This window comes from Ursus arctos, unplaced genomic scaffold, assembly GCF_023065955.2.
Source record: "Ursus arctos isolate Adak ecotype North America unplaced genomic scaffold, UrsArc2.0 scaffold_26, whole genome shotgun sequence".
NCBI classification, from domain to species: domain Eukaryota; kingdom Metazoa; phylum Chordata; class Mammalia; order Carnivora; family Ursidae; genus Ursus; species Ursus arctos.
This window is the reverse complement of record NW_026622941.1, coordinates 38,728,758-38,800,846: the sequence shown is the minus strand read 5'-3', so window position 1 is coordinate 38,800,846 and position 72,089 is coordinate 38,728,758. Positions and strand designations below refer to the sequence as shown.

General features: G+C 38.5%; 1 protein-coding gene across 1 annotated transcript; it reads left to right on the top strand.

The window, feature by feature from the left end:
* Positions 1-54,355: 54,355 nt before the first annotated feature.
* Positions 54,356-55,467, top strand: LOC113257481 (olfactory receptor 10AD1-like). The gene has a single exon (XM_026501631.4). The coding sequence runs from the start codon at positions 54,379-54,381 to the stop codon at positions 55,372-55,374; it is 996 nt and encodes a 331-aa protein (XP_026357416.3). The 5' UTR covers positions 54,356-54,378; the 3' UTR covers positions 55,375-55,467.
* Positions 55,468-72,089: the final 16,622 nt, after the last annotated feature.

Here is a 72,089-nt window from a genome sequence, read left to right as displayed (position 1 = left end):
TTCTGATTACCCCCCCTTTCTTTATCCCTTTCTTCCCGTACTGATCATCCTAGTTCTTATGTTCCATAGATGCGAGAAATCATATGATAGTTGTCTTTCTCTGCTTGACTTATTTCACTTAGCAATATCTCCTCCAGTGCCGTCCATGTTGCAGCAAATGTTGAGAATTCGTTCTTTCTGATAGCTGAGTAATATTCCATTGTATATATGGACCACAACTTCTTTTTTTTTTTTTAAAAGATTTTCTTATTTATGTATTTGACAGAAAGAGAGACAGCCAGCGAGAGAGGGAACACAAGCAGGGGGAGTGGGAGAGGAAGAAGTAGGCTCCCAGTGGAGGAGCCTGATGTGGGGTCGATCCCAGAATGCCGGGATCATGCCCTGAGCTGAAGGCAGACGCTTAACGACTGAGCCACCCAGGTACCCCTGGACCACAACTTCTTAATCCATTTATTTGTTGAAGGGCATCTCAGCTCCTTCCATGATTTAGCTGTTGTGGACAATGCTGCTATGAACATTGGGGTGCATATGGCCCTTCTCTTCACTACATCTGTATCTTTGGGGTAAACACCCAGTAGTGCAATGGCTGGGTCATAGGGTAGCTCAATTTTTAGCTTTTTAAGGGACCTCCACACTGTTTTCCAGACTGGCTGTACCAACTTGCATTCCCACCAACAATGTAGGAGGGATCCCCTTTCTCCACATCCTCTCCAACAATTGTTTCTTGCCTTGTCTATTTTTGCCATTCTAACTGGCGTAAGGTGGTATCTTAGTGTGGTTTTGATTTGAATTTCCCTGATGGCTAATGATTTTGAACATTTTTTCATGTGTCTGTTAGCCATTTGTATATCTTCATTGGAAAAGTGTCTGTTCATATCTTCTGCCCATTTTTTGATTTGTTTATTTGTTTCTCGCGTATTGAGTTTGAGAAGTTCTTTGTAGATCTTGGATACCAGTCTTTTATCTGTAGCGTCATTTGCAAATATTTTCTCCCATTCTGCAGGCTGCCTCTTAGTTTTTTTGACTGTTTCCTTGGCTGTGTAGAAGCTTTTTATCTTGATGAAGTCCCATAAGTTCATTTTATCTTTTGTTTCTCTTGCCTTTGGCGATGGTCATGAAAAAGGTTGCTTTGGCTGATGTCGTAGAGGTTGCTGCCTATGTCCTCCTCTAGGATTTTGATGGATTCCTGTCTCACATAGAAGTCTTTCATCCATTTGGAGTTTATTTTTGTGTATGGTGTGAGAGAGTGGTCAAGTTTCATTCTTCTGCATGTAGCTTTCCAATTTTCCCAACACCGTTTATTGAAGAGACTGTCATTTTTCCACTGGATGTTTTTTCCTGCTTTATCAAAGATTAGTTGCCCAGAGAGCCGAGGGTCCATTTCTGGGTTCTCTATTCTGTTCCATTGGTCTATGTGTCTGTTTTTGTGCCAGTACCATGCTTTGTGATCACAGCTTTGTAGTACAGCTCGAAATCCGGCCAATAATTCTGACATTGGAACGTTTCGTTGAGTCAATAATCTCCCATAACCTACATTCTTGAGATTGGATTTTTTTGAGGCAAGTTTCTGTTTTAACTTTCTCCTCTACCATCCCATCCTCCAGTTCACTAATTCGTTCTTCTGCCTCATTTACCGTGGCCGTCAGAGCCTCTAGTTTTGACTGCATTTGATTCGTAGCATTTTTAAATTCTGACAGATTTGCCCTCATATCCACCCTTAGAGATTCTATATTCTCATTAATATTTTCGTTAATATTTTTTTCAAGTCTACACATCATCTTGACCATTGTTACTCTGAACTCCATTTCTGATAATCTGGTTATATCCATATCCATCAGTTTTGTGGCAGAGGCCACAGACTCATTATCTTTTCTTTGCTGGGGGGATTTCTCCTTCTCGTCATTCTCATGAGAGGTTGAGGGGTTGCCCAGAGCCAAAATTATTGATCAGGACCCAGGCAGTGTGCACTTGTTTTATAGGGACCTTAGGGATGTGGGCTTCTTGATTTTTCAGCCTGCCTTCTGGGGGAGGGGTTGCCGCGCCGATATTCAGGCAACCCTGTTTGGGTGGAGTCTCCTGTCCCCTGTGAGGGGGGATGGGGATTGCCACACTGTGAGCTGGTATTTCTGGGCTTTTGTTCTCTGGCGGCTTTCCCTGGCAGTTTTCTGTGGCTCTTCTGAGAGAGCACCAGTGGCTGAATCCCAGCCTCTGTCTCAGAACAGAGAGATCGCAGTCCGCGCTCCACTGAGCTCTCCTGGCCTCTTTAACTCTGTTTCTGTTGGTGCTGCTAAAACCCTACAGCATCCCGGGTTGTGCGCCCCACAGCCAGTCTCCCAGCCCTCACTTTCAGGGCCCGCACATCTCTGTCCTTTGTGTTTCTAACACCGCCAGCCGCCCCCGGTTCCCGCGCTTGCTCCCGAGATCTCGGTATCAGTCCAGTTACAGTGAGTGCTCCGGAGCTCCGGCTCCGGTTTTCAGTCTGGACATGCGTGCGCTCCTGAGCTCCAGGTTTCAGTCTAGTTCCAGTGAGCGCTCCAGAGCTCCGCTTTTCAGACTGGTCACGCGTGTTCCCGGCTCACGGTCTCAGTCTGCTCTCTTGCGGTGCCGGTCCTCTACCTCTTCCTGGAGACCGAACGTGGCGGCTCCCTCCCCCTTCCGTTTATCTTCCGATATCTGTGTGTGGTTTCACGGCTCCCCGCTTCGTACCTCAATACTCAGCGCTGGAGATGTTCATTTGTAGAGATCCAGATGCATCTTCCTGCGTCTCAGGCTGATCCCGTGGGTTTTCAGGATGGTCTGGTACATATCCAGCTCGATTCAGGAGACCAGCTGAAAAAGGGGACCCCTACTCCTCTGCCATCTTAACTCCTCTCTACATATGTGCCCATAAATCTTTTCTAAGCTGTCACAACTCTAAGAATTTCTTCCTCTCCCCTTCCCAGTCTTTTGATTTTATGAATTGGGAAATGTGGAATATATAATTGAGCATGGCAGAACTGGTTTGTCTAAATCTTATTAAACCTGGAGGGAGTATCTGACTCCCAAGTGTGGCTGGCTTTTTGGTGGTGTCTCTTCCAAACACGAGGATTTCAATACCTGTCTGCCTCACCTAGACACTGATTCTGGAGCAACAAAGATAGTTCCAGTCAACACTAGTTACATTTACAGTGATTTTTTTTTCCCCTGAAATAATAAATAAGTGGAAACAGTGGTTGCGCCTGGCAAAGGAAACTTGGAAGCTGGAGACATAATCATGTGTCTATATTACCTATTTAAAAATAAAGTAATCTTAAAAAGGGAAAATGGGGGACTTGTTTATGAATTTGCTGTGCCTAAATAGTTTCTGGACAATGGTAGGGGGAACAGCCTGGTGGAAGTGGATTGAGGCTTGCATTTTCCTTGGACTGGACATGACTCAGGTAAAGAAGTTAAGCTTGGAGTAGTGGATCTAAGGAAGGCATTGTTTAGCTAGAGAGGCAAATATTTTGGACATTTCTGGGCACTAGGGTAAGGCTAGAGAGAATTTCTGGAATGAGGTAGAAGAGTCTTTCTGAATGTATTAGTATTCATCGATGATGTAATGAATCTGTGTATTGGCATGTTCTGTATAGTTATTCATTCAACACCTTGTCAGAGAATATAGTTCTACAGGACAGGGAATTTTGGCTCTTGTTCACTGATGTATCCCTGGTTCTTAGAACATTGCCTGGCAAATGATAGTTATTCTGTGTATATTTGTGGAACGAATAAATGAATGGGGATGACACAGATAACACCAGCATCTAAAATCATGATGTCATCTGTGAATGTTAATTCTGGATAATGCCATGTAGTTCCTGTCAATGGAACAGCTCCCTTCAGTCACCTCACATCTGTGCCTTCCAGTGAGGTAGGGGAAGGTCTGGAGGAAGAAAAGGGAAAAGAAGCTGCTTAGGGTGAGAGTAGCCAGAGGAGGGACTAGAGCAAGCAGCCCCATGCCTGGGATGCCCTGTCATGAGTTCTCCTCTGATTTTTTGTTTCATACTCTTGCTTTAATCTCAAGGTAATATAAAAAAAAAAAGTCCTAAATTTGTGAGGATAGTGGTGGGGACTGGGAGCACAGATCTGCTCCTAATTTGCATGTCCAAGTCCAATTTAGAAAATACACAAAGATCTCTCTCTTCCCCAGCTAGGATGCCTTGCTCTAGAGCATGCTAAAAAGTTTCTATTAATTTCTGATTTTTGCTCCTCTGATTATGTAAGGCTCTGTTGGCTATTAAAAAACAGACCTTCTTCCACTTTTAGGAATTTATCATACAGAAGTCATTGTTCAGCTGTGTCAAGGATATTTTTACAAGATGTTCATTTACTTGTAACAATTAAAGTTTAGAAACCCAATTAGCTAACAACAGGGGAATGGTTCAATAAATTTATGATCCATCTGTGGAGGTAGTACATAGAATAGTGGTTAAAAACATTGGCTCTAGAGTTCGAACGTCTGGCTTCAAATCCTGGCTCTGCTATTTACTAGTCGTGTGACCAAACCTCAATTTCCATATCTATAAAATGGGGATTACCAGTCTCTACTTAATATAGTCATTCTGTGACTTTGAATAAATTATTTCATGTACTTGATCTCATTTTTACACCAGTAAAACAAAAATGGTAATGTCTGCCTCCCTGGAAAGAAAATAATCACTCTGTAAGTTGCCTAGTTTAATGTCTGACATAAGTAATAATACTGCACATTTATTGCACCATTGTAACATATCAGGCATTGTTTACTTTATATACATTAGTGGGTTTAATCTTCATAAGAGATATATGATGTAGGTACTGTTATTTCTCCCATTTTGCGATGAGAAAACTGAGGTAAAGAGAGACCTGCTGAAGGTTCCAGACTTTAATAAGAGTTAGATACTCAGAGCTGCTATTTAAGAAATAAAGCACACTATTATCTATTGTGATGCTTTCAGTTGCATGTAATATAAATCCAACCCAAAGTGACAAAACAATGAATACATTGTTAAGTCACATAATAAGGACTACAGAGATGGATGATCCAGAGTTGGCTAATTCAGCAACTCAGTAACTTCATCAGAAGCGCAGGTGTTTTCTGAATCTTTCTGCTCTGCTGCCCTCATTTGGTGTTGGTTTGCCTTCTTAGTCTGGATGCCCCTTACTTCCAAGACAGCTGACAAAGTTCTGGACATCACACATTCAGAGGAGCAGGAAGTGTCCCCTGTTTATGTCCCTTTAAAGAGTGAGGATAATCTTCCCAGAAGCCTACCAGGAGATTAGCCTCACATATTTTTACTAGAATTTCATCATACTCTTATACTTAAAATGCTTGGCAAGGGAAATAGGATCACCATGATTGGTATAGGCTAATTAAGATTGACCCCCTGGAGCTGGGAAGAGACCCAACTACCCCTGGGGTGTTCGATCGTTAGGAAGAGAGGGAACAAAATTAGGGATTTATTAGAATAAAGCGGGGCAGTGTTGTTCACATTTTTGTTTAATTCCTTCCCTTTGAGTATGGACTGGATCTACTGACTTGCTCCTCCTGAATATAATACAGGAAAAATTATGGGATGTCACTTGCATGATTAGGTTATAAGAGACTTCTCCTTCCATCTGGCTGGCATTTTCTCTCTTTGACTCTTCTTGTGTGCTTCAGTGAAGCAAAGTGGGAAGGCTCATGTGGCAAGGAACTGAGGGTAGCCTCTCGTATTACTAGGGAGGAACCAAGGCCTCAGTCCAAGCATACAAACACCCATGACACTAAATAAATATCCAGTGTGCTGGATGGCTTCCTTTTGCCTTTACAAATCCATTCTTCACCCTGGTCAGTGTTCCCAGGGAATGATCTATACGGTCTCCATCGTGGGCTTCCTTGCCATCATAACTCTGTGCTAAATGGCTCCATTACCATTTTAATGTGTTTTTTCCTGATTATGATAGTAATACAAGCTATTAAAACAATAGAAAAATTTAAAGAAAACTGACAATTAGGAAATAGTACTCATAATACTTTCATGGTTATCATTTCAGTATTTCCCATTTATCCCTTGCCTAACTGTGGTTTTACAGAGCTTTTTATATGATACATAGAATTCTTGATCTGATTGTTCACTTAAATTATAGGTAAATAGCTATTCATATTTATGATGAGTAAGGAACTCATCATAAATATTTTGATGACTGCATGAAATGCCATTATATAGGTGTTCCATATTTTACTTAACAGTTTGTTTTTTGAATAATTGTTTTGTTTGGGTTCTTTTTATTTTGTTATTAGAAGCAATCTGTGATGCAGGGTATGACGAGATGAAGGTTTTATTTCCAGAAGGGGATTTAATCTGGCTATTGGTGATTTGTGTAGATTAGAGAAATGCTTGTTAATGAAGTTGTCCCAAAGTCAGAGATTAGCCTCTCCTGACTAATCCAGAAATGACCGCAAGGCAAAGCTTTAGGGTAGGAGTAGAGAGAGTCTTCCAGGGACAGTCCGTAAGTTACATAACAGAGAGAGGTAGCCCTGGAGTTGCCAGGTTACTCAGTATGCTTGGAATAATTTCTGTAGGGACACCTTCTGGACATGTGCCCTTTGCTCACTCTTTTAATAAATCCCTGCTGCTTCTGATTCTCTTTGGGCTGTCACTTGGGGAGTTCCTGTAGGCATCTTTCTAACTAACCTCTTGAGACTTATTTAGAATAAAAGCAAACCTGAGGCTGACCTTAATTGATCGAAAGTAAAGCTGCCTGTGGGGATTTCCACACTTGAACTTTGGGGAATCTTTAAGTAGCAAATGCTAATGAGGCCCTGATAGTCTCAGTTTGACTCTACCTTCTTCTCCCCTAAGTCCTGTTCCCACAGACACCAGAGAAGGAGGGAGGTTGAGGGACTCAGCCTGGGCAGAGACTGGCTGGGACCCAAGTACCTCCTCAGAGTGTGCTCAACACTATTACCAGGCTTCCCCAGGTAGCAAAGTTTGGAAGTTCAAAGTCATTTTTATTGGCCTAACTGGGATGTGCTGGGAAATGCTCAAATGCTCTGTATTATAATTCACTGAGGGAATAGCAGACTTTACTTGAGATTATTAAATCTGGAAGATCAGTCCATTATTTGTATCTTTCTTTGGTTTACTTCAGAAAGTGAAATATGGCAAGTTCATGCCCTGGACAGAGAACCTTTGTAAGGAGATTGGAAAACTTTCAAGCAGAATGAGCTCCTCCCCAAGAAGCTGAATCAGAGGGAAGCTACCCAGGTACCCAATCTATGGAAACCTCTTCTCCTTACCCTAGAACTGGAAAATTTTCAGATGGTTCCCTCATTCTTTTATTCAACACATATATTCAGTCTACTATGTGCCAATGCTGCACATTATGGGAGACAGATAAATAAAATCTGTCAGGAAAGAGAAGTCATTAAAAACAATCACTATAAGAGTTAGGGTATGTTAAGTGCCACAAGTGAGGCATAAACAGAAATTAGAGGATGTTTAGCCATGGGACATTAAACTCAATTTCTGAATGAAGATATAAGGAGAGCTCTCAGAGAGGACTGGACATTTAGCTCATTCAACATTTTTGTCTAAAAACTACAATGTATCAGGGTCAAGGCCAGATATGGGGATACAACAGTGAACAACAGAAATGGCTCTTGCCTTCATGGTGCTTACACTCTATTTGAGGAGGTAAGTAAACAGACAAAAAAGAGTTATGACAGAATCCAACAAAGAGCTAGGTAGAGAATAGCAAGGGGACCAACTCTAAAGCGGAGGATTAGGGAAGCCTGATCTGAGAAAATGATACATTAACAAGACTTAAGGAGTGGCAGAAATTAAGTAAAGAACATTCTAGAAAGATATAACAACCTATGCAAAGGCAGTGAAATAGGAAGGCTTAGAAAGTTTAAGTTTCTGAGATAAGACTCATGCAGCTGAAATTTAGTGAATGAAGAAGAAACCAGAATGAGATGAGACTAGAGAAATAGGCAGAGGGAGGATGATACATAGCCTTGAATGCTATTATTAGGAATTCAAATTTTATTCTAAATGCAGTATAAAGTCATTTTTTTAAGAAAGAGACAGCGTGAATGGGGGAGGAGCAAAGAGAGAGGGAGAAAGAATCTTCAGCAGGCTCCTTCTCATGACCCTGAGATCATGACTTGAGCCAAAATCAAGAGTTGGATGCTTAACCGACTGAGCCACCCAGGCACCCCATGAAGTCAATATTTAAGTGAATGAACAAAACAAACTGATTTGCATTTTTTAAATTTATTTATTTATTTATTTTAATGTTTTTTTATTATATTATGTTAGTCACTATACAGTACATCCCTGGTTTCTGATGTAAAGTTCGATGATTCATTAGTTGCGTATAATGCACCATGTGCATAACCCAGTGCACCATGCAATACGTGCCCTCCTTACTACCCATCACCAGCCTATCCCATTCCCCCACGCCCCTCCCCTCTGAATCCCTCATTTTGTTTCTCAGAGTCCATAGTCTCTCATGCTTCATTCCCCCTTCTGATTACCCCCCCTTTCTTTATCCCTTTCTTCCCCTACCCATCTTCCTAGTTCTTATGTTCCATAGATGAGAGAAATCATGATAATTGTCTTTCTTTGCTTCACTTATTTCACTTAGCATTATCTCCTCCAGTGCCATCCATGATGCAGCAAATGTTGAGAACTCGTTCTTTCTGATAGCTGAGTAATATTCCATTGCATATATGGACCACACCTTCTTAATCCAGTCATCTGTTGAAGGGCATCTCGGTTTCTTCCACGATTTAGCTATTGTGGACAATGCTGCTATGAACATTGGGGTGCATATGGCCCTTCTCTTCACTACGTCTGTATCTTTGGGGTAAATACCCAGTAGTGCAATGGCTGGGTCATAGGGTAGCTCAATTTTTAGCTTTTTAAGGGACCTCCACACTGTTTTCCAGAGTGGCTGTACCAACTTGCATTCCCACCAACAATGTAGGAGGGATCCCCTTTCTCCACATCCTCTCCAGCAATTGTTGTTTCTTGCCTTGTCAATTTTTGCCATTCTAACTGGCGTAAGGTGGTATCTTAGTGTGGTTTTGATTTGAATTTCCCTGATGGCTAATGATTTTGAACATTTTTTCATGTGTCTGTTAGCCATTTTGTATGTCTTCATTGGAAAAGTGTCTGTTCATATCTTCTGCCCATTTTATGATTTGTTTATTTGTTTCTCGTGTATTGAGTTTGAGAAGTTCTTTGTAGATCTGGATACCAGTCTTTAATCTGTAGTGTCATTTGCAAATATTTTCTCCCATTCCGCGGGCTGCCTCTTAGTTTTTTGACTGTTTCCTTGGCTGTGCAGAAGGTTTTTATCTTGATGAAGTCCCACAAGTTCATTTTATCTTTTGTTTCTCTTGCCTTTGGAGATGTGTCATGAAAAAGGTTGCTTTGGCCGATGTCGTAGAGGTTGCTGCCTATGTTCTCCTCTAGGATTTTGATGGGTTCCTGTCTCACATAGAGGTCTTTCATCCATTTGGAGTTTATCTTTGTGTATGGTGTGAGAGAGTGGTCAAGTTTCATTTTTCTGCATGTAGCTGTCCAATTTTCCCAGCACCATTTATTGAAGAAACTGTCATTTTCCCACTGGTTGTTTTTTCCTGCTTTATCAAAGATTAGTTGCCCAAAGAGCCGAGGGTCCATTTCTGTGTTCTCTATTCTGTTCCATTGGTGTATGTGTCTATTTTGTGCCAGTACCATGCTGTCTTTGTGATCACAGCTTTGTAGTACAGCTTGAAATCCGGCATTGTGATGCCCCCAGCTTTGTTTTTCCTTTTCAACAGTTCCTTGGCGATTCGGGGCCTTTTCTGGTTCCATACAAATTTAAGGACTATTTGTTCCAGTTCCTTGAAAAATGTCATTGGTATTTTGATCGGGATAGCATTGAAAGTGTAGATTGCTCTGGGTAGCATGGACATTTTAACTATGTTAATTCTTCCGATCCATGAGCATGGAATATTTTTCCATCTTTTTGTGTCTTCCTCAATGTCTTTCAAGAGTGATTTATAGTTTCTAGAATATAGATCCCTTACGTCTCTGGTTAAATTAATTCCAAGGTAAAGTATAGTTTTTGGTGCTATTGTAAATGGGATGGATTTTAAGATCACTCTTGAAGCAAACTGATTTGCATTTTAAGATCACTCTTCACTCTCGAAGGAAAGTTGATGAGAGGAAGGTAAAAAGGAGAAGACCAATTAAGAGACTCCTGGAGCCTGGGAAAGAGGTGGTCGTATCTTGGATTAGGGTGGCAGACAGAAAAATGTATGAATTCTGTATGTACTTTAACAACAGATTCAACAGGACTTCCTGATGGATTAGATGTGAAGAGTGAGGAAAATGGAGGCATCAAAGATGGACTCCTAGGTTTCTGGAATGAGCAATTTTATAGACTGGTGTAAGAGACTAGTTTCTGTCTCCTTGAAATACATTCCTATCTATTGTCAAATCAATGTAGACTTTATCATGTCTTTGACCAATAGAATGTAGGCAGAAGTGATAGTGTGCTAGTATTCTCAGGGTCTTCTCACAGTTTCAAAAGAGCTTCTGGATCCCAATGACAATATCTTCATTCCACACCGAATAAAGGGGGAAAGGGAGAAGGGGAGAGTAAGCACGGGGCAAAAACCATCAGAGTCAGACCCTACCACTCTTAAAGGTAGTCCCACCCAAAAACTTCTTATATCTCACTGGCCAGGACTTAGTCAAATGACCATCTCTATATGCAAGGAAGCCTGAAAAAAATTTTTTTTCAGCTGAGCACATTGCTACACTAAATGAGACCATGATTTTGTTAAAAAATAGTAAGGGTGAGAATGAATATGGGGTAGGTGTCTGGCTCTGTCATAAATAGTTGCTTCAAAGAAATGGAAGAAGACACAAAAAAAATGGAAAAATATTCCATGCTCATGGATTGGAAGAATAAATATTGTATTGTTAAAATGTCTATGCTACCCAGAGCAATCTACACATTCAGTGCAATCCTTATCCAAATACCATTGACATTTTTCACAGAGCTGGAACAATTAATCCAAAAATTTGTATGGAACCACAAAAGACCCCGAATAGCCAGAGGAATGTTGAAAAAGAAAACCAAAGCTGGTGGCATCATAATGCCAGGCTTCAAGCTATATTACAAATCTGTAATCATTAAGACAGTATGTTACTGGCACAAAACAAACACATACATCAATGGAACAGAATAGAGAACCCAGAAATGGACCCTCAACTCTATGGTCAATTAATCTTCAACAAAGCAGGAAAGAACATCCAATGGAAAAAGAACAGTCTCTTCAACAAATGGTGCTGGGAAAATTGGACAGCCACATGTAGAAGAATGAAACTGGACCATTTTCTTACACCATACACAAAGATAAACTCAAAATGGATGGAAGACGTAAACGTGAGACGGGAATCCATGAAAATCCTAGAGGAGAACATAGGAAGCAACCTCTTCTACCTCAGCTGCAGCAATTTCTTGCTAGACACGTCTCCAAAGACAAGGGAAACAAAAGCAAAACTGAACTATTGGGACTTCATCAAGATCAAAAGCTTCTGCATAGCCAAGCAAACAGTCAACAAGACTGGAAGGCAGCCTACTGAATGGGAGAAGATATTTGCAAATGACATTATAGATAAAGGGATAGTATCCAAGATCTATAAAGAACTTATCAAACTCAACACTGAAAAAACAAATAATCCAGTCAAGAAATGGGCAGAAGATATGAACAGACATTTCTCCAAAGAAGACATCCATGTGGCCAACAGATACATGGAAAAATGCTCAACATCACTGGATGCTATGTGCAACTAATGAATCCTTGAACAGTGCACCAGAAACTAATGATGTACTATATGTTGGCTAATTGAACATTTAAAAATGCTCCACTTCCCTTGTCATAAAAAAAATGCTCCACTTCACTTGTCATCAGGGAAATACAAATTAAAACCACAGTGAGATACCACCTCACACCAGTCAGAATGGCTAAAATTAACAAGACAGGAAACAACAAATGTTGGCAAGGATGCAGAGAAAGGGGAACCCTCTTACACTATTGGTGGGAATACAAGCTGGTATAGCCACACTGGAAAACAGTATGGAGGTTCCTCAAGAAGTTAAAAATAGAGCTACTGTACGACCCAACAATTGCACTACTAGGTATTTACCCCAAAGATACAAATGTATTGATCCCAAGGGGCACCTGCACCCCAGTGTTTATAGCAGCAGTGTCCACAATAGCCAAACTGTGGAAAGAGCCATCTATTGACAGATGAATGGATAAAGAAGATGTGGTTGGTGTGTGTGTGTGTGTGTGTGTGTGTGTATGTGTGTATATATATATGCAATGAAATATTACTCAGCCATCAGAAAGAATGAATACTTACCATTTACGTTGACATGGATGGAACTGGAGGTTATTATGCTGAGCAAAATAAGTCAGTCAGAGAAAGACAATTATATGGTTTCACTCATGTGTGGAATATAAGAAACAGCTCAGTGGATCATAGGGGAAGGGAGGGAAAACTGAATGGGAAGTCATCAGAGAGGGTGAAAAACCATGAGAGACTCTTAACTATAGGAAATAAGGTGAGGATTGCTGGAGGGGGGATGTCTGGGGGGATGGGATAATTGGGTGATGGGTATTAAGGAGGGCACATTATGTGATGAGCACTGGGTGTTATACACAGTTGATGAATTATTGAACACTACATCTGAAGCTATTGATGTAAAATATGCTGGCTAATTGAATTTAAATTTTAAAAAAGTTGTTTCAAGAAAGAGAGAGTAAGCAGCATGTTGGTTGCAACCTCCTTGAGAGCTTCCTGGATATAATCTGAAACCAGCCCCTGTAAACCGGGGAGGGCAAGGGGAGACTGAAGAAAGAGGCAGGCCACTCCAGATTAGTAGGTGGCAGGTTTAAAAAGCAAAGGAATTTATATACAAGGCTTGTCTTGGGTTTCCGCAAGATGAGTAGATCTCCATACACATCTGTCAAATCTTGAAAGTTTCTATAGAGGCCTTAACTGGGTTCAGTTATGTGTACCAACAAAATGGTCTCAACACCACATCACTATCTCAAGACTATGTCCTTGAGGCAGCTTCTGGGAGCAGGAAAGGCAAACAAAATACACATTCTAAGAACAGGGAGGGGGTAAGGAGCCTCTGATTACTAGGGTCTAGCTCATGGGTCAGCCAGTGGTCATGTCCTCTTGATGACTTCCCCCAGCACAGCTGAGAGACTGAATAAAATTAGGATAGATGAGAGATGATCTACATTGTTGGAGACTTTAATGAGAGCAATTCCAGAGGAATTGGTATGGAAGCCAGATTGCAATGGACTAAAGAAAGAAACATAAGGAAATAGAGACAACTTACAGATGATTCTTTAAGGAAAATTCTTTTGAAATCTGAAAGGAATAACTAGGAGTAATTGAGGTAATAACTGTAAGGAAAGTGAGGTCAATTGAGAGTTTTTCCAAAATTATAGGTACTAGATCATGACCATTTCCAGACATAACACTATATTCCTCTTTCTCTTGTGTCATACACACAATATGTAACTTTCAACCAAAAATTAGGAGTCATGTAAAAAAAAAGGGTGAACCAGACACGGAATTTAAAATAATTCTGATTAATATGTGAAAGGCTCTAGTAGAAAATATAGTTAATATGAATTGAAAGTTGGGTAATTTCAGTTGGACAGCAATGGAAACATATGAAAAAGACAAATGAAATTCTAGAAATAAAAATGGTAACAGTAATGAAGAATGCCTCCAATAGGCTCAAAAAATGATTCAACATAGCCCAGGGGCGGGAGGCAGGGGGAGGGGGGAGTCAGTGAATTGGAAAATAGGTCGATAGAAATTACAGTACTGTAACACAAAAATTTAAAAAGAGTGGGGAAAAAATATTCGAGGTGTGTGACAATATCAAATAGCCTAACACACATGTAATTAGAAACTTAGAAGAAGATGAGAGAACAAGATTGGAAAATGTGAAGAACTCATATGAGGAATATGAGAAACAGTGCAGCGGATCATAGGGGAAGGGAGGAAAAAACAATGGGAAGAAATCAGAGAGGGAGAAAAAACATGAAAGACTCATAATTATAGGAAAGAAACAGAGTTGCTGGTGGGGGGGATGGGGTAACTGGGTGATGGGGCATTAAGGAGGGCACGTGATGTGATGAGCACTGGGCATTATACACAACCGATGAATTATTGAACGCTACATCTGAAACTAATGATGTACTATATATATTGGCTAGTTGAATTTAAATAAAATTTTTAAAAAAGAAAAATATGAAGAAATAACAGCTGAGAGTTTTCAAAAAAAAATAAAGATGTCAAACCACAGGTCCAAAAAGCTCAGAGAATCACAGCAGAATAAATACCAACACACACACACACACACACACACACACACACACACACACAGTTAGACACAGCATATTTAAATATAAAGGGCAAAAATGAAGAGAAAATCTTGAAGGCAGCCAGAGAAAAAGACATATTACATACAGAGGAACAAAAGATTAAAATCGCAGCATACCTCTCATCAGAAACTAAGACAATAGAGTGATATACTTAAAGTGCTAAAAGAAAAAAAAACTAGTTAATACAGAATTCTATGTCAAGTGAAAATATCTTTTTTTCTTTTAGAGATTTTATTTATTTATTTGACACACAGAGAAAGAGTGTACAAGCAGGAGGAGTGGGAGAGGGAGAAGCAGGCTCCCTGCTCACCCTGGGATCATGACCTGAGTCAAAGGCAGATGCTTAACCAACTGAGCCACTTAGGCGCCCCTGAAAATATCTTTTAAAAAAATGAGCAAAACAGATCTTTCTTAACTTAGGATGGGGTTATTTCCTGAGAAACCCATTATAAGTTGAAAATATAAGTTGAAAATGCATTTACTACATCTAATCCACCAAACATCACAGCTCAGCCTAGCCTACCTTGAAGGTGTTCAGAACACTTACATTAGCCCAAATCATCTAACATAAAGCCAATTTTAAAATCAAATTTTGAGTATCTCCTGTAATTTACTGAATACTGTATTGAAAGTAAAACTAATGGTTGTCTGGGTATAGAATGGTTGTAAGTGTTATCAGTTGTTTACCCTCATGATTGTGTGGCTGGGGAGCTGTGGCTCAGTGGCATACAAGATTGTATCTTAACTACGTGTTGCTAGCCTGGGAAAATATCAAAATTCAAAGTATGATTTCTACTGAATATGCATCCTTCTCACACCATTGTTAAGTCAAAAAATCCCAAGTTGAACCATTTTAAGTTAGGGAGCACCTGTAAATACATTTTTCACAAAAACAGAAAATTCATTGCCAGCTAACCTATACCACAAAAACTGCTAAAAGAAGTTCTTTAAGAGGAAGGGCTATAATTCCAGACAGATACTTGGATACACAAAAAGGTGTCTGGAAATTATTAAGACGAAGGTAAATGTAAAATATTTTTCTTGTTTTTAATCACTTTATAAAATAATTTATTGTCTAAAGAAAATAGTAGCAATGTGCTATGGGTTTAGATAATAGGTATAATTAAAATGTGACAACAACAGTACAAAGGGTAGGTAAGAGGCATTAGGAGTATATATCGTTATGAAGCTATTACTCTATGCATTAAGTGCCATAGTACTATTTGAAGGTAGAATGTAAATAAGTGTGTCTATTAGAAATCATACAGCAAAAAAAAATCATAGGGCAATCACTAAAAAAAATTTAAAGCTATAAATGATAAACTAATTGCAAAGATAAATATCAAATTAACCTAAAAGTATCAGAAAAAGAGGGGAAAAAAGAAAACACGTGGAACAAATAGAAAGCAACTAGTAATATGGTAGATCTTAATCCAATCATATAATTAATTAGGTGCGAATGGTCCAAACACTTGTAAAAAGACAGATTGTCAGATGTAAAATGATCTTGCATACAAACAAAAATCAAAAGAGCTAGAATAATTATAATCAAAGATCAATAATGGGGGGGGTAATCAGAAGGGGGAATGAAACATGAGAGACTATGGACTATGAGAAACAAACTGAGGGCTACAGAGGGAAGGGGGGTGGGGGAATGGGATAGGTCGGTGATGGGTAGTAAAGAGGGCACATATTGCATGGTGCACTGGGTGTTATACACAACTAATGAATCATCGAGCCTTACATCGAAAACTGGGGATGTACTGTATGGTGACTAACATAATATAATAAAAAATCATTATTAAAAAAAAAAGATCAATAGAAGGACAATTCACTGGAAAGACATAATAAACTTAAACGTGTATGTACCTAAGAAGACGGTTTCAAAATACATAAAGCAAAAATGAATAAAACCAGAAGGAGAAAAGGCCAAATAGCTATAGTTGGAGACACTTCAAAAGAAGAAAGGAGCAGAGAACTACAAAAATAACTGTAAAGCAAATAACAAAATGGCAATAAAATACATACCTATCAATAATTACTTTGAATGTAAATGAACTGAATCCTACAATCAAAAGATATAGAGTGACTGAATGGATAAAAAAGCAAGACCCATCTATATTCTGCCTACAAGAGACTCATTTCAGACCTAAAGACACAGACAAATTGAAAATGAAGAGATAGAAAAACATTTATCGTGCAAATGGAAGTGAAAATGAAGCTGAGGTAGCAATACTTATATTGGACAAAATAGGCTTTAAAACAAAGACTAAAACAAGAGAAAAAGATGGACACTAAATAACCATAAAGGGAACAATCCAATAAGAGATAACAATTGTAAACATCTATGCACCCAACATGGGAATGCCCAAATACATAGAACAACTACTAACAAGCATAAAGGGAAAAATCAATAGTAATACAATAATAGTAGGGGACTTTAACACCCCACTTCAGTAGATAGATCATACTGACAGAAAATCAACAAGGTAACAGTGGCTTTGAATGACAGACACATTAGACCAGATAGATCTAATAGATACATTCAGACATTCCACCTAAATACAGCAGAATACACTTTCTTTCAAGTGCATGTGGAACATTCTCATCCTATGTTAGGCCACAAAACGAGTCTCAACAAATTTAAAAAGGTTGAAAGCATATCATGCATCTTTTCTGACCACAATGGTATGAAACTAGAAATCAACCACAAGAAAAACTTTGGAAGGAAAACTACATGGAGGCTAAATAACATGCTACTTAACACTGAATGCATCAAACAGGAAATCAAAGAGGAAATAAAAAGATACATGGAGAGACAAATAAAAATGAAAACACAATGGTCCAAAATCTTTGGGATGCAGCAAAAGCTGCTCTAAGAGGAAAGATTATAATAATACAGGCCCACTTTAAAAATCAAGAAAAACCTTAAGTAAACAACCTAACCTTACACCTAAAGGAGCTAGAAAAAGAACAAAGCCCAAAACAGTAGAAAGAAGAAGATAATAAAGATTAGAACAGAAATAAGTGAAATAGAAACTGAAAAAAAAAATGAAACAGATCATGAAACCAGGAGCTGGTTCTTTGAAAAGACCAAAATTGATAAACCTTTAGCCATACTCATTTAAAAAAAAAAAAAGGACTCAAATAGATAAAATCAGAAATGAAAGAGGAGAAATAACAACCAAACCATAGAAATACAAAGGATTATAAGAATATTATGACAAATTGTATGCCAACAAATTGGACAATGTAGGAGAAATAGATAAATTCCTAGAAAACTATAACCTCCCCAAACTGAAACAAGAAGAAATAGAAAATTTGAACAGACCAATTACTAGCAATGAAATTGAATCAGTAATCAACTCCAAACAAATGAAGTCCAGGACCAGATGTCTTCATAGCTGATATCTACCAAACAGTTAAAAAAGAATTAATGCCTATTCTCAAACTATTCCAAAAAAATAGAAGAGGAAGGAATGCTTCCAAATTCATTTTCCTAGGCCAGCATTACCCTGACAAAGACACTACAAAAGTGGCACCTGACTGACTCAGTCAGTAGAGCATGCTACTCTTGATCTCTAGGGGGTTGTGAGTTTGCTTTTTTTCCCTGAGTTTTTATTAAAATTCCAGTTAGTTAACACAGAGTGTTTAGAATAGAATATAGAATTTAGTGATTCAGCACTTAACATACAACTCCTGGTGCTCATCACAACAAATGCCCTCAATCCCCATTACCTATTTAACCCATCCCCCTGACCCCCTTCTGGAAACCGTTAGTTTGTTCTCTATAGTTAAGACTCTGTTTCTTGGGTTTCCTCTTTTTTTCACCCTCTATGTTCATTGAGCCCCAAGTTGAGCATAGAACCTATGAAAAAAATTTTTTTTACTGGTACAAAAAAAAAAAGAGAGAAGTACAGTCCAATACTTTGATGAACATAGATGCACCAATTTTCAAAAAATATTAGCAAACTAAATCCAATAGTACATTAAAAACATCATGCACCACAATCAAGTGGGATTTATTCCTGGGATATAAGAGTGGTTCAGTATTCACAAATCAATCAATGTGATGCATCACATCAACAAGAGAAAGGGTAAAATCCATATGTTCATTTCAATAGATTCAGAAAAAGCATTTGACAAAGTTCAATATATATTCATGATAAAAGGCCTCAACAAAGTAAGTTTAGAGGGAACATACCTCAACATTAATAAAAGCCATATATGAAAAACCCACAGCAAATATCATACTCAATGGGGGAAAGAACAGAGCTTTTCTCCTAAGATCAGGAACAAGACAAGGATGTCTACTCTCACCATTTATATTCAGCATAGTATTGGAAGTCCTAGCCACAGCAAACAGGAAAAAGAAACAAAAGGCATCCAAATTGGTTAGGAAGAAGTAAAACTTTCATTATTTGCAGGTGACATGATGCTCTATATAGAAAACCCTAAAGACTCCACCAAAAAACTGCTAAAACTGTTAGACAAATTCAGTAAGGTTGCAGGATATAAAATCAATATAGAGGAATCTATTGCATTTCTTTTTTTTTTTTTTCTGGTTTGTTCTTCCCTACTATTTGATTCATTTATTTTTTTATAATAATATTTTTTATTATATTATGTTAGTCACCATACAGTACATCCCTGGTTTTTGGTGTAAAGTTCGATGATTCATTAGTTGTGTATAACACCCAGTGCACCATGCAATACGTGCCCTCCTTACTACCCATCACCAGCCTATCCCAGTCCCCCACCCCACTCCCCTCTGAAGCCCTCTATTGCGTTTCTATATATTAGTAATAAAATTAGCAGAAAGGTAAATTAAGAAAACAATCCCAATTACAATTACACCAAAAAGAATAAAATACCTAGGAATAAACTTAACCAAGGAAGTGAAAGACATGTACATTGAAAAATATAAAACATTGATGAAAGAAATTGAAGATAACACAAAGAGAAAAGGAAAGACATTCCACGCTCATGGGTTGGAAGAACAATATTGTTAAAATGTCTATACTTCTCAATTTTTGCCATTCTAACTGACGTAAGGTGGTATCTCAATGTGGTTTTGAAACAACAAATGTTAGAGAGGATGTGGAGAAAGGGGAACCCTCTTACACTGTTGCTGGGAATGCAAGTTGGTACAGCCACTTTGGAAAACAGTGTGAAGGTCCCTCAAAAAGTTAAAAATAGAGCCACCCTATGACCCAGGATTGCACTACTGGGTATTTACCCCAAAGATACAGACATAGTGAAGAGAAGGGCCATATGCACCCCAAGGTTCATAGCAGCATTGTCCACAATAGCTAAACTCTGGAAGGAGACGAGAAGCCCTTCAACAAATGAATGGATAAAGAAGATGTGGTCCATATATACAATGGAATATTAGTCATCGGAAAGAACGATTACCCAACATTTGCAGCAACATGGACGGGACCGGAGGAGATTATGCTAAGTGAAATAAGTCAAGCAGAGAAAGAAATTATCATATGGTTTCACTCATTTGTGGAACGTAAGGAATAGCAGGGAGATCAGTAGGAGAAGGAAGGGAAAAATGGAGGGGGAGGGGTAAACAGAAGGGGGAATGAACCATGAGAGACTGTGGACTCTGGGGAAAAAACTGAGGGTTTCAGAGGGAAGGGGGTGGGGGATTGGGCTAGGCCGGTGATGGGTATTAAGGAGGGCGCGTATTGCATGGAGCACTGGGTGTTATACGCAAACAATGAATCATGAAACACTACATCAAAAACTAATGAGGTACTGTATGGTGACTAACATAATAAAAAAAATTTTTTTTAATGTCTATACTTCTCAGAGAGGGAAGATGGCAGAAGAATAGGGGACACACATTTCATCTGGTTCCTTGAATTCAGCTAGTTATCTATCAAATCATTCTGAACACCTGTGAATTCAACCTGAGATCTAAGAAAAGAATTGCTGCAATTCTACAAATAGAAAAGTGACAATGGGGGCACCTGGGTGGCTCAGTCAGTTAAGCATCTGCCTTCAGCTCAGGTCATGATCACAGGGTCCTGGAATCAAGCCCTGTATGGGGCTCCCTGCTCAGTGGGGTGCCTGCTTTTCCCTCCCTCTCTCTCCCCCTGCTCATGTCCTCTCCCTCCCTCTCTCAAATAAATAAATAAAATTTAAAAAAAAATTTTTAAGCTATAAAAGATAAAAGTGAACAGTTTTTGCAAGGTAGGTGGTGCAGAGACGTGAATCTGAGGGAATATATCAGAATATAAACTGTGGGGGGAGGGGGTCCATAAGCCAGCTACCAGAAAGTGATATAGCAGCTAAGTGCAAAATCAGAATTTTTAGAAATCTGCTCCTGTGAGGGATATCTCTGCCTGACAGGTGCTCACGTGGCAAATCGGGGCAGAATTGTAGGTGGGACAGTGTGGTCTCAGAATCCCCAAGGTCACAGAAAGAACGGGGGTGCCTGAGTGCAGCAGAGTTCCCAAGCATTGGAGCAGGAGAAGCCAGCCTACAATTAGTGAGCACTGGAGTGTTCTCTCAGCTAGGTGCTGCCATAAACTGCAAATTGGGCAGGATCAGGTGACCACTCTCCAAGGAAGAGCACAGCAAATGACAGCCACTGGGAGACCCTGCTCCTTCCTCCTGGAGGAGTGGTGGGGGTGCACTCACAATCAGGTAACCGCTCCCTGAGCAGGGTCCCAGAGAGCTGCAGGACCACAGTGAGGCCCCTTTCCTCCCAGCCAGGATTGGATTGGTGAGGGTGTGTATACTGCAGGAGTCTGTGCAGTTTGGCACACACAAAAGGGATGGACTGCTTTTTCCTGAGGGTGAACTGAAGAGTGGGGGCAGTGATCATTCAGCTCAGGGGCTAGCGATTGGGGTACCACCATTTTTACTTTTTTTTCATCCTCTAAAGTGGCATGAAAAGCCTTCAGGGAACAAAAGTCACATAGAGCAACCCAAATCAGCTTACACTGAGCCGGGCCCCCTGATAAATGGTGGTGGAACTCCACCCAGGCAAAGACACCTGAGAATCAGTCAACAGGCCCCTCCCCCAGAAGACCAGCTGGAACATCAGTCGAATATCAAGTTTATGGATCGCTCCAAACTGAAAAACTCTTGTGCTAGGGGAAAATAATATATAGAATTCGAAGTTTTTTCTCATGAGTCTTTCAGTTTAAAATGTTCTTTTCAGGGCACCTGGGTGGCTCATTTGGTTAAGCGTCTACCTTCGGCTCAGGTCATGATCCCAGGGTCCTTGGATTGAGTCCTGCTTCAGGCTCCCTGCTCAGCCAGGGAGTCTTCTTCTCTTTCTCCCTCTGCCCCTCCCACCCTGCTCATGCTCTCTCTCTGATTCTCTCTCTCAAATAAATAAATAAAATCTTCAAAAAAATAAAAGTCTTCCTTTTTTCTTTTTAACTAGTTTCTTATTGTATCAACTCTTTGTTTTTAAGTCTTTTTTTAATTTTCATTTTTGCATTTATGTTTTATAGATATATTCTTCATTTTTGGCTTCTTTCGCTGTATTCGATTTTTGTGTATATATATATATATATATATATATATATATATATACACGTTTTTCTTTCTTTACAATTTTGGGATTTAGTGTCTTCTAACAAACAGATCAAAATACACCCAGGATCAAGTGGATAACTCGGTTTTGTCCACCTGTGAGATTATATTCTCTCTTTTTCCCCTTTTTTCCCCTTTTCTTTGTGGTTACTGACCTCTTCAGATTTGCCTAGTGTGTATTTCACTGGGGTCATGGTTGGTATTTTTTATCTTGTTCTCTCGTTCATTCTTCTCTGGGCAAAGAGACTATGGGAAATTCATAGCAAAAGAAAGAACCAGAGATAATACTCTCTATCATAGATCTAATCAATAAGGATATAAGTAAAATTTCAGAAATAGAATTCAGAATAACTATTATAAAGTTACTAGCGGGACTTTGAAAAAAAAGCATAAAAGACACTAGAGAATCTCTTAGTGCAGAAATAAAATCTAATCAGGCTGAAATTAAAAATGCTTTAAGTGAGATGCAGTCTAAAATGGATGCTCTAACAGCCAGGGTAAATGAAGCAGAAGAGAGAGTCAGTGACATAGAAGACAAAATAATGGAAAAGAAGGAAGCTGAGGAAAAGAGAGAAAAACAACTAATTAACCATAAGGGGAGGCTTTGAGAAATCAGTGATACCATAAAGTGAAACAATATTAGAATTACTAGGGTCCCAGAGGAAGAAGAAAGAGAAAGAGTGAGAGCAACAGAAGGTATATTTGAGCAAGTCATAGCTGAGAACTTCCCTAATCTGGGGAAGGAAACATTCATTCAAATCCAGGAGGTATGGAGAACCCCCCCTCAAAATAAAAAGAAAATAGATCAACACCCAACATATAATAGGGAAGCTTGTGAATTTCAGAGATGAAGAGAAAATCCTGAAAACAGCTTGAGACATGAGGAGAGGTCCTTAACGTACAAGGGTAGGAACATTATGCTGGCAACAGACCTATCCACAGATACCTGGCAGACCAGAAAGGTCTGCATGGTATATTCAGAGTACCAAATGAGAAACACATGCAGCCAAGAATATGTTATCCAGCAAGGCTGTCATTCAGAATGGAAGGAAAGATAAAGAGCTTCCAGGACAAACAGAAACTAAAAGAATTTTCGATCACTAAACCAACCCTGCAAGAAATATTAAATGGGATCCTATAAGCAAAGAGAGATCCCAAAAGTAACATAGACCAGAAAGAAACAGAGCCAATATACAGAAACAGGGACTTTACAGGTGATACAATGGCATTAAATTCATATCTTTCAATAGTTACTCTGAATGTAAGTGGCCTAAATGCTCCAAAGACACAGGGTATCAGATTGGATAAAAAAGCAAGACCTATCAATATGCTGTCTGCAAGAGACTCATTTTATTTTATATTTTAATAATATTTTTTATTATATTATGTTAGTCACCATACAGAACATCCCTAGAAGAGACTCATTTTAGACCCAAAGACACCTCCAGATTGAAAGTGAGAGGGTGGAGAACCATTTATCATGTTAATGGACATCAAAAGAAAGTTGGCATAGCAGTCCTTATAACAGACAAATTAGACTTTAAACCAAAGACTGTAGTAAGGGATGAAGAGGTAAACTGTATCATACTTAAAAAGTCTATCCAACAATAAGATCTAACAATTGTAAATATTTATGCTTCTAACTCGGGAGCAGCCAATTATATAAACCAATTAATAACAAAATTAAAGAAACACATTGATAACAATGCAATAATAGTAGGGGACATTAACACCCCAGACCATCTAACCAGAAGATCAACAAGGGCTTTGAATGACACACTGGATCAGATCGACTTCACAGATACATACAGAGCATTCCATCCTAAAGAAACAGAATACACATTCTTCTTGTGTGCACATGGAACATTCTCCAGAATAGATCACATACTGGGTCACAAATCAGGTCTCAGCTGGTACCAAAAGATTGGGATTTTCAGACCATAATGCTTTGAAACTTGAACTCAATCACATGAGGAAATTTGAAAGGAACTTTAATACTTAGAAGTTAAAGAGCATCCTACTAAAGAATGAATGGGTCAACCAGGAAATTTTAAAGAAAATTTTAAAAATTCATGGAAGCAAATGAAAATGAAAACACAACTGTTCAAAACCTTTGGGATGCAACAAAGGTGATCCTAAGGGGGAAATATATGGCAGTACAAGCCTTTATCAAAAAATTAGAAAGGTCTCAAATACACAAACTAACCTTATAACTAAAAGAGCTGTAGAAAGAACAGCAAATAAAGCCTAAACCAAGCAGGAGAACAGAAATAAAGATTAGAGCAGAAATCAATGAAATAGAAACCAAAAGAACAGTAGAACAGATCAATGAAACTAGAAGCTAGTTCCTTGAAAGAATTAATAAAATTGATAAACCCTTGGCTAGACTTATCCAAAAGAAAAGAGAAAGGACCCAAATTAATAAAACCATGAATGAAAGAGGAGAGATCATGACCAACACCAAGGAAATACAATTTAGAGAAAATATTATGATCAACTATATGCCAAAAAATGATGCAATCTGGAAGAAATAGATGCATTCCTAGAAACTTATAAACTACCAAAACGGAAACACAAAGAAATAGAAAACCTAAAGAGACCCATAACCAGCAAGGAAACTGAAGCAGTAATCAAAAATCTCCCAACAAACAAGAGTCAAGGGCTGAATGGCTTCCCAGGGGAATTCTACCAAACATTTAAAGAAGAACTAATCCCTGTTTTTCCAAAGCTGTTTCTAGAAATGTAAGGAAAACTTCCAGACTTGTTCTATGAGACCAGCATTGCCCTAATCCAAAAACCAGACAAAGACCCCACCAAAAAGAATTAGAGACCAATATCCCTGATGAATATGGATGCCAAAACACTCACCAAGATACTAGCCAATAGGACCCAACAGTACATTAAAGTGATTATTCACCAAAACCAGGTGGGATTCATTCCTGGGCTGCAAGAGTGGTTCAACGTTCACAAATCAATCAATGTGTTACATTAATAAAAGAAAGGACAAGAACCATGATCCTCTCCATAGACACAGAAAAAGCATTTGACAAAGTACATCATCGTTTGTTGATTAAATCTCTCCACCTCAAAAACTGATGATGTACTATATGTTGGCTAATTGAACTTAATAGAAAAAAAAAAAAACCTCTCCACAGGGTAAGGATAAAGGGAACATACCTCAATATCATAAAAGCCATCTATGAAAAGCCCACAGCAGATATCATTCTCGGTGGCGGAAAACTGAGAGCTTTTCCCCTAAGGTCAGGAACATGACAGGAATGCCCACTCTCACCACTATTGTTCAACATAGTACTAGAAGTCCTAGCCTCAGCAATGAGACAACAGAAAGAAATAAAAGGCATTCAAATTGGCAAAGAAGAAGTTAAAGTCTCACTCTTTTCAGGTGACATAATACTTTATGTGGAAAACCCAAAAGACTCCACCCCAAAATTGTTAGAACTTAGACAGCAATTCAGCAATGTGGCAGGATATAAAATCAATGAATAGATATCAGTTGCATTTCTATGCACTGAGACAGAAGAAAGAGAAATTAAGGAATCAATCTCCTTTACAATTACAACAAAAACCATAAGATACCTAGGAATAAACCTAACCAAAGAGGTAAAGGATCTGTACTCTAAAAACTACAGAACACTTATGAAAGAAATTGAGGAAGACACCAAAAAAAAAAAAAAAAAACCGGAAAAACATTCTGAATTCATGGACTGGAAGAATAAATATTCTTAAAATGTCTATGCTACCCAGAGCAATCTATACATTCAATGCAATCCTTATCCAAATAACATTGACATTTTTCACAGAGCTGGAACAAATAATCTGAAAATTTGTATGGAACCAGAAAAGACCCCTGAATATACAGAAGAATGTTGAAAAAGCTGGTGGCATCACAATGTCAGACTTCAAGCTATATTACAAAACTGTAATCATCAAGACAGTATGGTACTGGCACAAAACACATACATCAATGGAACAGAATAGAGAATCCAGAAATGGATCCTCAACTCTATGGTCAATTAATCTTCAACAAAGCAGGAAAGAACATCCAATGGAAAAGGAACAGTCTCTTCAACAAATGGTGCTGGGAAAATTGGACAGCCACATGTAGAAGAATGAAACTGGACCATTTTCTTACACCATACACAAAGATAAACTCAAAATGGATGAAAGACCTCAGTATGAAATAGGAATCTATCAAAATCCTAGAGGAGAACACAGGCAGCAACCTCTTTGACCTTGGCTGCAGCAAATTCTTGCTACACACGTCTCCAAAGGCAAGGGAAATAAAAGCAAAACTGAACTATTGGGACTTCATCAAGATCAAAACTTCTGCATAGCCAAGCAAACAGTCAGCAAGACTAGAAGGCACCCTACTGAATGGGAGAAGATATTTGCAAATGACATTATGGATAAAGGGCTAGTATCCAAGATCTATAAAAAACTTATCAAATCAACACCCAGAAAACAAATAATCCAGTCAAGAAATGGGAAGAAGACATGAACAGACATTTCTCCAAAGAAGACATCCAAATGGCCAACAGACAAATGAAAAATTGCTCCACATCACTTGTCATCAGGGAAATACAAATCAAAACCACAGTGAGATACCACCTCACACCAGTCAGATCGGCTAAAATTAGCAAGACAGGAAACAACAAATGTTGGCAAGGATGCAGAGAAAGGGAAACCCTCTTACACTGTTGGTGGGAATGCAAGCTAGTACAGCCACTCTGGAAATGGTATGGAGGTTCCTCGAGAAGTTAAAAATAGAGCTACCCTATGACCCAGCAATTACACTACTAGGTATTTACCCCAAAGATAAAAATGTATTGATCCCAAGGGACACCTGCACCCCAGTGTTCATAACAGCAATGTCCACAATCTCCGAACTGTGGAAAGAGCTGAGATGTCTATTGACAGAAGAATGGGTAAAGAAGATGTGGTATATATATACAATGGAATATTACTCAGCCATCAGAAAGGATGAATACTTACCTTTTACATTGACATAGATGGAACTGGAGGGTATTATGCTGAGTGAAATAAGTCAAAGAAAGACAATTATATTATTTCACTTATATATGGACTATAAGAAACAGCGCAGTGGATCATAGGGGAAGGGAGGGAGAACTGAATGGGAAGTCATCAGAGGGGGAGAAAAACCATGAGAGACTCTTAACTATAAGAAACAAACTGGGATGCTGGAGGGGAGGTGTGTGGGGGTATGGGATAATTGGGTGATGGGCATTAAGGAGGGCACATGATGTGATGAGGAGTGGGTGTTATACACAACTGTAAATTATTGCACACTATATCCAGAACTAACGATGTAAAATATGTTGGCTAATTGAATTTAAGTGAAAAATTAAAAAATAAGTTGGTCTTCTAAATTTTTTGCAAAGAACCTAATTAACTTATCCATTATTAAAAAAAAGAATAATGAAATTGAAAACAAAAACAATAAAATCAATGAAATAAAAATCTGGTTCTTTCAAAATTCAATAAAATTAATAAATTTATAGTCAAACAAAGAAAAATGAAGAAGACAGAACATTTCCAATATCAGAAATGAAATAGGGAGAGAGAGGTTAAGATGGCAGAGGAGTAGGGGACCCCTTTTTCAGCCGGTCCCCTGAGTCGAGCTGGATAGGTACCAGACCAGCCTGAACACCACGGAATCAGCCTGAGATGCAGGAAGATACATCTGGATCTCTACAAATGAACATCTCCAGCGATGAGTATTGAGGTACGAAGTGGGGAACCGTGAAACCGCGCACAGATTTCGGAAGATAAACGGAAGGGGGAGGGAGCCGCTGCGTTCAGGCGCCGGGAAGTGGTAGCCACCTGCACGGGGGAGCTGGCGGACTCGAGGACCGGCACCCGTGAGAGAACAGACCGTGACCATGAGCGGGGAGCACGTGCCACCAGACTGAAAACCGGAGCTCCAGTCCACTCATTGGAACCAGACTGAGACCAGGAGCTCCGGGAGCACGCGGGGGTGGTTGGCGGCTGGTGGTGTTAGAAACACAAAGGACAAAGACGCGCCGGCCCTGGAAGTGAGGGCTGGGACACCGGGTGTGGGGCGCACATCCCAGGACGCTGCAGGGTTGAGCAGCACCAACAGAAACAGACTTACAGTGGCCAGAACATCAGTGGAGAACGGTCCGCGATTCCTCTGTTCTGAGACAGAGGCTGAGATTCGGCCACTGCTGCTCTGACTCTCAGAAGAGGCACAGCAAACCGCCAGGGAAAGCCACCAGAGAACAAAAGTCTGGAAATACCAGCTCACAGTGTGCCCATTCCCATCCCCCCTAGCAGGGGACACGGAGATTCTACCCAAACAGGTTTGCCTGAGTATCAGCGTGGCAGGCCCCTCTCCCAGAAGGCAGGCTGAAAAATCAAGAAGCCCACATTCCTAAGATCCCTATAAAACAAGGGCTCACGGCCTGAGTCCCGGTCAATAATTTGGGCTTTGGACAACCCCGCAACCTCTCCTCATCAGAATGACGAGAAGGAGAAATCCCCCCCAGCAAAGAAAAGACAATGAGTCTGTGGTCTCTGCCACAGAACTAATGGATATGGATATAACCAAATTATCAGAAATGGAATTCAGAGTAACAGTGGTCAAGATGATGTGTAGACTTAAAAAAAGTATTAACAAAAATGTTAGTGAGAATATAGAATCTCTAAGGGTGGAAATGAGAGCGAATCTGGCAGAAATGAAAAATTCTCTGAGCCAAATGCAGTCAAAACTAGAGGCTCTGACGGCCAGGGTGAATGAGGCAGAAGAACGTATCAGCAAAATGGAGGATAGGTTAGTAGAAGACAAAGCTAAAATAGAATGTGGGGGCGCCTGGGTGGCACAGCAGTTAAGCGTCTGCCTTCGGTTCAGGGCGTGATCTTGGCGTTATGGGATCGAGCCCCACATCAGGCTCCTCTGCTATGAGCCTGCTTCTTCCTCTCCCACTCCCCCTACTTGTGTTCCCTCTCTCACTGGCTGTCTCTATCTCTGTCAAATAAATAAATAAAATCTTTAGAAAAAAATAAAATAAAATAGAATCTGGACTTAAAAAAATCCACGCTCAAGAATGTAGGTTACGGGAGATTACTGACTCAATGAAACGTTCCAATGTCAGAATCATCGGCATCCCCGAGGGGGTGGAGAAAAACAGAGGTCTAGAAGAGATATTTGAACAAATTGTAGCTGAAAACTTCCCTAATCTAGCAAGGGAAACAAACATTCGTGTCCAAGAGGCAGAGAGCACCCCTCCCAAGCTCAACCACGACAAACCTACATCATGTCACATCATAGTGCAATTCACAAATATTAGATCCAAGGATACAGTATTGAAAGCAGCCAGGCCAAAGAAATTTCTCACGTACCAAGGCAAAGGTATCAGAATTACATCAGACCTGTCTACACAGACCTGGAATGAGAGAAAGGGTTGGGGGGGGGCATTTTTAATGCTCTTTCAGAGAAAAATATGCAGCCAAGGATCCTTTATCCAGCGAGGCTGTCATTCAGAATTGATGGAGAAATAAAGACCTTCCAGAATCGCCAGTCATTGACCAATTTTCTAACCACGAAACCAGCCCTACAGGAGACATTAAGGGGGGTTCTATAAAGGTAAAAAGGCCCCAAGAGTGATACAGAACAGAAAGTCACAACCGATAGAAACAAAGACTTTACAGGCAACATGGCATCATTAAAATCATCTCTCTCTCAATAATCACTCTCAATGTGAATGGCCTAAATGCTCCCATAAACGCCACAGGGTTGCAGATTGGATAAAAAGACATGACCCATCCATTTGCTGTCTACAAGAGACTCATTTTGACCCTAAAGATACATCCAGACTGAAAGTGAAGGGATAGAAAACCATTTTTCATGCCAATGGACCTCAAAAGAAAGCTGGGGTAGCAATTCTCATATCAGAAGGATTGGATTTTAAACTAAAGACTGTAGTTAGAGATACAGAAGGACACTATATTATTCTTAATGTATCCAACAAGTGGATATGACAATTATAAATATCTATGCCCCCAACAGGGGAGCAGCAAGATACACAAGTCAACTCTTAACCAGAATAAAGAGACATATAGATAAACATACATTAATAGTAGGGGACCTCAACACTCTACTATCAGAAATAGACAGAACACCCATGCAAAAACTCGACAAAGAAACAAGGGCTTTGAATGCCATACTTGACGAGTTGGACCTCATAGATATATATAGAACACTACACCCCAGAACCAAAGAATACTCATTCTATTCTAATGCCCATGGAACATTCTCAAGAATAGACCATGTTCTGGGACACAAAACAGGTCTCCACCGATACCAAAAGAGTAAAATTATTCCCTGCATATTCTCAGACCACAATGCTTTGAAATTGGAACTCAACCACAAGGAAAAATTTGGAAGAAACTCAAAGACTAAGAAGCATCCTGCTCAGGAATGATTCGATAAACCAGGAAATCAAAAATCAGTTTAAACAATTTATGGAGACCAACGAGAATGAAAACACAACGGTCCAAAACCTATGGGACACTGTAAAGGCAGTCCTAAGGGGGAAATACATAGCCATCCAAGCCTCACTCAAAAGAATAGAAAAATCTAAAATGCAGTTTTTATATTCTCACCTCAAGAAGCTGGAACAGCAACAGAGGGACAGTCCTAATCCACGCACGAGGAAGCAGTTGACCAAGATTAGAGCAGAAATCAATGAATTAGAAACCAGGAGTACAGTAGAGCAGATTAACAGAACTAGAAGCTGGTTCTTTGAGAGAATTAATAAAATTGACAGACCTCTGGCAAGACTTATCCAAAAGAATAGAGAAAGCCCCAAATTAATAAAATTATGAATGAAAAAGGAGAGGTCACAACCAACACCAATGAAATTGGAAGGATTATTAGAAACTTTTATCAACAGCTTTATGCCAATAAATTAAGCAATCTGGAAGAGATGGAGGCCTTCCTGGAAACCTATAAACTACAAAGACTGAAACAAGAAGAAATTGATTTTTTTAAACAGGCCAAATAAATATGAAGAGATTGAGTCAGTGATAAACAACCTTCCAAAAAACAAAACTCCAGGCCCAGAAGGTTTTTCTGGGGAATTCTACCAAACATTCAAAGAAGAAATAATACCTACTCTCCTAAAGCTATTTCAAACAATAGAAACAGAAGGAAAGCTACCAAACTCATTCTATGAGGCCAATATTACCTTGATCCCCAAACCAGGCAAAGACCCCAACAAAAAGGAGAATTACAGACCGAATTCCCTAATGAATATGGACGCCAAAATCCTCAACAAGATCCTGGCTAATAGAATCCAAACAGTACATTAAAAGGATTATCCATCATGACCAAGTGGGATTCATCCCTGGGATGCAAGGTGGTTCAACATTCACGAATCGATCAGCGTGATACATCATATCAACAAGAAAAGACTCAGGAACCATATGATCCTCTCAATTGATGCAGAAAAAGCATTTGACAAAATACAGCATCCTTTCCTGATTAAAATACTTCAGAGTGTAGGGATAGAGGGTACATTCCTCAATCTCATAAAAACCATCTATGAAAAGCCTACAGCAAATATCATTCTCAATGGGGATAAGCTGAAAGCCTTTCCCTTAAGATCAGGAACATGACAAGGATGCCTACTCTTGCCATTATTATTCAACATAGTACCAGAAGTCCTTGCAACAGCAATCAGACAACAAAAAGGGATAAAATGTATCCAAATTGGCAAAGAAGAAGTCAAACTGTCTCTCTTCGCAGATGATATGATACTCTATATGGAAAACCCAAAAGAAGCCACTCCCAAACTATTAGAAGTTATAGAGCAATTCAGTAATCTGGCGGGATACAAAATCAATGCTCAGAAATCAGTTGCATTTCTATACACGAACAATGAGACTGAAGAAAGAGAAATTAGGGAATCCATCCCATTTACAATAGCACCAAAAACAATACGTTACCTTGGAATTAACCAGAGAGGTAAAGGATCTATATTCTAGAAACTACAAATCACTCTTGAAAGACATTGAGAAAGAAACAAAAAGATGGAAAAATATTCCATGCTCATGGATCGGAAGAATTAACATAGTTAAAATGTCCATGCTACCCAGAGCAATCTACACTTTCAGTGCTATCCCGATCAAAATACCAATGACATTTTTCAAGGAACTGGAACAAATAGTCCTTAAATTTGTATGGAACCAGAAAAGGCCCTGAATCGCCAAGGAACGGTTGAAAAGGAAAAACAAAGCTGGGGGCATCACAATGCCGGATTTCAAGCTGTACTACAAAGCTGTGATCACAAAGACAGCATGGTACTGGCACAAAAACAGACACATACACCAATGGAACAGAATAGAGAACCCAGAAATGGACCCTTGGCTCTTTGGGCAACTAATCTTTGATAAAGCAGGAAAAAACATCCAGTGGAAAAATGACAGTCTCTTCAATAAATGGTGCTGGGAAAATTGGACAGCTACATGCAGAAAAAAGATAAACTCCAAATGGATGAAAGACCTCTATGTGAGACAGGAATCCATCAAAATCCTAGAGGAGAACATAGGCAGCAACTTCTACGACATCGGCCAAAGCAACCTTTTTCATGACACATCTCCAAAGGCAAGAGAAACAAAAGATAAAATGAACTTGTGGGACTTCATCAAGATAAAAACCTTCTGCACAGCCAAGGAAACAGTCAATAAAACTAAGAGGCAGCCCATGGAATGGGAGAAAATATTTGCAAATGACGCTACAGATAAAAGACTGGTATCCAGATCTACAAAGAACTTCTCAAACTCAATACACAAGAAACAAATAAACAAATCAAAAAATGGGCAGAAGATATGAACAGACACTTTTCCAATGAAGAGATACAAATGGCTAACAGACACATGAAAAAATGTTCAAAATCATTGGCCATCAGGGAAATTCAAATCAAAACCACACTAAGATACCACCTTACGCCAGTTAGAATGGCAAAAATTGACAAGGCAAGAAACAACAATTGCTGGAGAGGATGTGGAGAAATGGGATCCCTCCTACATTGTTGGTGGGAATGCAAGTTGGTACAGCCACTCTGGAAAACAGTGTGGAGGTCCCTTAAAAGGCTAAAAATTGAGCTACCCTATGACCCAGCCATTGCACTACTGGGTATTTATCCCAAAGATACAGACGTAGTGAAGAGAAGGGCCATATGCACCCGAATGTTCATAGCAGCATTGTCCACAATAGCTAAATCGTGGAAGAAACCGAGATGCCCTTCAACAGATGACTGGATTAAGAAGGTGTGGTCCATATATGCAATGGAATATTACTCAGCTATCAGAAAGAACGAGTTCTCAACATTTGCTGCATCATGGACAGCACTGGAGGAGATAATGCTAAGTGAAATAAGTGAAGCAGAGAAAGACAATTATCATACGATTTCTCTCATCTATGGAACATAAGAACTAGGAAGATGGGTAGGGGAAGAAAGGGATAAAGAAAGGGAGGGTAATCAGAAGGGGGAATGAAGCATGAGAGACTATGGACTCTGCGAAACAAACTGAGGGCTTCAGAGGGGAGGGGGTGGGGGAATGGGATAGGCTGGTGATGGGTAGTAAGGAGGGCATGTATTGCATGGTGCACTGGGTGTTATACGCAACTAATGGAACATCGAACTTTATATCAGAAACCAGGTATGTACTGTATGGTGACTAACATAATATAATAAAAAAACATTAAAATAAAAAAAATAATGTTTGAAACTAAGAATAAAACAACCCAATTTTTTAAATGTCAACATTTTGCCAGAGAAAATATATGGGTGGCAAAAAGCACCAAAAAAATGCTCATCATTATTAGTCATTATGGAAATGCAAATAAAATCACAATTTGAACATACTACACATTTATTAGAATTGTAGAAAAAAAGTAAAATCTGAAAATACCTAGTTCTGACAAAGAAATAATGCAAGTGGAACTCTCATTTGTTTCTTATATATTGCCAGTAAGAATGTAAAATGGTACAACCTCTTGTAAAATAATTTGTCAGTGTCTCATTAATTTAAACACTTAACATACCACCTAGAAATCTTACTCCTAGGTTTCCACTCAAGGGCATTGAAAACTTAACATTCACACAAAAATTTGTATGCACATATTTATAGCAGCTTTATTCATAATCACCAAAAACTGACATTTTGAATGGTAATGAATACCTCCAAATGATGAATGGATAAACAAACTGTGGTACATCCATGCAGTGAAATACTACTCAGAAATAAAAAGGAAAAAACTATTGATATACATAACATGGATGAATCCCAAATATATTATGCTAAATAAAAGAAGGCAGACTCAAAAGGCTATGTACTATATAATTCCATTTATATGACATTCTGGAAATGGCAAAACTATTGGTACAGAAAACAGTTCAGTGATTGCCTTGGCACAAGGTTTGGGGGTAGATGGGAGAGTTGACTAAATTAACTACATAAAACCATGAGGGAGTTTTATGAGATGACCAATGATGGAATTTGGGTTTATGTGTCTTGAGTGCAGTGATGATTACTGTATATATGACTGTATATATTTGTCAAATAGAACTAACTGCACTAAAAGGGTAAATTTCACTGAATATAAACTGTTTCCCACTATTAAAAAGATTTGGGGAAGGATTTCCATTTCTGAACCACCTTTCCATCCCTCCCCACATTCATAACTATAAAACCTAACAGTACTATATAAAATATGTTTTAAATCCTATCAAATCTTTGCTGAGCTTTCAAGAAAATAAAGAAACACTCAGTGGACAAAAAAGAAAAAGCTGAAAAACAGAACAACAATCAGTTACTAACACCATGTTTTTCAGGGAATGTTTGCTGATCTCAGTAAATAAGAGACTTCAGAAGACTATACTAGAACAGGAGGCAAACCCTTGACATACACATTGTAGGAAGTTGGAAATGAAATCATGACTAAAGCTTGTATCCTCAAAGGCCTACCTACACACTCAGCAAAAGAAAGGACAAGAAAATAATCTTCTCACTGACAGAGGAAAACAACGTGGGTATCTGTTTATGTTAGCCTGAGTTCTGGGAAAAAAATCTCCCTTGAAAATATATGACCACACCTTAACTCATGAATTTACACTTTGTACATGGTTTCAGAATAATAATTCTAAACCAAATAATTATAAGATGGTTCTAGGTTGGTACCTTCCTGGAGCACTTGATAAAATCAAACATAAATCGTCTCACAAAATAGACTGCACAGGATTTCCATATGTGAAGTACAGCTGAACATGAGCTGATAATCCAAAATTACAAAGCAACCACTTTGAGCAACAGTTACCAGAAACAAGAAATATCACACTAGACACCTCAATATTTTCAGATAACAGAATTTTTGGCTTAATAATACAATGTAAATATGCTAAAGAAGTTCAAAGAAATAAAATATAAAGTTGAAAACATGAGAAAGGAACAAGATGCTATCAGTGAAGGCAGATAAATTGGCAGAAACAAGGTATATAACTACAAAATATTTTTTGAAATAAAAAACTTAGATGTTTCAACAGTACCTTACACATCACAGAAGGAACAATTAGGAAACTTATGAGATGTGGAGCTAAAGAATTACCCAGAACACAGCTCAAAGAGACAGGGAGATAAACTAAAATAAAAGAGAGTTAAGAGATGTGGCAGATAGAATGAAAAAATAGGGGCACCTGGGTGTCTCAGTCAGTTAAGCAACCAGCTCTTGGTTTTGGCTCAGATTGTGATCTCGGGTCATGGGATCAAGCCCCGGGTTGGGCTTCACACTCAGTGTGGAGTCTTCTTGGGACTCTCTTTCCCTCTCCCTTTGCCCCTCCCCCCTCAAATAAATAAACAAATCTTAAAAAAAAAAAAGAAAAACATATAGCAGAAAGAATAAAGAAGTCATATTCAAAAAGATAATGGCTGAGTGATTTTTCCCAAGTTAATGAAAAAGTTTTAAGTTTAAGAGGGACAACAAATCTCGAACAGGATAAATAAAAATAAAAAAGGCAGTAAAATTTCAAAATACAAAATACAAAGAGAAGGCTTAAGAATAGCCAGGGAGAAAAAACATTGACAAAGAAGAGATATTAGACTAAAAGAAGGATTTTTAATAACAAAAATAGAAACCAAAATGGCTAAGATTCATCATCAAGGATAATGATAGCTACCTAAAACCGAATTGCCACAAATACTTTAGAAGCAGTTAGGCCAAAAAGAAGAAATAAAACACAAAACACATGCCTCAGCATAATTAGAAGACACAAGGTGCTACAAACTTCAAACCACTGTAAGTAGAAAAAATAGACACCAAATCCAAACAGATCAATTCTTCATGCTCCCTTGGCAAGCTTTGGAGAGTAAGGGCCATTCAGAAAAAAAGTATGGAAGAAAGAAGAGGGGAATGAGTGAAGCTCCTAAGATTTATCTAAAATCACTTCCACAAAAAGAGGGTCTACCCAACATTAGAAAAGACTGAAAAGGAGTTCTGGAATTCTAGGAAATGTAGTTGGGAGTCGACTCTACCATCTTTACAATTCCTGTAATGGCTGCTTCCTGGAAGGTGGTGTCACATTGAACCTCTTAGCTTCAGTATCTGGGACTCCAGGAAGGGGGTATTTCAAGCCCGATAGAATTATATACTTACTATCTCATTATTAGCCCTGTAGTCTCTGGCCAAGCTCACAGCAGAGATTTAAATGCTGTTCTTACAGCTTCAGCCCTGTGCAATTGCTAAGCCCATCTGAAGAAGGCAAGGGAGGAAATGATAACCTCTCCTCTGCCAGCACAGATATGCGGAATTAGTCTTGTTGATATGGACCTACTCTTTCCTGTGCTGCTTGTAAGTTCTGGATCTTGTTTGAATTCTCATTCTAAGAAACCAACTATAAGAAAAAGCTGATGAGACAAGGAGGAAATTTTGAACATGACTGGATAGCTGATTCAGTTCAGGAATTGTTCTGAATAAACATTTTTGCAAAGAAAACTTATTATCCATTGCATTTCCTGGGGTCCCATGTTGGACTAGTTCTCTCTGAACCCCTTGGGCTGAGGGTCAGGATGATTAGTTCTAGATAGGTTCTACCTTGGGGGTTGAGGGTTCTTTGTCTGACATAAGAGAGCAGGAAACATGAAAACACCCTGACCCTTAGGTCTTCCAAACAGCAATCTTGGGTGGGGAAAAGATTCTGCTTAGGAAATCTGAAACTAATTCAGAAATTCCAGGGCCATTTGCCAATGGACAGGTCTCCCTGAGGATCCTAGGCCTGGTCTGATCTGCTTAAACTCCTGAGACCTGGTCAGACTAAGGCAGACTGAAAGAATAGATTGTTCATCTGTTACAGTTAGTCTCCTATCAGTAACCAGTGAGAAGTAGCCTCTACCTCCCTGATGTTGAGAGCCTACTGGATATCCTACTATATCCGTGGGGGGGGGGAGGGGTGTGGTGTGAGAGAGACTGTGGAGAGTACAATAGAGTCAGAGGGAGCAGAGAATCAGGTCACACTATAAATGAGCAGCTAGTTTACAGCAGAACTTACTGCATCCTCACTGTGGGCCTGATATCAGCACAGCCAGTGTCCTCACCTGCAGATGCTGAAGCCCATGGAGAAGGTCAGTAAATATGTTCACTTCTCCTGTGCTGAAAGTTGGCATATCTCAGAGATGAACACTCACTGCCTCCCTCAGCAATCACCTATGTTCAGATTGCACCAGGGATCTGCACACAGTGACCATTGATAAGATGTCACAGATCTTGACTCAGTTTACTCTGCTTTACTGTGTTTCTTCTCTAGATGTCTAGCTGTGTCTCTGCTTGCCTAACTCTGCAGTTAATTGCGTCTTTCTCTGTGTCTCCCCTCTGTGTTTCCATCAGGCTCTAAGTCTGCCCACCTGCCCTTCTGGCTCTGGCTGAGGGACAGATGACTTGGATGAGAGGGCTGGTCTGGTTTTGAGATGACCTGTCTACAAGGCAGAAAGAACCCAGAGACCAGACCAGTTATTCTGAGTCACCTGGTTGAAAGAAGGTTCTAACCCCGTAGATTGGGGGATTGGTTCCATTTCATCCAAACACATGTGCCATTATGCTTATGTGGGCGTCTCAGTCTGTTTCCTATTTGGCTTTTCATCTTTCTCGGGACTTCTGTCTCTTTTTCTAGCTTGCTTTCTGCCTTCATCATGTCCTTCACCTCCCTCTCTCTAGATCCTCCCTTTCATCATTTCTACATCCTCTTTTAGCAGGAGTAGAAGAAAGAACACTGTCCCAGGAGCCAGAAAATTTCTTTTGGTTTTAATACTTTATATATAAGTGGCCTTAATCCACAGAGGTTTAAGGACATTAAAGACCATAATTAGAGTCTTGCCTCTATTCCTGTCTAGCTACTTGACAAGTCAGCTTGCTTATTCTTTTCTGAGACTCCATTTCCCCATCATATTTTTAAAGATTTTATTTATTTATTTGAGAAAGAGAGCACAGCAGAGGGAGAGGAAGAAGCAGGCTCCCTGCTCAGCAGGATGCGGGTTCGATGCCGGGCTCCATGCCAGGACCCCAGAATCATGATCTGAGCCGAAAGCAGACACTTAACCAGCTGAGCCACACAGGCAACCCTCCATTTCTCCATCTTAAAGTCCTGTTAGTGACACCTTTTTAGAGCACAAAGTTCCTCACAGATTGTTGTGAGGAGCATTTGAGAGAATCTAACCCATGGAGAGTCACAGAAATGGGAGGGATTGTTGCAATTATGTCTCTCACAATCTATTCTTGTCTCCTCTTATTTCTAACTTTCACTTTCCCTATTTGACTTTATCCTACGTTTTCTGCTCGTCTGCCTTTTTTTCCTCACAATTTATTTTTCTTCCTCCTTCCCCATTTGTGCTTTTCTCCCAATCCATTTGCCTGCATAAATAGTTTTCTTGTGTATCTGTGCATTTTTCTTTCCTGCTCCTTTGAGAAAAGATGGGTTAGGGTTTTCAAGGAGGTTTGTAAATATATTATAAAATGAGGTAAATAACATGAAGATTCAGGTTTTCTCATTTCCTCTAAGATCTGTAGAATAAATAAAATTAAAAGGAAGTAGGTCAAGGAGTCAGATATGGGACAGGAGTTTAATCTGCTATACAAAAGAATTTCCTGATCTAGAAAAGTTACTTTTTTAAAACCATCGTTTCTACCTAGGAATTTTCCATGGCAGTGGAATATTGGTTCAAGACCTTAAAAGATCTCTTACAGCATATGAGATGCAAAGAAGAAAAGATGGGAGAAAAGAGGTAAAGGAGAAGGTAATGAACATTTACTATGCAATTACTGTCTTTCAGTTACTTTAAGTGTTTTATCTCCTTTATCAGTTTATCTTTACACCATTCGACAAGCCAGAGAGGATATCCCAAAATACTATTAGTAAGTGGTAAAGCTGAGTTTAAGTACTGGTTTATCTAATTCCAAACCCTAAGCTTTTTCTACACATCTGCCATATATATGTGAGTTTCACATGTGGATGTTGGATCTCAAAAAGTGGCTATTTCACTTCTTTTTTTTTTTCCTAAAGATTTATTTATTTTAGAGAAAGAGAGAGTGGGGGGTGGGGGGTGCTCAGAGGGAGAGGGAAGAGAGAGAGAATCTCAAGCAGACTCCCAACTGAGCACGGAGCCCACCACAGGGCTCGATCCCAAGATCCTGAGATCATGACCAGAGCCGAAATCAAGAGTCGGATGCTTAACTGACTGATCCACCCAGGTGCCCCTATTTAACTTCTTAATACTATCTATATCATTGATCAACTAACTCTCTAGTCCACGACTTTCATATGTGACTATCTCATGTCCCTGTCTTTCTGTTTCTGATTATTTTTACAATCAGTGGAATTTTTCAAGACAATGTAAATGACATGTGGCTCACATTAACCATGGCTGCTAATCCTGCTTGAAAAGAGCCAGTCTAATGCTCAATTTTGCCCTCATCAATCACAAAGTCTGTATAATTTCCTACAAATAGCCAAACCCTTAATATTTAAGGATTAATCATTCTATGTGTAGATAAATTGGTCACCTTTTCATCTTGTTCTCCCTCTACATTTTAGGCTATTTGGGGTCAGGAGGCAGTTTTGGGAGGTTATTTAGGGACTTTTTTCAGAAATTGCTCAAATCCCCTTCTAAGAGTAGCCATTGTCAGGAGGAGGAATGTATTCTTGGCTTTATTTGATTTTTGTTTTATATATAGCTTTAATTGTTACTCTGGAGGGGAAACTGAATGACTACTAAGTGTTTTAGCAGAAAGGATAAGTGGATATGACATCCATATAGAAATAAGAAAATAGATTGAAATAAAGATCTAAAATAAGGTTATCTGTGCTGTCTCTCACTCCTGTGGATGCCAGAGAAATTTCATTGTAAATAGAGCTTGTGCTTTTGTCTTGTCCATAGTAGTACAGATGTGTCATGCCAAGCAAGGGCCCCCACACTGTCAGTCAGACCATCATTAAATATGAAGTGTAGTTTAGGGTCTCTCAATTGTAGAAATATGGAGACTTTACAATGGATCCAACTATAAGGGGGCAGAATCTATAATAGAGAAAAGGGAAAGAAACCACATTTACTTTGAAAAATGTCTAGATAACGTAATAGAAAATATTTTTATAATTAAAACAAATTTGTCTTTCACATAGTGAAGAAAAGATAGAACAAATTTCCATTTTTGCCAAGGTGAGGACAACATATATTGTTCCATAATAGATGTAGGTTAGATCTAGCCAGGCATTTGATATCAGTATTCCTTTTAATTCCCATAAAAAAATTACAAAGCTATTAGTTATTAATTCTACCATGGCCCAAAGACAGCAAATTAAGTATCCTAAAACCTATTCTCCTATGAGCCTAATGGTTAATTTTCACAATGACAGTTCGATATTTATTAAATTTGTAACATCTTATATGTAATTAAATGACTTCAGATATTTTCTATTTTGCATTTGTTTATGGGTCTGTCTTTATTTTTTTTAAATATTAACATCTAAGAAAATCATCTCAGAATATGGTTGTCTGAAGTTGATATATCTAAGAATTTTTAAATTTGTTGGACTTTGGTTAATTATACCATGAGTCTCACCCTTCTAAATCCTTTTTAATTCTTTGAGAGATATATTTTTAGACATCTCAAGATTCTTTTAGCCAAAGCCATTTCCAATTTAACTTCTCAATTCCAGTGGAATAGAAGCATCATGAGGACAATAATCTCGATCTCTTGCTATTTCCCAAGTGCCTGAAACAGGGCCTGGCCTATAATAGGGTCTTAATAAGTATTTGTTGAGTGAATGAATAAATTAGATATTTATTAAGTTGATTTATCCCTTTTTAATATTCTCAATATATTTTAATTACATACATATATAACTATATATTTATTAAACAAACTAGTACTATACAATGTTTGTTCAGTTTAAGAGGAGTATTTAAACACTAAGAGTAAGAAGGTATAATGGGTAAATGAGAAGTGTGTTTCTTTGGTGTACTTTATGACAGCTTAAATCATAGAATAATAATATTACACATAATATCACTTTCTACCTTGAAAATGTGTGTAAAGAAATATGTAAACGTAATGAATGCTGAGTTTTAAATAAATGAAAAGTAGAGAAAAACATTAAAAATAAATATTTTTTAGCTCTATCATCTATAAACAGCCATTCAACATTTTGGTGAACTTCTTTCCAATCTTTTATCAATGCAAAGGAAATTTTTTTTTTATTAATGTAGTGAGAGTACCAAATATACTGGCTCATATTTTGCTTTTTGTTTCACTTAAAATTATAATGTAAGTACTTCAACATTATTACACAGAGTTTGCAAACATAATGACTATATCATATTTCGTTAGTTTTCAATGATATAACCATTCCCATATTATAGCTTATTTTTTGCTATTATAAATAATGGTAATTTATAATTTTGTTTACAAAGTTTCTTCTCAACTGGTAATTAATTTCTTAGAATAAATTTTTTAAATAGTTGAATCTATTCACATTTAGCAAACTTATATAGCACTATGTGCCAGGCATTATTCCAAAAACTTCACAAGTATTGATTCATTTAATCCTCATAATCCAATAAAGTTAAGTACTATAACTATTATTCTCATCTTAGAAAAGAAGAAACTGAGGCATGTTAATCTAAGTCACCTCAGTTTACACAGTTGCTAAGTGGCAAAGCCAGGGTTTAAATCCCGATAATTGAATTCCAAGGTCTTTATTTTTAAAGGGACCTTACATTAAAAGGAATTAACATTCTTAAACTGCTAAACTGCTTTCCAACCAAGAGTGGAGTACCACTTCACCAGCACTGATGTTATAATTTAAATTTTTTTAATTTAGTGGATCAGAAATGGTATCTTTTTTTAAATAATAATATTTTTTATTATATTATGTTAGTCACCATACAGTACATCCCGGTTTTTTATGTAAAGTTTGATGATTCATTAGTTGCATATAACACCCAGTGCACCATGCAATACGTGCCCTCCTTACTACCCATCACCAGCCTATCCCATTCCCCCACTCCCCTCCCCTCTGAAGCCTTCAGTTTGCTTCTGAGTCCATAGTCTCTCATGCTTCATTCCCCCTTCTGATTACCCCCCCTTTCTTTATCCCTTTCTTCTCCTACCGATCTTCCTAGTTCTTATGTTCCATAGATTAGAGAAACCATATGATAATTGTCTTTCTTTGCTTGACTTATTTCACTTAGCATTATCTCCTCCAGTGCCGTCCATGCTGCAACAAATGTTGAGAAATCAGAAATGGTATCTGATTGTTTTGAAACTGTTGTTTGATTACTAATGAATTTGTACGCTTTTGGGTGTTTTTTCCACTTCTATGAGTTGAGTTCTTATCCTTTTATTTCTCTCTCCTTCTCATTTTTCTCTAGACTCTTCATGGTGTTTTAATCCTTTTATCTCTTAACATTTTGGTGTTTTTGATGAGCTTTTACATAATAAATTTAATGTGTTGTTGCCTCTTGTAATTGCATGTTTTTTGAATCAGTTGTTAAAAATAAATAAGGTAGCTTTTTTGTTGTTGCACCAAAGTTTTCCATTTTTCGTAAAAATCTATCAGATCTCTCTTTCTTTTCATGATTTCTTGTGTGACCTAGACAAAGTCCTCAAGGTCAAATTCCTTTAGTGGTCAGATAGACAATGCCTTGCTATGACAGTGGGGAGTCTTGGGACTGGAGGGACTTGAGGCTTGTGCAAACAGAGACCAGCACTAAACTCCAGTTAGTTGTTGAAGAGATTAGGTACAGTGCAGCGAGACCTTCTGATTGTTCTTCCCAGAGAAGCTAGAATCTAGATTTCTATGTGAGATATCCTTCAGAGAAGACTGTAAGCTTAATAAAACACATCTGTGTGGGCCAGAGGGCTGATATATCACCTTTGGTTCAGAAGTTCCCCTTCATTCAAAATTCAATTGTTTTCTTCCAGTTTTTCTGTGAGTTTTTGAAATATATTCAAAATTTTATGGAACTATCATTAGGTTGTGATGTGAGGCATCTAGTTGCTTTCTTAAACTAAAGGAAAGAGATTAATTTGTCTTATCCTCAACTTTGCCTCTTTCTTTTTTGGAAAGCAGAAGGATCAATGAAATAATGAAATATTAAATGTCATGATGGTGTTTTCTCTAATTGTAAAAGAATAATTGTCACTTTTTTCTGTATGATGGACTTATATCAAATTCTCTCATTTCCTGATTAATACAATATAATATGCTTGTTGGAAATTAAGGCAGAAGGGTCCATATATAAATTAGAATTTAAAACTCCTTGAAATGCTCCAAAGAAAGCTGAATAGAAAGGGAGAAGCGCACAAAGTAATGCAAAATTTTCAGAGGATTGAAATAATCTAATCGTGTATTAAATATTGCAAATTTGGCAAATATGAATTTCAAGCAGATTTTAGTTTGTGGATTACATAATTAGAAAGTGATCACAAAAATGACAGTTTAAATATTCATTTCCTTGTTCAAAAATCATTAATCAAAAGTTTACTCTATGTTGGAAAACCAGTAGATATTCTTCTTCCACAATTATGTCCCTGTAGTTATTTTTCCCTCACTATTTTGATCCTGAGATTGATTCTATGTTAATGAATACCAACATTAGAATCAGAATTATACCAGCACCAAATTCACATAAATTACTGATATGAAACTACTCTTAATAATTAATTCCATTAACCTGAATTAATCCCTTAATCAATTTTCTAATATAGTACTTAAGATATTTCCAATTTTGTTATGAGGAGAGGTGGGGGGATGGGGTAATTGGGTGATGGGCATTAAGGAGGGCACTTGATGTAATGATCACTGGGTGTTATATTAGACTGATGAATCACTAAACTCTACCTCTGAAACTAATAATACACTATATGTTAATTGATTTTAAATAAAATAAAAATAATAAAAAATAAAAATAAAAACTATAAAAAATACTAAATTATTTTCATCTAGACTAATTCATTTATGTTTAACTTATCAAACAGTTCTGTTATCAGCTTTTGTCCAAATCAAATTTTACTTAATAGCTTCTGCTACTATGGGTTTTCTTTTGCGGGCATTATTTTTATCCAGTCCCATTTTCCCAGGTCAAAATTTATAGATCTACATCTTACTACATCCAGTTTTGCCTATTTTCAGTTTTATTTTTGTATTGATTATTTGTCAGTTATATTTAGTATGTATTTCTTAGCTAATCCATTATAAAATTGTTAGATATCTCAGTATTGGTCTATTCCCAAGAACTGTTACAAAACCAGTTTAATTCTTCAAATTATTATGAGGGCCTTGTGTAAACTGTACACAGCACTTGTGGCTCAAAGAGAAAATAGTGTTGCATGGTGACAGATGGTAGCTACACCTGTGGTGAACATAGCATAACGTATAGAAGTGTTGAATCACTACGTTGTATACCTGAAACTAATGTAACATCATGTGTCAGCTATCCCCAGAAAGAAAAGAGAGCAAATCATGGCATAAAAAGAGCTTACTTCTAAAAAATTAAGCTATTTTCAGGGCATCTGAGTGGCTCAGTCGGTTAAGCAGTTAAGTGTCTGCCTTCAGCTCAGGTCATGATCCCAGGGTCCTGGGATTGAGCCCCGCATCGGGCTCCCTGCTCTGCTTCTCCCTCTCCCACTCCCCCTGCTTGTGCTTGCTTGCTCTCTCTGTGTGTCAAATAAATAAATAAAATCTTTTTTAAAAAATTAAGCTACTTTCAGTAAAAGAAAGTGGAGGAGGAGTGATAGGTTATCGGGGAAGGCTTTGTTGAGGAGGTGACATGTGATCTGCATCACAAAAAATAAGAAGGAATTCACCAGCTGCCAATAAGGGTGAAGGGCATTACACAGAAAGCAAGCAGCATGTGTGAAAGCATGGAGGCAGGAAGGAATGGAGTGTGTGTATAGTAGACACCAACTCATAGCGGAATGAACAGATGGACGCGTTTGTGTATGGTAAATAGTAACTGCAGTGTAGGGTGCATAAAGGTGGTGGAGGAGGTTGAAATGAGAGAATGAAAGGCTAATTGGATATGGAGATGAATGAGGAAGAAGCAGAAGAAGTCACCCAGTCTCCTACTTAAATGCGTGGATGTGTCTTGACGCTGTTAAACAAGAAAGCAAACAGAAGGCACGTAGGCTCCAGTGCACTCTGCTTTTGGACCATTTTGATCTGAAACAAGACCTGATGCTCTGAAATCTGTCCTAATTCTAAAGACCACAGAAAAGGTTTTTCATTACTCCTTGGTCAGTCACTTTGATGCTTTCAAATCCCTCATTAAAATCCATAAAGTATTCTTTGTCTCAATTTTAATACTCTTGTTGCACTTACCTCCATTCTTATCAGTCTGTCTTGCGGGAGTTGGAGAACAGCTGGTTGCTGTGTTTGAAGAGGGGTATTTTCAGATTGTTCTTTCTTAACCTCTTAAATCTCTCTTTTCAGTGTTCTGATTCAACTGCCTCCTTAGTATATAACTCTTTGTTTCAGGGATGATCTGATCAACCTGTCAGCCAAGGGTATTCTACACATTCAATTTTTAAAAATGCAAAATGTGCTTACTTAGTTCTTATTATACTTTCCTGCATGTCTCCAATCGATTTCTTGTTTAGTTGTTTCTTTTCTTATTTCTGGAAACTTTAAAGGTAATGAGGAAATAAGGATAGCAAGGCAGGGGAAAGGTCTCATGAATATTCAGCTTGAGGGAAAATGCTAAAATGGTCAATAAATGTATTCAAATTTCAAAGGGATTTCCCCCTCCACACACCCAATAAACTGTTCTGTACCATGATTAAATTCAAAGAATGAGAAATATAACCACAAGGAAATGTGGGTTATAACATATGTCTGTGTGCATGCATATTCCTGACTAAATGGGACATTAATTAATGGTATAACCTGCAAGAAGTAGTAACATCTCTGCCTTAGGCAAATTGGTATGGTGGAAAAGGTATTCTAAGGACTTTAAAGGCCTGGTCTGAGTTTCATTGCTTTCATTTAATATATAGAAGATCTTAAGCAAGTTACTTTAGCTCTCTGAGCCTCAGTTCCCTGATCTGTAAAATGGAGGTAGTATCTACTTGCAGGATTTGTGTAAGAGTTAAATGGGATAATATATGTGAATATGCTTTGTAAACTATAAATTACTATAAATGGGTAAAGAAGTTTTATCTGAGTAGACATTCATTTGGAATGATTTGAGAGGTTATATGTGAGGGATTGTATAAACTTATAGGGGCACCATCTTTTCCAGAGAGGACCCCAGCATCAGCTGTTCTCCCTGGGCTAGCTCATCCTCAGTCTCCATGAGACTGTCTTTCTTACCTGTTGCCGTGATTTGGTGACAAAAAGACCATTTCCAGCCATAGCGACAGAATGAGGTAAGACGGTTTCCAAAAGATTGTCCCATTTCGTGTATGTACCATAATATATGTAACCAGAGCCCAACTGCAGGATATTTATTTCTAGAGCGAAGATGAACAGGGAGGTCAAAGTGTTTCCTGTAACATTACTCCTTCCTGATGGGAGAAATTTAGGTAGAAATTCTGGTCTCCCCATAGGTTGAGACAGAAACATAAAGAGAGGAGAAATTCAGTCTATTCCTAAAAGTATCTTCTGCAAATAATGATAATTCTGCCCTTTCCTTTTCATTCCAATGGTGTACCGGAGCCAGTTGGAACCAGCTCTCAAAAGCCAATTATTAAATTTTTAGGAGTTTTAAGAACTGGCTGTCAAATACATCTGTTAAAAACAAATTATCTAAACTTACTACTAAATAAGTTATATTAAAAAACAAAGGTAATACCAAAAATTCATCACTTCCTAAGTTGTTTTTTTATTACATTTTACTATTATCTATGCTCTCAAGGTTATTTACATCTATTATATCTGTATGTTGTAAAAATTATGTAATAGTAACCTAATAAGCATCCTTTCCTAAAGCATGTTTAGTGGTGTCACATTTCTAGCTTGAAATAGATCATGGTGGGAATATTTACACATGGAAATTGGCAAATGCTACAAATCAGAGCCCCTCCCAGAGCCATCTGTTAAACACTTAACCAATACACCACTCCTTTAATTCATTTGTCATATGCTTTGGCTAGTACTTGTAGGGCATTCAAAATGCTGAAGGTATAGGGGTAGTTGACAATGAAGCCTCTGGAATCAGACTCCCTAGATTTGAATTCAAGCTTCACTGTTTATTTACTGTGTAAAACTGGACAAGTTACTGACTCTTTCTGTGAGATTAAAAGAAAGATTATCTGCCCCATGTATTATTTTAAAGTTTAGAACACTTACTACTTAAATCACATGTAAAACAAACAATACTTAATACATAGTATGCATTATAATTAATTTAGATAAATTTTTGAATTATAACATGAAAGCCTCTTTCTAGGCCTATTTTACTAACGATTTTTAAAAATCAGACATCACTGTTGAATTTTATCAAATGTCTTAACATCTCATTGATTAGAAATTTTTCATCTCTGACATATTAACATCATGAGTTATATTAATTTGGTTGCAGATTGGACTTACCTGCAGATTATGAGACTGATGCGCTGCCTACTACGCTAAGAGGGCAGCCAGAGACTATGGACTCTGGGAAACAAACTGAGGGCTTCAGAGGGGAGGGGGGTGGGGGATTGGGCTAGGCCGGTGATGTGTATTAAGGAGGGCACGTATTGCATGGAGCACTGGGTGTTATATGCAAACAATGAATCATGGAACTTTACATCGGAAACCGGGGATGTACTGTATGGTGACTAACATAACATAATAAAAATTAAAAAAAAAATACCAAGTATTAAAAAAAAAACAAATTGGACTTACCTGGGGAACTTTTAAAAATATCGATGACTGAGCCCTCTCAATACATTCTGTTTTAATTTGTCTGATGTGGAGCCAGGGCATGGAGATATTTTATTAAATTTAATTCCAGCATCATTAATGTACAATGTTATATTAGTTTCAGGTGTACAATATAGTGATTCAGCAATTCTGTACATTGCTCAGTGCTCATGATGATAAGTGTACTCTTAATCCTTTTCACCTGTTTCACCCATCTACCTCCCCTCTGGTACCCATCAGTTTGTTCTCTATAGTTAAGAGTCTGTTTTTCAGTTTATCTCATTTTTCTTTGTTTTGTTTCTTCAGTTCCACTTATGAGTGAAATCATATAGTATTTGTCTTTTTCTGACTGACGTATTTCACTTAGCATTACACTCTCTAGCTCCATCCATGTTGTTGCAAATGACAAGATTTCATTCTTTTTATGGCAAAATAATATTCCATTGTGTATATACACCACATCTTCTTTATCCATCCATCTATCAATGGACACTTGGTATGCTTCCATAATTTAGCTATTGTAAATAATGCTGCAATAAACATAGGAATGCCTATATCTTTTCAAATTAGTGTTTTTGTATTCTTTGGGCAAATACCCAGTAAGTGGAATTACTATGTTCCATTACATAGTGGATTATGTAGTAATTCTATTTTTAATTTTTGAGGAACCTCCATACTGTTTTCCACAGTCACTGCACCAGTTTGCATTCCCACCAACGGTGCAAGAGGGTTTTTTTTTCTCCACATCCTCGCCAACACTTGTTATTTCTTGTGTTTTTTATTTTAGCCATTCTGAAACATGTGAGGTGATACCTCAGTGTGATTTTTATTTGCATTTCCCTGATGATGAGTGATGTTGAGTATCGTTTCATGTGTCTGTTGTCCATCTGGATATCTTCTTTGGAGAAATGTCTGTTCATATCTTCTGCCAAGGGGACATTTAAAAACTCTTCAAGTGACTATAATGTGAAGCCAAGGTTTAGAACAACTGCATTTCATTCCTTTCACTCGGAATAGTAGCTTGTCTTGATTTATCTCTTTTTTTTTCCTTTTTTTTTAACAATAATTTTTATTATGTTACGTTAGTCACCATACAATATATCCTTAGTTTTTGATGTAGTGTTCCATGACTCATTATTTGTCTCTTTTCTTTAATGAATTTCTTTAACGAATTTAAAGAACACTTTTTAGTGATTTATATTTACCTAGAAACTTATCTCTTCCTCTAGTGCATATTTTCCCTTTCTGGTCTTCCTTAGGTTCTGTTTATCGGCTTCTAACCCCTTCAGCAGTTTTATTTTATTTTATTTCATTTATCTTTAATCCTTTTTGTTAAGTGATAAAACTATTTCAGGCTACTAACTTTTGCTCTAACAAATGTCTGTGTATGGTATTTATTAATAATATGCTACTTTTTATTATCAGTATTTTTTAGATAGTCTGTAATTACTGTTTTGATTGCCTGTTTGATCTAAGGATGGTTTTCAGATGGTTTTTTGCCCCCCAATTTTCAAGTAGGTGGGATTATTTTCATAATCATGTCTAGTCTTATTGTTGTCACAGAACTTCTTCTGAGTTACTTGGACAATGCTTCTAAAACATCTGCTTGATCTTTTTAAAAAAAATTTATTATTGAAGTACATGTGCTTTATCTTAATTGAAATGTGTAACACCAGGCACTTAAAAAAAGGAAAGCCACTGATATAGTGAGTTTAATAAACAGAAAAAGAAGTGGCACCAGCTGCCCTTCCAACCAGGCAAATTGGTTTCCTAGTTTTATTAGCCTTCTTCTTGGGAAGGAAGTGCTTGAGACTGGATGCACCAGAATCCCAGGTGTGTGCTCAGGACTAAGGCTTTTTCATTGCTTCCCTCACACACCCTTGTTTATCAGAAGCAAGTCCACTCTAAAGTCATTACATTAAGAAGAGTCAGCAAACGTCTTCTTAAAGGGGCAGATAGTAAATATTTTAGGCTTTGTGTGTTGGGTTACTAATATTGTATGGAATGTATTTATAATAAAAAATTATTCATTGTTTATCTGAAAAACACATTTAATGAAGCATCTTATATTTTAGTTGCTAAATCTGACAACCTAATTTATAGGTTATATGGTCTCTGTGGCAACTATTAAGCTCTGCCATTGTAGTGGGAATCCAGTTATAGAAATACATAAGTAAATGGGTGTGGCTGTGTTCCAGTTAAACTTTGTAAAAATAGGCAGTGGACTTTATTTGGCTCAGGGGCCATAATTTGTCCATCCCTGTATTAAACCAGTAGTTTTCAATGTTTAATGTGCATCAGAATCACGTGGAGGGCTTGTTAAAACACTGGCTTCTGGGCCCCGTCCCCAGAGTTTATGATCCAGTAGTTGGGGTGAAGCCCAACGATTTGCATTTTCATCAAGATCTCAGGTAATCTGTTGCTGCTGGTGGTCTGTGGACCACACTTTGAGTACCACTGCATTATAAGAAATGCCTGTTGCATTTTTATTCCTAAAATCCACTCAGAGGAACACAGGCCTATTTATTATTATTCATTCAAAAATTTCACCAATCTTATAAGACAAAACATTTAAGTGCTGAAATTTAAATATTCTCGTGGCCAAATCTTCTTGATCAGCACTGCTTCCCTAGCACATATAGTACCTTTGGGCTAATTATAAAAAGTCACTCTCTCTCAGGGAAGAATTAGAAAAAAATGCACCGCACTTCTCGTGAACTCACACCTCACCAGCGTGCATAGCTTGATGAATTGAACACAGGCTAGATTGCACAGCCTAAATTTCAGCATTCACTCTTTCCTTCGGGGGCCTTTGTGCCATACACAAATGACACAACACTCCTGCTAACCCTGCGGATCAGAAGAATGTTATCTACAATTTATTTATCAAAAAAAAAAAACATTCTAAATTTAAAATATCCTGTAAGAATTTACTTCTTTCCTTGAAGTAAAACAAAAACAAAAAAAACCAACAAACAATATTCCCTTTTTTTCATTTGGATTTGACAGACTTTTTTCGGCTTTAATGAGGTATAATTGACAAAGTCATAAGATATTTAAAGTGTACAATGATGATAAACAATATTGGTAAGCAAAATCCTGTATACAGGCTGACCAGCCACCTGTGCTCTTTTTCTCCCTCTTTCTTCCCAAGGGAAGAAAATAAACACAATTTTAAGAAATCTCCTCTATACAGAAATTGAAGAATATTAATGCCCAGTGTTAGCATAGTGAATATAGTCTGAACTTTTTTGCCTCTTTGGAATTCATTTAAGGTTTCTTTATACTCTAATAGATCAACAGTATTTTACAAGTGTTCTATGACCCTTCAAAAGAGTACATTCCTTATATGGAGGCATAGAGTTTGAAATATATTCGCTTATAATGTATGCTTTTTGTTAATATTATCCATATATTATATAGATTCTCTATATTCTTACTTATCCCCTTGATCTAATGACTTGGAATATAGTATAATACTGATGAAGTCAGAGAGAAAGTTCTCATGCGTGAGTCTATATCCCTGCCACCTCGCACAATATATGGAATATAGTAGGCACTCACTTATTAAATGAGTAAAATTTTTAGCTGTAAAGTGGGATGGAATGCAATTGTTCCCAGTGGCCCACTCAAACAAAAAGTGAATTTTTATCCTTTATACTTTCTCCCTATTGGTCTTAGAGCAGTTCTTCCAATCAGGAGTCAGTGCTGCATTTCATCGTGGAGATATACTTCTCCCCAACACTTAAGTTTTGAAGGCAGGTTCTACTCAGGCCTTATGCTGATCTTAAAAGCTTTTAAAATATAAATATAGAAAACAAAATAATTGAAAAGACATGAACTAAAATATTGATGTGTTTCCCCCTGGGTGATTCTTTATTATTATTATTACTATTATTAATTTTATTAAACTCAATTAATTAACATATAGTGTATCATTAGTTTCAAATGTAGAATTCAGTTATTCATCCCTTGCATATTACACCCAGTGCTCATTACATGAGGTGCCCTTCTTAATGCCCATCACCCACTTACTCCATTCCTCCACCCACCTCCCCTCCAACAACCCTCAGTTTGTTTCCTATAATTAAGAGTCTTTTGGGGTTTGTCTCCCTCTCTGATTTCATCTTATTTTATTTCTCCCTCCATTCCCCTATGATCCTTTGTTTTGTTTCTTAAATTCCACATATGAGAAACCATATGATAATTGTCTTTCTCTGATTGACTTATTTCACTTAGATAATACCCTCCAGTTCCATCCATGTTGTTGCAAATGGTAAGATTTCATCCATTTTGATGGCTGAGTAATACTTCATTGTGTGTGTGTGTGTGTCTGTGTGTGTGTGTGTGTGTGTGTGTGTGTGTGTGTGTATACACCACATCTTTATCCATTCATCTGTCAATGGACACCTGGGCTCTTTCCATAGTTTGGCTAATGTGGACATTGCTGCTATAAACATTGGGGTGCAGGTGCACCTTCAGATCACAACATTTCTATCCTTTGGGTTAATACATAGTAGTACAGTTGCTGGGTTATAGGATACCTCTACTTTCAACTTTTTGAGGAACCTCCATACTGTTTTCCAGAGTGGATGCAGAAGCTTGCATTCCCACCAACAGTGTAAGAGGGTTCCCTTTTCTCTGCATCCTCGCCAACATTTGTTGTTTCATGACTTGTTAATTTTAGCCATTCTAACTGGTGTGAGGTGGTATCTCATTGTGGTTTTGATTTGTATTTCCCCGATGCCAACTGATGTTGAGCATTTTTTCATGTGTCTGTTGGCCATTTGGATGTCTTCTTTGGAGAAATGTCTGTTCATGTCTTCTGCCCCATTTCTTGATTAGATTATTTGTTCTTTGGGTGTTGAGTTTGATAAGTTCTTTATAGATCTTAGATACTAGCCTTTATCTGATAAGACATTGCAAATATCTTCTCCCATTCCATAGGTTGCGTTTTAGTTTTGTTGACTGTTTCACCTTTGCTATGCAGAAGCTTTTGCTTTTATGAAGTCCCAATGGTTCATTTTTGCCTTTATTTCCCTTGCCTTTGAAGACGTGTCTAGCAAGAAGTTACTGCAGCTGAGATCAAAGAGGTTGCTGCCTATGTTCTCCTCTAGAATTTGATGGGTTCCTGTCTCACATTTAGAGCTTTTGTCCATTTTGGGTCTATTTTTGTGTATGGTGTAAGGGAATGGCCCAGTTTCATTCTTCTGCGTGTGGCTGTCCAATTTTCCCAACACCATTTGTTGAAGAGACTGTCTTTTTTTCCATTGGATGTTCTTTCCTGCTTTGTTGAAGATTAGTTGACCATAGAGTTGAGGGTCCATTTCTGGGTTTTCTCTTCTATTCCTTTGATCTATGTGTCTGTTTTTTGTGCCAGTACCATAATGTCTTGATGATTCTTTTAATTTACTTAATTTTGCTTTTTTTGGTATTTTCTAGGTGTTCTATAATGAACAGGCATTACTTTTATAATAAAGACGGAAAAAATGTACAATTAGAAATATCAGTCATTTTTTCTCTGACATTTCTACTCTCTAGTTTGAGTTCTACGCATTGAGATTACATAGAAAATTCACCCTTCTAGAGGCAGAACCCATTAAGATTTATTTATAAATTTATTTTTTATTTATTTGATTCAACACTTACATATAACATACAGTGCTCATCACAGCAAGTACTTTCTTAATATTTAAATGGACCTTTCAGATTCTCCTTGAGTCTTCTTTAAAGTTTCCCTCAAAACATTGTCACATGGCACACAGATCTTTCACTGCTAGCATTTTCACTGCCCATGACACTCCTGACTCACATGGAGTGGTACTAAAATTCCTTTCTTTTTCATTCCTTTGTCCTCAATCTGTTTTTATACAACTAGGTAGTGTCTATACACAATGACCTCATATGTGTTTTTCCTGTCCTCCCTCTTCAAGCAGGCTGCAGATGGTGGACCTAAGGAATGGGAGCACAGTGGCAGAGTTTATCCTCGTGGGCTTTGAGCAGAGCTCCTCTTCCACACGGGCATTGCTCTTTGCCCTCTTCCTAGCCCTCTACAGCCTTGCCATGGCCATGAATGGCCTCATCATCTTCATCACCTGGACAGACCCCAGGCTCAACAGCCCCATGTACTTCTTCCTTGGCCACCTGTCCTTCCTGGATGTCTGCTTCATCACCACCACCATCCCACAGATGCTGATCCACCTGGTGGTCAAGAACCACATTGTCTCCTTTGCCTCCTGCTTGACCCAGATGTATCTGGTTTTTGGTGTAGGTGTGGCTGAGTGCATCCTCTTGGCTTTTATGGCCTATGACCGTTATGTTGCCATCTGCCACCCACTCAGCTATGCCCAGATCATGAGCCGGCAGGTTTGTATGAAGCTAGTAAGTACTGCCTGGTTCTTTGGGCTGATCAATGGCATTCTGCTTGATTATATGACATTTCGTGGCCCATTCTGTAGGGACAACCACATAGAAAACTTCTTCTGTGAGGCCCCCATAGTGATCGCTCTCTCTTGTGGAGACCCCCAGTTTAGTCTGAAGATGATCTTTGCCGATGCCATCGTGGTGCTGCTCAGCCCCATGGTGCTCATTGTCATCTCTTATGCTCGTATCCTGGCCTCCATCCTTGGCAGAGCCTCCTCCTCAGGTCGTGGAAAGACCTTCTCTACTTGTGCTTCCCACCTGACTGTGGTCATCTTTTTCTACACCTCAGCCATGTTCTCTTATATGAACCCTCGCAGCACACATGGCCCTGACAAAGACAAGCCCTTCTCCCTCCTCTACACCATCATCACCCCCATGTGCAACCCCATCATCTATAGTTTTCGAAACAAGGAAATGAAGGGGGCCATGGTGAGGGCCCTTGGGAGGACCAGCCTGGCCCAGGCGGAGTCTATCTAGTGGATCTAGTGTGAAGCCTCCTGGAAGAGAAGTTCCCTCCCCCAGCACCGACAATTGGGTAAATCTCCAGTGCTCAAGGAAAGAGCATTCCTAATTTTCTTCTTATTAGCATCAGTCCTGGAAGATCATGTTGATGTCTAATGCTTATCTGTCTGATTTTCTCCCAGGGTAGATTCATCCATTGTAATTCCTCTTACTGATACATGCCCATGATTGGAGGGGCAAGTGTAATGAAATGGAAAAGTTTATTCCAAAATTGGGGGAAAGGTAGTAGGGTCCTCAACAGAAGGAAGTAATAGGATGACCAGTCCATTCTTCAGAATGTTTCTTTCCAGGGCAAAGGCAATTAGCAGGAGCTCCATCTTTGGGAAAAGGGCATACCGAAAGCCATGAGGAAAACAAAGGGATGTATAGAAGTGAGGCAAAAAGCAGTAGGTGGGAGACATATGCTAAGAGGTGTGCGATATTATCCCTATATGGTGGCTTCAAAATTATTCAAAAAGTTCCCAGAAAAAATAAGAACTGCTGAATAGGATTGTGTTACTCCTCAAAGGAAGCAAGAGGAGGAGGTATATGCCAAATACATGTGAATTGTTAGTGGGGAGATGGGAGGGCAGAAGCAAGAGCAGGAAGTCTGAGGAGAGCACCCACTTCCCCAGACTGTGAACTGGGAGTGGTAGCTATAGAACAAAATCTCCTAGGGTCAGGGAAACTTCCAGTGACATCTGCATTTTATAAGAATATAAAAAGAGCACTTTAACTTATTTTTGCATTTGTCTGCTTCCACTGGAAGATTTTGTCACTGGCCTGGATGCATATTCTGCAATTTAAATGTTTCCCTTTTCTTCATGAAGATTCCTTCCTATGTCTTGTTTTATTTATAATACACTACATTTCCTGAGACTTGCTCACATCTCTTCTTTCTCCCCCACCCCTAGTCAGTTACCTACTATCTAGAGCAGGGGTTCTCAGCAGGGATGATTCTCTCCCCCAGGAGGTATTTGGCAATATCTGAAGACAATTTTTAGTTGTCACAACGGAGGGAGGGTGTGTGCTACTGGCACCTGGTAGGTAGAGGCCAGGGATGCTGCTGAACATCCTACAATTCACAGAGCAGCACCCACAGTAAAGAACTATGCAGCCCAAGAAATCCTTACTGCTGAGCTTGAGTAACCCTGGTCAGGAGATGAAGTATTAAAAGAAGAGAATGAGGAAGATGGTGAAAGGTATTTATATGGGGAAAGAAGAGGCAGGAGGAAACCAAGAATTTAGAATTCAGAATTCTTTTTTTTTATAAAAATTTTTTATTATGTTAGTCACCATACAGTACATCCCAAGTTTTTGATAGAATTCAGAATTCTATCTACAAAGACATTTCTGGTTTACTGTGAGCAAGCTTTCTGCTGCCACTGCCATGGCAACAATCTGTGTAAGTACTTGTGATAAAACCTGCTCTAAAACCTCTGTGTTTGTCTCTATCTGAGCCTACTTCTACTCCTCCAGTTTTCCCAAGTTATAAGACTTTTCCTACCCAATCATGCCCTCCTGCCTGCCATTAGCATGGACAGCTACTTAAGTTCTGCCCTTTTCCTCTGTTACTTCAACCCAAATTTCACCCATGCAGCGGTCATCTTTCCCTTGTTCCCATTAATCTCACATTCCTGCCCAACTAAATCCTAACATTCATCACCTTTGCTCATTTACAGTAGGACTCCTGCACATGCCATTTAGTGCAACCCATGAAAACCACGTGGGAATACTTATGGGAATAATTCCTCCAATGTCAACATTTTTCTCATTCTCAAGATTTATCAATCTCCTTTCACCAATGCTTATATTTCTCCACCCATATGTTCCAATTGTAGGAAAGGTCCACTCTACCTTTTATGTGTGCTGGATATTTTCTTTTACCCTTTAGAACTAAATACACATCTTTTGCCTCTGATCTGTGTCCTGGTAGACAGACCTTTGTTGGCTGCCTCAATGGGTTTTTCTGCCTTCTACATCCTGGTTGAGCTCAACTAATAAGAGTTACTTAGAAGGATAGAGGAAGGCAGGAGAAGAGGCAGTGAGGATGTTTATTCTCCTGCTCCTTCTCTGATGTTCCAGAGTTACCATGTGGTGGCCTTCTACAGCTCCCTTCCCTGTCCCCATAAGGTAGTACCTGCTCCCTGCTCTTGAGAGCCCAGGATGATTCACCATCCCTTTTTGATTCCCCTTAATCCTTCCACATCCTGGTAAGCACCCTCATTAGTCCTATTTAAGTTGACCAACCATTTCCTCCCAGCACACTGACTGACCAAGTAACAGGTACCAGGTACATATTACCAAACACAAATTGAAATTTCTCAAAATAGACCATATACTACTCCATAAAGCAAATCTCAAAACATTCAAAGATATGAAGTCACACAGACCAAGTTCTCTGACCATAATGCAGTTAAGTTAGACAGCAGTATCAAAATGATAACTAGAAGGAAACCCATATGGTCAGAAATTAAGAAACATAATTGTAATTAACCTACTTACCAAGGAATGAATATAAGGCTAGTCCAACATGGAAAGAGTAAAGAGCTTGGAAGTAAAGGGCTTGCAGTCCCACTGTCCTCAATAAATAAAGGTAAACAAGTGGAAAATCAACAACACTTCTTAGAGCTATCAGAGAATTAAAGTCACAGGGGAAACCACCACCCCCAAAACTGGGAGACAAGTAAACACAGAAAATCACAGTTTTCTGAGAGTGGAAGCTGCAACTGGAGCCTGGTCAGAATACTTAAAGGGAAATAGACTAATTATTGGAGACTGAGAAGGGGCTAACTTCAGAGATAAAAACTCCTCAGGGCCTGCCCTCAGAGGAGCCCTCATAGTTTCATGAGTTTTACTTCCAGCAGCCCCACCAGATTCTCATGATGAAGATGAGAAAATAAATCCCCTTGTGCTTCAGCAACGGGAAGGGACAAGTTAGCGTTTTGAAATAAGCCCGGAGAACACTGTCTGCCCTCAAGGAAAACTATTTGATGAGAACTTAACGAATCTGGGGAAGGATCCATGAAAAAACAACAACAACAAAAACCACTGAGAGGGACCTGTGAAGGTTGTTACAGGCCAGGGATATAGGCTCACTAGAAGACCGAGACCTAATCATAGGACTATGGAATGCTTCCACTCTCCTGTATCTTACTACCACATCAATAAGGCTGTCGATTTTCAAGGATCACAGCAGAAAGAGCTGCAGTGCTCAGACCCTATAAGAAGGAGTCTATAGGGATACAAAAAAGACAGCAAAGGAGACAAAAGCAAAGACACATGAGAAAATTTTGGCCTCTGACACCACAGCTACAGCAAACATTAAACACAGCCCAATGCCTAACACAAAACCCTGCACCAAAAGCTTATTTACCTCAGTTCCTCCTACCTGATACCTCATGTCAGGCTTTCAACACAAGAATTGATTATGATAATAATTAGAAAAGTTTACAGACCCCAGATTCATAATGAAACTACTTACAATTCTGTGGGATGTACCTAGAGCAATACTTTCTTTTATCAGGAAAAAAAGAAGTGTTAAAAGGTAATAAATTAAGCTACCGCATTAATCACAGAATAATAGATTATGCAAGGAACATAGAAGGAATAGAAGTGCATGTAACAGATTGATTCGAACAAATCCAAAGATTGATGTAATTGATAGAATTAGAAGAAATTAATAATTTCCCAGGTCTGTGGCATGTTAATCAAAAATAAACAGACTTAAGCAATATTAAGAATGAAAGGGGCCCATAACTACAGATGTGACAGAATGAATTATAAGAGGCCTTCTGTTTCTGATATTGATGGACCATGTAATTTGGATCAGCTATGTCACTAAGAACAACAAAAGCTAGACAAAATATTTTAAACCATCCACTTGAAGGCACTAACGCACTAAACAAGCAGTGAAGAATTTGGGAGCTAAGACCCAGGAACAGTCAGTCTACATTTAAGCAGATCTAGAAAGAGCCGATGAGAGGATTAGTAAAGTGGGAGAAATGTCATGAAAAAGATGAAAGAAAGAATGGATAGAGCAAATACAATATCTGAAGAGAAAATAGCTGAGATTTTTCCAAAACTGAAGAAGACACCAGTGCCAGATTAAAGAGGCCCTAAATATATCCTAAATATGTTACTTACAAAAAGAAATACACACGTGGGCACACCACTAGAATGTCTGAAAATGAGGGACAAAGAGAAAAACTTAACAGCTGCCTGAAAAGAAAGACAGATTCCCTTCAAAAGAAGCACAATTAGATTGACAGCTATCTTCTCGACAATGAAAGTCAAAATATGAAACTTCTCTTATGTAAAACTCCATTGTAGTGGACTAGAGAGGAGCTGGAAGTCAAAGAAAGATAATGCTCCAGCTGGCCTGGAAGAGAGCATGCATCCACATTGTGACCTGCGTGTGGTGGCCATGTGGCAAGGGAGTACAGGCATCCTCCAGGAGCTGATGGCAATGCCTGACTGACAGCCAGCAAGGACATAGATACCTCAATGGTACAACAGCAAAGAATAGATTTTGCCAACAACCGGTGAGCTTGGGAGAGGACCCTGAGCGTCAGATGAAACTTACAGCCTGGTTGACACCTTGATTTCAGCCTGGTGAGACCCTGAGCAGAATTCCCAGCCAACCATACCCAGACTCCTGACCCAAGGAAATTGTAAGATAGTAAGTGTGTGTTACTTTGAGTCCCTGAACTTGTGGTAATTTGTTACACGGCAATAGACTACTAATACAAGCTTTTTAAATTCTAATATAATACCATGGAGAAAATTATGACATTAAATCTGCTTAGATAAATAGAAAAAAGTACTAAGAAAAATATATATATTATTTTCCACAAATGATGAAAGAAGAAGTAAAGCATGAACACACTTGTAATCCTAAAGATAAATCATTAGCTTAAGAGTATTTCATAAAACTGAAGATGACACAAAGAAATGGAAAGACATTCCATGCTTGTGGATTGGATGAACAAATATTGTTAAAATGTCCATACTACCCAAAGCAATCTACACATTTAATGCAATCCCTATCAAAATACCAACAACATTTTTCACAGAACTAGAACAAAAAATCCTAAAAAGTATATGGAACCACCGAGGCCCCAAATAGCCAAAGCAATCTTGAAAAAGAAAAGCAAAGCTGGAGGTATCACAATTCCAGACTTAAAGTTATATTACAAAGCTCCAGTAACCAAAACATTCTGGTACTAGCACAAAAATAGACACATAGATCAATGGAACAGAATAGAAAACTGAGAAATAAACCCATAATTATATGGGAAACTAATCCTGAGATAAAGCAGGAAAGAATATCCGATGGGGAAAAGGCACTCTCTTCAACAGATGGTGTGGGGAAAACCGGACAACTACATGCAAAAGAATGAAACTGGACAACTTTTTACACCATACACAAAACTAAACTCAAAATGGAGTCAAGACCTAAATGGGAGACCTGGAACCATAAAAATTATAAAAAGAGCACAGACAGTAACTTCTCTGATACCAGCCATAGCAACATTTTTCCAGCTATGTCTCCTGAGGCCAGGAAATAAAGGCAAAAATAAACTATTGGTTTTCCATCAAAATAAAAGTTTCTGCACAGCAAAGGAAACAATTGACAAAACAAAATAAGAGGCACCCAGCCAAACAGAAGAGATTTGCAAATGACATATCTGATAAAGGGTTAGTGTCCAAAATCTATACAGAACTGATCCAACTCAACACCCAAAAAACAAATAATCCAATTAAAAAATGGGCAGAAGACATGAACAGACACTTCTCCAAAGAAGACAGCAACATGGCCAACAGATATGTGAGAAGATGCTCAACATCACTCATCATTAGGGAAATGCAAATCAAAACTACAATGAGATATCAGCTCACACCTGTCAGAATTGCTAACATCAAAGACACAAAAAACAACAAGTGTGGCAAGGATGTGCAGAAAAAGGAACCCTTTTGCACTGTTGGTGGGAATGCAAACTGGTGCAGCAACTGTGGAAAACAGTTTAAAGATTCCTCAAAAATTTTAAAGTAGAACTACTCTACAATCCAGTAATCCCACCACTGGGTATTTACCCAAAAAACAAAAACAAAAACAAAACAAAACTAATTCATATGGATAATGCATTGCAGGGAGGATACGTGCAGGGATAATACATGTTTCTATCAGCATTATTTACAATAACCAAATTATGGAAACATCCCAAGTGTCTATGGAGAGATGAATGGATAAAGAAGATGGGGTATATATACACAATGCAGTATTTTCTGCCATAAAAAAAAATGAAATCTCACCACTTGCAACAACATGGATGGAGCTCTAGGTATAGTATAATGCTAGTATAATGCTAAATGAAATAAGTGAAATACGTCAGTCAGAGAAAGACAAATGCCATATGCTTTCACTCATGGTGGAATTTAAGAAACAAAAAAAAGAGCAAAGATTTAAAAAATAAATAAGGAGAGAGACAAACCAAGAAACAGACTCTTAGATATAGAGAACAAACTGATGCTTACCAGAGGGGAGGTGGGTAGAGTGATGGGTAAAATAGGTGATGGGAATCAAGGAGTGCACTTGTCGTGATGAGCACTGGGTGATAGATATATCACTATATGGTACTAGATGGTACCGTCACTCTATGGGACACTTGAATTACTATGAGGTACACCTGAAACTAATATAGCACGATACGTTAACTATACTGTAATTTAAAATTTTTAAAATTCTAGATTTGGGATGCTAACCCTTTATCAGATATGTCATTTGCAAATATCTTCTCCCATTCCCTAGGTTGTCTTTTAGCTTTGTTGATTGTTTCCTTCACTGTGCAGAGCTTTGTATCTTGATGAAGTCCCAATAGTTCATTTTTGCTATTGTCATATGGAGGTTCCTCAAAAAGGTAAAAATAGAACTACCCTACGACCCACCAATTGCATTACTAGGTATTTACCCAAAGGATACAAAAATACTGATTTGAAGGGGTACATGCACCCCAATGCTTATAGCAGCATTATCAACAATAGCCAAACTATGAAAACAGTCCGAGGGTCCACTGAATGATGAATGGATAAAGAAGATGTGGTGTATACATATACGTGGAGATATATATGATGAAATATTACTCGGCCATCAAAAAGAATGAAATCTTGCCATTTGCAATGACATGAACGGAGGTAGAGGGTATATGCTATGCGAAACAAGTCAGAGGAAGACAAATACTATATGATTTCAATCATATGTGGAATTTAAGAAAGAAAACAGATGAACATAGGGAAAGGGGGGAAAAAGAGAGAGGGAGGCAGACCATAAGTGACTCTTAACTAAAGAGAACAAGCTGCGGGTTGATGGAGGGAGGTGGGTGGGGTGTGGGCTGAATGGGTGATGCATATGAAGGAGGGCACTTGTTGTGCTGAGCACTGGGTGTTTTATGTAAGTGATGAATCACTAAATTCTACCTGAAACCAAATTTACCATATATGTTAACTAACTAGAATTGAAATAAAAACTTGAAAAAATATTTCTATAATATTTCTATAAATAAAGAACCAGACATAGGATCTTAAGGCAAATACTATCAATCAAGGAAAAGTACTCTAATTTTAGATAACTGGAAAAAGAGGGAAACACCTCAACTTTTTAAGTGATAACTTCAATACCAAAACTTAATAAAGACAAAATCAACTAATCTCACTCTCATAGTTGCAAAATCCTTAAAGAAAACTGTCTCCCACAATGTATTAAAAATATAATAGCTTATGTCGTGAACAAAGTTGAGTTTATTCCAGTAATTCAGAGTTGACTGCACATCAGAAAATGAATTATGTAAATGACTAGATTAACACACAAATGAAGAAGAACCACATGCTCATCTCAGTAGATGCAGGAAAGGCATCTGTTTTATTAAACATGTATACCTGGTTATAATTTAAAAAAAAAAAAACACAACGCTTCTCAGCAGACCAGGAATAGAAATGAACTTCCTTAAGCTATTAAAGTGATTATACACCAAAACTCAACAGCAAATATCCTTCTCCCAAAGTGAAACATTAAAATTGCCCTCAGATCATAAATAAGCCTAAGTAATCATTATCCCTACTTTTATTCAAGATTGTATTTTATTTCATTTAAATTTTAGTTGGCAATATTAGTTACTGGTTTCTGGAGTAGAATTCAGTGATTTGTCACTCACATATAACACCCAGTGCTCATCACAACAAGTGCCCTCCTTAATACCCGTCACCCTTCTAGTCCATCCCCACACTCTCCCTTCATCAGCCCTTGTTTGTTCTCTATCATTAAGAGTCCCTTATGGCTTGTTTCCCTCTCTCCTTTTTTTCTTTTCGCCCTTTCCATATGTCCATCTCTTTTCTTTCTTAAATTCCCCATATCAGTGAAATCATATGGTATTTGTCTTTGTCCGACTGACTTATTTCATTTAGCATGATACCCTCTAATTGCATCCACATCGTTGCTGATGGCAAGATTTCATTTTTTGATGGCTGAGTAATATTCCATCGTGTATACATACTTAAGATTGTATTGAAGATCCTAGAAAGGACAATAAAGCAAGGGAAATAGGTAATTGGTATAAGAACTGGAAATGAAAATGCAAAACTGTCTTCATTTTCAGATGACGTATGGTGGTCTTCATAGAAAAACTAAAAGAATGCACAGATAACTTATTAAAATTCATAGGTTTTAATGAGGTTACCGGACACAAAATTGATACACAAAAACTGAATTGCATTCTTTATGCCTGCAAACATATTAGGAAATTGAAATTTTAAGATACCACTTTAAATAGTATCCAAAATATAAAGTACATAAGAATAACCCAACTGAAAACGGTCAATCCTTCATGGAAAGATGCATATAAATTTATGGAATGTCACTAGAGAAACTCTAAATAAATGGAAATTATAATATAGAGACTTACCTCACATAGGATCGAGTGAACAATGCTGCCCTAATGGCTCTAGAAATTATACCACTTTTGACATCCCTGTTTTTGATTTACAAGTGATCCTTGAACAACACAGGTCTGAAATGTGCAAGGGCTCTTACACATGGACGTTTTACAGTACAGTACTCTAAATGTATTTCCTCTTCCTAAGGATTTTCTTGATAACATTCTCTTTCCTCTAGCTTGCTTTATTGAGCAAATACAATATATAATACCTATAATATACAGAATATGTGTTAATCTACTGTTTATGTGATTATAAGCCTTCCAGTCAACAGTAGGCTATTGTTAAGTTTTGGGGAGTTAAAGTTTTATGCAGATTTCTGACTGCACACAGGGGTGGTGTCTCTAACCCCTAAGTTGTCCCAGGATCAACTATAATTATTTTCTCACCCAAATTTGGGGTTTGAATGAAAAACCCCATGTTTGGGTTGGAATTTGGTCATAAAATGTTGTGGACGAGAGGTATAGGGAAGTGAGGAGACCAGTAACCTTCCTTCTTAGCATATCAATTGAAGGTATAAAAATAGCTGTTTTTAAAGAACTTGACAAGTTGGCGCTTTTTTTTTTTTTTCAGAAGTTTTTGGATGGATATCTGAAGGAATGTCAGACATCTTGTACTGCAAAGTTCAGTGTCCTGAAGCTTAGTTTTTGTGCCTTATGCTTTAAAATCGTGTCTTCCTCCAAACTGAGTTATGGTCCAAAAATGCCCCAATTAAATTAGATTTTGAAAGACCAAGACTTGGTGATGGTGGTGGAAGTGTATGGTAGAGTGCAGAGAAAAAGCCATCCCACACCTTTAGAATGAGTCAGGACACAAGCATCATAAATTCAGTTTTACAAGAGTCCAGGCTCTCTAGGAGTAGAAAGAGGAGCTTTAGAGGATTGAGGGGATGTGAGGACGACTGAAGTTCTTTGGGTTAGGCAGATTCAAATTCAGTGCTAGGCAGGCAGGATTTTGGAAGAACAGTGGATGGATCAGGAGAAAGAAGGTTCTTCCAGATTTCAAGAAAGGAAGTGTGATAAGGAAAAGGTAGAGGATGGTAGTTAGTGTTGAATAAGGTGACTAGAGCAGAGTGGGTACACAGCCAGTGTTTATTATTGTGTTGAATGTAGCATAATGATACGAAAAAGTATTTAATTGGGTACACAAGGAATGCTGCCTATGTCATCAGAGCCCCTAACTAGAAAATTAATTCAAAATAAAATTGGTAGACCAGAGTTAAAGGGCTCCCAGATTTGAAGCTGAGGACACGGGGATAGTGATACTTGCCAGGCCCCCTTGTCTATCAAGTTACCTGGTAAACGGACTAGAACTTTCCTGGGAAAACCTGAGACTATTCTAGACCTTCCAGGCCACCTGCCATGGACATAGCCTCATTAGGGAGCCTTGGAATGAACTGTTGTAAGACTTTCCCCAGGGATCCAGTTAGAATGGTAACACTTCACAAGAGATAGTTGGCCTTATTACACTTGGATCCCAACAGGAACCAGTTAGAAGCTCACGCCTGCCTGTGTGCATGTCCTTTTTGCCCTATAATCAAGCTGCTGGTTTGCAGCAGAATTCACTGCACCCTCACTCTGTGCCTGTGGATCGCTCCTCTGGGCCTGAGATCAGCACAGCCAATGTCATCACCTTCATGTACCAAAGCCCGTGGAGAAGGTCAGTGAATGTGCTCACTTCTGCACTGAAAGCTGACCCTGACTTGGTTGGCATCCATCAGAGATGAATACCCCCTGGCTCCCTCAATGACCAGTTGTGTTCCGATCACCCCAGGGCTCTGCACAAAGAGGTTATGAAGGAAACTCCATTTACCTCCACCTTGTCCCTTTCTCCCTCTCTAGATGCCTAGCACTGTCTACGCTATTCCAGTTCTCTCCCAGCTACTCTCTTCTCTCGATCACCCCTCTGAGGTTCCATCAGGCTCTCAGAGTCCACCCACAAGCCCTCATGGCTCTGGCTGAGGGGCACCTGGCTTGCATGTGTCTGGTGGGGCCGGTCTGGTTTGTGAAGACATGTCTCTAATTGCTGCAGAGAGGGAGACAATCCAGAAGGTCAATCTTTCATTTCTAGAACTTGAAGGAGCAGAACCCTAGTACCTGGCTATTTAGTTCTGATTCTACATGAGCAGGGAGCCATGCCCAGCCTGCCTGGTCAGCCTCTCAGTCTCTTTTTCCACTTTTGGCTTTTCGTCTCATTTTTTTCTGTGCCAAGATTTGGGTCCTTACTTCTCTGTCTCCTGGTATGTTTCTCTCTATTCCCTCCCCCAAAGACCCACCGGTTCATCACTTTTCCACGTATACATCATCTTGTCACATATGCACACTCTTCCTATTTCCTTCTCTCTGTTTCAGTCTCTCTAATTCTCTCTTTGGCTTTAACATTTTTCCTTCTTTTTTTGTTTTGTGTGGATGGGATCTCTCCACTATCTCCAGGATTACTTTTTCTCGTATCTTTCTTTTTCCAACCCTTCCTCTATATGTTTATGTGTGTCCGTATTTTCTGTTTATCTGGCATTTTTCTTTCTTGTTCCCTGGAGAAAGAGAGGCTAAGAAGTGACTCGAGGATGATCCTCCCCTAGAAATTGTGCACAGAGTTTGAGGCTGATATTTTTTGCAATGTTTCTGGAAGCCAGATTAAGAGAAAATGGGACTCACATATATCGGGGGGAAAAACTGAGTGAGATGAAAGACCCTCTGGGTAGGGAGAGGCAGGAACCATTAGGATGGAGGAGAGCCTCCTCTTTCTCTGGGTTTCTGCATGTGGGAAGCTGGCCAGATCTTTACAGTATTCCTTCCACATGTGAAGTGAAACCACAGGGAGAGGGAGAGGAAACAGAGATCAAAGCTAATGTTTGTTTATTGTCTAATCTGTGGCACCCTCTAATTACGTGTTATTTTAGTTAATCCTTGTTTTGTAGGAGAAAAAAGCCTGTGTCTCAGCTAACCAACTCCACGTTATAATAAGTGACAATGCCAAGGCTGAATTTCAGGTATGCCTGCCTCCAAAGTGCCTGTACTTTACCGTTCTAGCCTCACTGCTTCCCTATAAGATGATAGATAAATTCCAGATGGTTTTTGAGTCTCTAAATATGTAACTATTCACCTTTAAAATCATCCATTTCTTAGTGCAGGAATCTTTCTGTGCTTTAGCTTTGTTCTCTTCTATTCAATTGGTAGGCATCCCCCCCCCACTATCTCTCACTTTTTCTCTTTCTTCTCTGACCTATTTAGAGTCATTCCAAGTTTCTTTCAGGCATTTTAAATAGCAAAATAGCTCAGATTAACTAATGCCACCGAACAGCCGAAATTATCCAATCTGCCGAAGTTCAATAATTCTTGACTGCTAAATTCTCCTCTTCAATTTGTTATTCATCCCTCTTTGGACATATACACAGGCCCTCAACATTCAGAGGAAGATCATTAGGCATACCTTTGCATTATCATTTCCTCTCTCTTTCCCTTGGTTTCTTGGTTGTTTTACTCGTTAAGTTTCCATATTGAAGGTGACTGTGTTAAGGGAGAAGAGCAGCACGTGTACTCTGGTTTCATTATAGCTTCTAATTGAATTGTAAGTTCACATTAGGGCTCAGAGAGTCAATGGATAAGGACATGGAAGAGCAAGTCTCAGGAGATGGAGGCAGGCAAAATATGGAGTTAGAACTTCAGCTATGATATGAAATTGAGGTTATGTTTGGTAATTCCATTATTTATGGTGTCTCCCATTAGTGCAGATCAATAAGAAGGGTCCTCTGGGAGAACGTGTGGCCTACATTTACCTTTTGGACATCACAGGAATCTAGCCCATGACAGGCATCTGGCATGCCCAGCATTGGCACATTTATAACCACTTGGCCTTGGCCAGGTCATCGTCAGGGACTGCAGGTACTTCAGAGAGCCTCAGTTTCAGAGAGATATGGAGAGATTCAAGTGGATCCAGGAGCAAAGCAATGTGGTTTCTGAGGCAGAAGGAAGGCAGAAGACTAAGAGAGAAACAATGAGAGAATTTAGAACATTTCTACAATTTACCTCAATGGGATAAAATCTCTGCTGCAAGCCAGTTGTTGAGAAGGCCCGGTGAGGAGCAAAGAGACTACTCAGTGTCCATCTTACTTAAGAAAAGGGGTTTGGGAATGAACTTAGAAAAGAAAAGAGGGAAAATGGTAGGTCTAGAGAAACGCTTCTGAAGTGAGTTCCTAAGACATTGAAATGGGTTGCTAAGTTGTAACAGAGTTGCCAGCAGAGGCCTCTAGGGACTCACACTGAGAGTAGTTGTCCTTCCTTAAAAGTCATTTACATCTGTCCTCCAAATATCTTCTCAGCCATGGGTCCCTTTGCTTTTGTCTGTACAACTTTATTAGGCTCTACATGGCAAAAATTTCTTTTCTGTTGCCTTCCCATTTTATTTCCAAATTCCTCAAATTTCATACAGCTGCGTTAGTGAAAATCGTGGAGTTCCAAAGTTACTTCTCAAATTTTAAAATCTATAGGGGCACCTGGGTGGCTCAGTTGGTTAAGCATCTGCCTTTGGCCAGTTTGTGATCCCAACGTCCTGGGATCAAGCCCCAAGGCCCTGGGGATCTCCCTCTCCCTCTGCCCCTTCCTTCCACCCCTGCTTGTGTTCTTGCTCTTGCACTCTCTCTCAAATAAATAAATACATAAAATCTTTCTTTAAAAATCTTTAGAAATGCCACAATTACAGGGCATTCTGAATAATGCACCAAATCAGAAGGAAAACAATTTTTTTTTTCTGGCCATGTAAGGATTTGTTTGGTAAGGGCCTGGGCTATCTTTGTATTGATGGGGCTAGTGCAGTAGGATGCAGAGTAGGCCTGGCAGACAATGGCTTTGGTCTTACAAGGTCTTTCTAATTTCACTTTTTTGCTCCTGGTAAAGAGTCTCACTGTAGGTTACTGTCTTTCTAGTGTTTCTGGTGTGAGACACCATCCAGCTAGATAGAACTACTTGGTTCTCTTCCTCCACAGACAGGTGGCAAAATCTTCCAAACAGCTCTGCAACTTGTGTATTCTTCTTGATCTCTGGTTGTGGATGAACTCCGTCTCACTAACAAGGAACTCTAGATCCTGGTTGCCCTTCTCTTTTAGCAAGGCTAATTCTGGGGCTCACCTTCATTCCTATCTAGAGGTTTTCAACAGGTCTGTATCTTTTTTTCTTTTTTTATTTAAATTCAATGAGCCAATGTGTAGTACATCATTAGTTTTTGATATAATGTTCAATGATCCATTAGTTGCATATAACACCCAGTGCTCATCACATCACATGCCCTCCTTATTGCCCATCACCAAGTTACCCCAGCCCCCCACCCACCTCCCTTTCTGCAACCCTCAGGTCTATATTTTTGAATGGTTAATGGCCCTTCTTTGGCTTTTTCAAATCTGATTTCTAAATCCTCATTGTTAGTTAACAAAGAGAAATTGAGTATCCACTTTAGGGGAACTGTAGCTTGTCTGAGCTGGAATCAGGAGGGTGGATGCCTTTGCCTTCTTCCTAAAGGCTGACTGCTGATCTAATCTTATTGAATTAGGCGAGTTTTCAGCCTGGCTCTTAGTTCTCAGCCTTGAGAAGCAGTGGAAATCTTCACTCAATTCTCAAAGAAGCCCCAATGAATTAAAATTTTTTATTTTATAAATTTGACTTCAAAATTACTGAGTATCATCCATTATGGAATTTGGGGCCTCCAGTGGATCCAGGCGTTGTCCAGTTTTGGACAGGAGTTTCTATCTTCCTTATTAAATATTGAGGAGAAACTGGTTTTCATCACTGAATCTATCCTGTATATCACAATAATCACATATCTACTGATAACTCAATTTACTGAAAGAACATCTTTTTAGGGCCACTTTCTACCTCTTAAAGTCTTCCTTAAAGTTTGGGTATAATTTCAACCTTCAGTTTCAGGCTTTCTGGGCTTAATCCATGCTTCCACTTACATTGGCCATTTTTCCTTTTATAAAAATGCACTTTTCAAGAACAACCTCTGAATCCGTCAGTCATTAGCAGACCTTTTTCTGGAGTTGATGTTTTTTCCTCTTACACACTTTTTCCTTGAGTATTTCATTATTTTATTACTCTGAGATACCGCAGTATTTTATTGATGCCCTGTAGGAGCTCTTAACCATATCATAGCACAGTTAAGTTGTAAAATATCTCTACCCACAACCGTACTGTATGCTCTGCCAGAACTTAACAATGCTTAGAAATAATTTTTAATTTGCGGATTCAGTTTTTAAAAGGCTTCAGGCATTTTGAGGATTACTGACATTTAAAAATGTAAATGTCTTAACTAATATTTTTTATTTATCCAATGACCTAGAAAAGGAAACTTTAGATTTGTTGAGCACTTCCCCTACTACAAATACTGTTCTATGTGATTTACATTTATACATATTTACACACACACACATTTTTGGTTGAATGAATAAATTTCCTCTTAGTCTTCACAACAACCATACCAACAAATATGTTTTTCTTCATTTTACTCTCAAGAAAAATGCTCTCATGCACACATGTTTTCATATAGCATTTCAGAGGTGCACAGACACACTGAAACATATCTTCTGACTCCCTAGAGCTCCATGATCCCCAGGATAAATATATCCACCATAAAGTATTTCTGCTCAGAAAAATAGTGCTTTTTGGCTTTCAGTCATGAAATTATGTATTTAATCCAGAAAATGAAGGGGCTACTGCAACAGATGACTGGATTAAGAAGTTGTGGTCCATATATACAATGGAATATTACTCAGCAATCAGAAAGAATGAGTTCTCAACATTTGCTACAACATGGACGGCACTGGAGGAGATAATGCTTAGTGAAATAAGTCAAGCAGAGAAAGACAACTATCATATGATTTCTCTCATCTATGGAACATAAGAACTAGAATGAGCAGTAGGGGAAGAAAGGGATAAAGAAAGGGGGGGTAATCAGAAGGGGGAATGAAACATGAGAGACTATGGACTATGAGAAACAAACTGAGGGCTACAGAGGGGAGGGGGGTGGGGGAATGGGATAGACCGGTGATGGGTAGTAAGGAGGGCACGTATTGCATGGTGCACTGGGTGTTATACACAACTAATGAATCATCGAGCCTTACATCGAAAACCAGGGATGTACTGTATGGTGACTAACATAATATAATAAAAAATCATTATAAAAAAAAAATGAAGGGGCTAGAGTATGTGGAAGAGAAGCCAGATTTCAAGCTGTGTTAGAATTGAAATTACTAGAGGCACATTTTATTTACAGCAGACCTGCAAGTAGATAGCCAAGCCTCACAGAAGCTGAAGCTTTCTAAGAATCTACCTAATTTAAACAAGGCTGATGAGTTCATTTACAACTAAATGAACCAATCTCATTCCTAAAACAAACATACTCTCCAGAATAAATGAACAATACAGTGCTGTGTCGTATTGTCTTTCCTGTGGTCATAGCATGCTAGGAAGGCTACAGGAAGGTTGTGGGTAAAACTGTTGAATGTATTCAACAGTGTCCTGCTCCTCTTCAGTAAGTAAGACAGGAATCAGAATCTTAACCTTACAATGAGGCATTTTCCCACCTGTCTAGTCTACAGTAGCACACGTTGTTCATTGTGCTCCTGTGATCAAGGAACATAGACTTCTCTCCCTGAACTCACCAGCACTATACCTTGAGCATTCAGCATACGTGTATCAGCAGAACTCTTCCCT

What these genes read in the sequence shown, in the direction of transcription:
- LOC113257481 (XM_026501631.4), top strand. Translation starts at nt 54,379, where the DNA reads ATGTGTTTTTCCTGTCCTCCCTCTTCAAGCAGGCTGCAGATGGTGGAC.